Below are 72,089 nucleotides of genomic sequence, written 5' to 3' on the forward strand. Positions count from 1 at the left end.
CGGTCCCATATGACTTCTTATGTTTCAAAACTCTAGAGTATGAGAAGTGATAGCTTCCCATCACAACCAGAAGTAAATGATATCCAAAGTAATTAACTCAAATCTTATTTAAATGTATAAAATGGAAAAAGAGGATTGCAAGTCAATTGGCAGCATGCTTTGTTCAGCATCCTGAATTAAAAATAATCATCTGTAATAACACTGAGGAAACAAAGTCACAGTGTTGCTTTCTTATCCATTGAAAGGTGGAAGGAAGACAGACCACCAGAAGTTAGTTTAATTTGTAGCAAGAAGGACAAGAATGAAGGGCCCTTTTTCAAAAAAATCAAAACTAGTAAATCAAGGAAAACAGTTACAAATTCTGATCAGTAATGCCATTTTCTTTTGATCTGCCTTTTCTGTTTAGATGCATATGTCTGAGAAAGGCCTGTTTGTTTCTATGTGTTTATATAGTACGTAACCGAATGTATCTTCTAAGATGCTTTTAACAAAAGTAGTAAACTGGTTTTCAAAAATCTGTATTGAAGCCAAATTTTGGGTTACTAATTTGTCCTGATTATATTCTAGAGTAAACTTTGATTTTGGAAATTTCTTTGGAATAATCTTTTAATAGACTGAGAAAGGTAAGCTTTCTACCTTGCATTTGAGCGGCTGCAATGAAAAATGGCCACAAACTCTTGTGCAGGTCGCCGATCATTCCTTCTTCTATCGTCAGATGAACATTACTGTTCAGTATTTTAATTGTCAGCACAATGCTACTTTAATTTAGTCTCACATGCGCTCCATGAAAAGAAGCATCCATCCTTTTAAGTCTAAGTACTCCTTGATATGACTTAGAAGTACAGTAAAATAATAACTTCTCCTCAGTTATTGTCCTGAATCAAACCCCAGTGGCCAAAGGCATATTTCTGATCTTTTTTGTCTGCCTTTGCAATTCTTCCTGTTTCTATCAGCTCAGGAAACACATTTCACCCCTCAGTCCCTCAAGATCAGTGACCTAGGGCCATTTTGCCAGTGTCTGGAGAGAACTGAAGCTGCTAGAAACAACTGAGTGGGAGGGATTCTGATGCTGGACCAGAGTTTTGCCATATTTTGCTAGAGTTAGAAGCTCGGTTTGCTCAGACAAGCCACAGGCAACAGTTAGGGTTTTATGCAGATTCATTTCCCCTTATTTTTTTTGTAGTGTATTGACATTGCCAGCTCTCTTTGCCTTTTCTGATACTAAGTAAACTGAAATCCTTATGCTAATTCTTTGAATGGTATAGAATACAGGTAATTTTGACTCTGCTTCTTTTCTAGGCTTCCACAAACAGATGCCCTTTATGCTTTATTAGTTTCTTTCTGGAAACCGTGCTGACGAAATGAGTTAGGAGTGTGTTGCACATTAGCATTGTCATCACGTACAAGTTTATTAGTGTGTGGTATCCGCCATATGCATTGATCCAGGACCACCCTGCAGTACCACAGTTGTTTCACATGTAGGCAGAACCCGGGTTCACTAGCAATAGTTTAAAGTCACAGTAACTCTCTGTGTATGTGAGCCTCTGTTTTGCAAGTGATCCTGCGGCACTTGGAGTGGTCACCTTTTTTTTTTTTTTAATTAATTCATAATCTGTGGAAGGGAACATGGCAAAGACTGTGACAATGTGGAAGGTTTGAAAGCACCAGAATACACTAGACAGTGTAATAGGGAAATAACCCTGGCAATTCAGAGGACATAAATAAGGCAGGAAGGTAATTTTTGTGCCTGTCTGCAAAACTTCTGAATTCCTGTTCAAAACCAAAATGAAATTGAAGACTTTCTGAAGCATTTTGGTGGTTTGTGTTCATAGTGCAAAAAACCTAAATCACCAAAAATTATGCTCCTGCAAGGCTAAAGCCCATGATCAGGAGGCTAATGAGCTGTGGGAGAAAAGGAGTTTATATTCCCGGTCATCTTACCTGATGAAAAGGTTGCATCTCACTATCCTACATCACATATTCATGCCCTGCTTATTCCCTTAGTCTATTATTTGAAGAATAAGTCAGAAGTCTCTCCTGAACTCAAGAAACAAATCTAAAGAGTAAAATTTGCTGCTAATCAAGTTTGTGAGCACAAGGCATTTGAATTTTGACAAAACTGTATTTCTGCAATGAAAAACATTCTATTGAAAATTCTCTCTATCTCATAAAGTCATTACTTCAGAGATACATGGAAAAAAAAAATGAACCTGTCATTGGAGAATGCTGTATTGAAGGGATTAAGCAAATTAAACTAAGTATGTACATACTGTCACATTTGCTTTTTGAGAACCTGAGTCTGAGTTTCAAAGCAGTAGAATATTCACATTTATAAGGTATATAAGATGGAAACTACGTTATATCTGAACAGTTTACATCAAGAGACTCAGGAAAGTACATGTGTGTTAGCTGGTATTTGAACTGTCTTGTCCTGATTACTTGCACTTTGGAACACTTTACCTTCGTACTTGTAGTAATATGTCATCCTCCAGTATAGATCATTACAATATCAATCTTGAGTGTGAACTGGAGATTTTTTGTTTTAACTTCTGTTGACTACGCATAGTAGGGTCCTTATTGAAGCAGATTCATTCACTTGAAAATAAAGTTATATTATATTTTAAAGGTGGATTAAAATTGTTATATTAAAAATAAAACACTGGTTAATGACAGCTCAAGGTAAGCGAATGTAATCTCAGAGTTTTTGCCTTTTGTTGCAAAGCCTTGCTATGATTGAACCCCAGGACATGACACAACCATGTCTAAGAATTTATTGCTCTTAAATAAGAATTGTGTCAAGGACACCCACAAGTTCATATTAGCACGGACTGTTCGGTAGCTGATTGATTGTTGTTACACAATAGGTTGATTCTTTGCATGTTCTTGGGTTTTGAAGCTGTATAACGTTTATTGTAATGATTGATTCCCACTATTATATTCAGCGGAGGAAAATGTGGAAACTATTCTTTCAAAAGACATTCCATTTGTTGTATTATGCAGAGAAACATTGCACAAGTGTTGATCACATAAACATTAAATGAAGCAAGCTTCTGCCATGCTTCTCATCTATGAAGGAATCCTGAGAACACATGGTCCCACCCCCTTTGAGAGAGAGTCTAACCCCAGAACTAGAAAGATTTTATTTATCCTCTTCAACACAGTTCATTTTCTTGAGACACCTTTCATATACTTTTCACAGTAAGATTTATGTGTGTGTATGTGCAGTTAGGCAAAATCTATGGAGGTTTAGTTAAATGTTGAAAGGTTGGAAAACCCTCATGTATTTAATTATTGTGTTCTAGGCACTAATAGCAATGGAAAACTAAAAAACATTTTGGTCATATGTAGCACTGTAAATAATTTAAAGATGCTCACTTAAAGTTGTAGGCATATCAGCTAACACAGTATATGAGTGAAACCATTCTTATGAAGGGACCAGTTGGATCACACCTTGATAATAAATTTCCTAGTTTTTGTCATCTCACTGAAATCTTAAGAATTAAAAAAGAAGAATACACTCCATGGCTTTGATACCAAAATGATCTCAATTATTTGGAAAATGTATGTCTTCTAAAATCTTGTTTTTTATTTAATAAACAAAATAAAATGTTTTGTTTTGTTTTGTTTTGTTTTTTACAAAAAAAGAAATGCATTATCAGGAGTACTGAACAGTCTTCTAGGAAGTCAACATATTTTCCTGAATCACACATAGAACCTTTATGGAATTCTTTATAATGATACTACATTTATGAAAGATTTTCCTAACAGACTTGCATATGTGAGCAAAAAAACCCTGGGAGTAAGCATAAAGAGTGACTTGAAAAATTATATTTGGTGTTCAACTATTATTTAAAGTGGAATTAATTTCCTAGGATGATGATTCCTGAGGTAATGCATGACAATCCAATGACAACTTTGTGTTTATGCCATCTTCCTTGTCACACTATAATTCAAAAGTACTAAATATTTATATAAACTAGTTTAAATTCAGTCATGAAGACTAGGAAAACAAAGACAGGTTTTGCCTTTGTTAGGAAATTTAATGTCAGAAGGTATAACTAACAGAAAAATAGTTATCTCGTTCAAGCATTCCTGTAGTATCAAAGAGCACTTGAGCCATCAGAAATTATAGATATTAAAACTAAATAATTGTTTAGGTTTTTGCAATGCAAATGCACTTCTGGGCACATTTTAAGTGGCATATAGTATTTCCTCCAAACTGTATTAGATAAAGTCATGGACTATTACACTGTTGTCATTCAGCTTATGTTGATGAAAAAGCAATTACTTATGGCAGATTAATGCAAAGAGTGGCCATAATCACAGTAGGTTAGGTTAAGAGTTTATTAGAAAAACACAAGCCATTTAAATTAACCCAAATGACCAGCATGTCAGTCCAAAGGAAACATGTGCTCTAATTTGTTAAACTGTAACCTTTGCTATATTAGAAAAATACTTTGACACAAACACTTTACAAATGTCAGCAGAAAATCCATACTCCATTTCTTCACATTGGTTTTGTGACACAGTGTTTGCTGATATTCGTCAAGGGATAAGTTACGATTGATTTCCTTCCACCCTTACTCTTTTCTCTTGTATTATGGGGAATTAAAGGGCAAAAATGACCTGTTTTTTTTTTCCCAGACCATTCATATGGATATGCTACAGTAGGTAAACTTAACTGCTGCCTGGAACTTAAAGGTCAACAGTATCTCTCAAAAAAGCTTTGAGTGGTAACAGTTAGAGAAAGCCAGAGCATCCTAAGATTGAGGAGTAGAAGTAATGCAGAAAGTGGAAGAGCTGGTGTGGAAGGATATTCCGAGGCATTTGCTTCTGTGTCTTTTCTCTAGATATTGCTCCTGTGTATTTACACACCAAAATGGAATTGCTGAAAACAGCTTGATTTAAAGAATCAGTAATATTTCTTGCTTTAGGATAAAATCTCTTCATTTTCCTAACAGTTTCCACCTGTCCCTTTCAAACACTTTCGTCAATGTAAGATTTAAAGATTGTTTATGCACTGGACGTTTGTCCCCCTGCCCTTTTGCTAATGCATTTGGATTGGATGGGAAGGTGTGACAAACACACTTTGAAAATAACATTAAAGCCAGATCCTACAAATGACTCAAGCATATGAGTTGCTTCATTTCCACACCTATAGTTTCAAATATCTGACCATGAGCTGTTAATACACCTAACAAATAAACACACATATGTATAAATACATATATGTGCACATATGTATATGCACATTTCAGGTGGCTTATTGTGCTGTTTGAGAAATAGTTTTCTTGGAGAAAGCTTTTAAGAAGCTGTAAATGGTTTTGTTGATGCTATATCAAGAAACTGCAATTAGGAAGATGACTGCCTTTCATAGTATAAAAGTTACAAACCAATAAAGCCATGTATTTCATGTGAATGTGGGTCTTACATGTTTAATTCTTCGTCGTCGTTTATTCACCAAGAAACAATGTAGTCAAAATGAATACTCAGAGAAGATATATCAACCCTGACCCTCACAGACTTAGCAAAACTTCAGTGATTAAAATGGAATTGTGCCTTATTACTCCAGAAGAATTTCTGGAATGGTTCCATAGATATTCTGTCTCAAGGATATTTGTCTTTCCTCTATTGACAAAGATGGGCATTAAAACATTCTGAACAAGAGATGTGGTAGAGGGAGAAATAATGTTGTATGTATGTCTAAAATTACTAATGAGAATGTGAAGGAAGAATATTTAGAGGGCAGTTATGCTGAGATATGTTATGTCCTGCAGCATTTGCGGGGTGGGAGAGGGGGGGAATGATTACTTGTTTCTAAAAATTGCCAGAAATTGGTAGCACAGATTCTGCACTAGTCTTTCCTGACATATGAACATTGTGTTACTAGGTATGTTCCTTACTGATTGCAGAGAAAGCCATCATAGACTTGCATTTTTGTATGTCATTTAACGAAAGATTTGACTGTGTTGAACATGAACCACAATTAGGAAAGAAAATTAAAATACTTCTTTCTGCTGATGTACACGTATTCAAAGGGATGTAGCCTCTTAAGTTGTCTGTGATGGGACAAACAGAAGGGGTTCCCACTCCTTGTATTGAATAATTTTTCTATGTGGGAATAATTGCAAGAAAACATAATGCAAGTAATACAGTTTGCAAAGAGTTTAGAGATCATCACAGACGGTACACTGGTCCAGGTGACTACGGCACAATTGAATTTGCGTGGTTTCAGTTCAAAGAAATGTGACCCATTAGCTTTCAAAACCATAAACATAATAACAAAAAAAAAGTCTTAATAAGAGACATCATTCTGCACTTTAGCTTTTTGAATGTCATTATTCTCAATGCAAAATGACAAGGACCTTCACAAAATGAAGAAATCCTCACTGAAAAGAAAGAAAAATTTGTTTTGTTCCTTGCAACAGAAAGTGACATAAGAAGTTCCAGTGCTCTTTTCAAGAGGGCAATGGACATTTGTAAAAAGTTTACTTTGGTTGAAAGACCAAGTAGCTTAAGTATTTATTTCCCAAGATGTATCTTACCATATTGCTTAATAGATGTCAGTCGTGTGATACTTGAACCTTTTTGATTAAGCTCCTGTTGAACTTTAGATTGCAATAATCAACAGTCTGTACAATTTAAATTTTAAATTATTTAAGAAGTCTTCAGAAGTACAGACATTATAATATGAGATGATTATTGTCGTTGTTATGAAAGAGGCTGCTAAATCCAGGGGGAATGTTCATCAGCATACTGTAATCAGCAGCTACGGAGAATGCTTAATTACAGTTATTTAGGTGGCATGTTGATGCAGTAGTAGTGGTGTTGAAAGCAGAAAAGTTGCATGAATTAGCACTTGTAGCCATGTGAGAGGATATTAAAAGGCATCAATATCAATGTAGAATGTCTGATTATGTGGCTGTTTATACTAATTTGTGTTACTATTAAAATACAGTGCTCAGCATAAAAGACCATTGGGCTTACATTTTCTCTTATCTTTGATACTTATTCATAAGGGAAATTATTACATTGTATTTGATTGTCCAGAATTAAATGTTCATGGTAGATTTAAATAGTTTTAATGGATAAACTATACAAAAGAAAATTAAGTACGTGTGGATAATTCTTGTAATTCTAATATTAATTTTTAACATAATTTTCCTGATTAGATTAGATGTCAAAACTGGTCTGTAAGAAGTTACGAATGCACATTTTTGTATATTCCTGAATGTTACATAGCTACATTCATATAGCTTAGTAACAATCATTGTTTTTGGTTACTACTTAATAGCTTCTGGACTTGTGATCTTTTAAGAATTAGGCTCATCAGCCTGTAGGAAGTTTTGCATTGACTTAAGAAGGTCTTATGATTTACATATTACATCCATAAATGAACAAAGTTGTTTATATTGCACTTTTCATGTAATGAAAATACGTTTTCTAGTCTGATAAATACCAATCTCTTACTATCAAATTTGAGCTCCATATGAAACCAGTGTTAAATATACTACAGTCTAAGAATTTTTTGGTTTTCTACATATTTTTCACAATTCCATTTCACTATTTAAATCTTTATATCTTTATAAACCATATCTTTAATTTTATAATAAATTGTAAATATAGTTAAAAAGGAATCGACAACTAAATCTGAAATTTCCTAACAGCCATAATTATTAGGACTATTGATTCATCAGCAAGATTTTATGTGTGCATTATGTGGCATTTTGCAAGAATTCAAAGAACTGACTCTAGACTAAAGTAAGTTGAAACACTGTGAATGTCGTGACCCTCTAGTGCTTTCCTTTACATTAAACAAAGCATAGATAATTTGTGAGATACTTGCTGGAATCTTAGTCTTTTTCTGAGAGTTTTCTTTAAAGCAAAATTTTTCCATTTCATCCAAAGCAAATGATGTTTTTATATATTTATATATTTAACTCAGTCTCTAGGAGGATTTTTTCCTCCCCCATCATGTGATTATCTATACAAAGGTCTTAATCTGTTATCTGCATGCAGACTACCTGAGCACTGGAATTGAGAATGCAAAGTAGGTGACATTTTCTCAAAAGGTACTAAGTGCATGCAATATATTGTAGGAGAAACAGGGAAAGCTGCAGCCTCTCCCTGCCATTTTGAGTATCTGCCTACTCAGGGATTATAATTAGAAAAAGTACCTGAGTAGATTAATAATTTTGACTGTTCAGAACCATTAACCCTGGTCCTTAAGTAGGCTTTTTTTGCCGTAGAAATACAAATACATAGTAGTTTATTGCTTTTACATTGCAGTTCAAGTTCAAAGTTGGCTTGTCTAAAATTGAAATAAAAATGTTTCTTCATATAGCATTTATTCATCCATAAAAGTTTGGGAAAGAGGGAGAGGGCAGGGGGTTTCTTTCTTTGCTCTATGTGTTCATTCCTTACATGATCTCTGTTGAAGAAAGAAATAGTAGGGTTCATGTGTGTAGTGATAGATCTGAAGTGATTTGTTTCTCAGTCTGCTCAAATTGAGAGTGAAAGCTGTTCCATACATCACAGAATCACAGAATCAGAGAAAGGCTGAGGTTGGAAGGGACCTCTGGAGGTCATCTAGTCGAACCCCTTGCTCAAGCAGGGCCATCTAGACACAGTTTCCCAGGACTTTGTCCAGATGGCTTTTGAATTCCAAGGATGGAGACTCCACAACCCCTCTGAGCAACCTGTGCCAGTGCTCAGTCACTTTCATAGTAAAAAAAGTGTTTCCTGATGTTCAGAGAAAACCTTCTGTGTTTCACTTTGTGCCCTTTGCCTCTTGTCCTGTCACTGGGTACCACTGAAAATAGCCTGGCTCAGTCCTCTTTACACCCTCCCTTCAGGTATTTATATACATTGATGAGATTCCCCCCAGAACCTCCTCTTCTCCAGGCTCTCTCAGATTTTCATCATAGGAGAGATGCTCCGGTCCCTTAATCATCTTTGTGTCCCTTCATTGAATTCTCTCCAGTATGTCTGTGTCTCTCTTGTACTGGGGAGCCCAGAACTGGACACATTACTCCAAGTGTGGCCTCAGCAGTGTGAGTGGAGTGCAAGGATCAACCCCCCCCTTGACCCTCTGGCAACATTTCCAATGCAGCCCAGGACACCGTTAGCCTTCTTTTCTGCAAGGGCACATTGCTGGGTCATGTTCAACTTGGTGTCTACCAGGACCCCCAGGTCCTTTTCCGCCAAGCTGCTTTCCAGCTGGTCAGCCCTCAACATGTATTGGTGCATGGGTTTTTCCTCCCAGGTACAGGACTTTGTACTTCTCCTTGTTGAATTTCAGGAGGGTCCTTCCTGTTCACCCATTTCTCCAGCCTTTTGAGGTCCCTCTGGATAGAAGCACAGTCCTCTGGTGTACCAGCCACTCCTCCCAGTTTTGTGTCATTACCAAATTTGCTGAGGGTACACTCTGTGCTATCATCCCAATCATTAATGAATATGTTAAAGAGGATTGGACCCACTATTGACCCCTGGGGTACACCACTATTTACTGCCCTCCAACTAGACTTCATGCCATTGATCACCACCCACTTTGTTGATTTTGTGATCCCTTCTTGTCACATGACCCCATGTCCTTTGCTCAGGGACCCTGTCTCTCACTCCCTCACAGGACTCCTGGTTACTCTCTCCCTCCCCCATCATTCTTAGTTTAAATCCCTCCTTATGATGTCAACCAACCTGTTGGTGAAAATAGCTTTTCCCTTCTTTGTGCAGAGGATCCCATCTCTCCCAAACAGACACTGATCTGTAAACAGGGTCCCATGGTCATAGAACCCAAAACCTGGTTGCTAACACCAGTTCTGCAGCCAATTATTGACTTGTCCTATCTCCTTGCACCCTTTCCCCTCCATGACAGGATTGAGGAAAACACCACCTGAGCTCTCACGCCCTTGACTACTGGTCCCAGAGCTCTGTAGTCACTTTTGATACTGTCCAAGTTTTCTGTGTCGATATCATTTGTACCCACATGGAATAAGAGCAGTGGGTAACAGTCAGAGGGACAGATGAGCTTCAGCAGTCCCTCTACAACATCCTGGATCCTGGCCCCCAGCAGGCAACAAACCTCTCTAGATGTTTGGTCAGGTTGACAGATGAGTGCCTCTGTCCCTCACAGCTGGGAGTCATAATGACTCTTTGTTTCTTCCTGGTAGACTTGCATGGTCTAGGGTTATGTGGACCAGGTTCTTTCCTTGTAGGCATATCTGACTCTTCTTTAACTTGAGAGCAGTGAATCTTTTTGATGAAGATCAGATCAAGTAGACAGATCAAATATAGTTCAGAATTTTGCTTGTGCATAAATAAGTAAATAAAAAAAAAAAAAAACTAAATAAAAATATTCTTAAGGTGTCTTAAAAAACTACCTTTGTGTCCTGTCATTCCACTTTCCCCATGCATTATGACTTTTTTTTTTAGTGAGCTATAGTAATACAGGGAACATAATGAACGTTTAAGACCAAACAGCCTAATCCTTGGGCTCCCTTTAATGGTGTCTGTGACTGTGAGATCAGTGCTACTGAAGGGTCAGACCAGAAGAGCAATGTGCTACTGAGACTCTGCCTAAATCTAGGCATAGGGGAATGAAAGGACCAGGAAAGTTCTGGAACTTTCTCCTTGTATAGTACATTTGTTTTTAAGACAGACAATATGATTTTGCTGCCTGGTAGGCTAAGGGTTGAGCTCACTGCCAAGAAGTGTGAAGCCTTGTTCTTTTTTGCACTTGGGATGAAGCTTTCAAATCACAACTCCCATTTCCCACCTGATTATGGAACATCCTTCTGGGAGAAGCTATCAATAGGAAGGGAGTCTGACAATGTAACTGACTGATCGGCGGGAGAAAAAACTGTGTTCCAGTTTTGATTCACTTTTTTCTTTTTTTTTTTTTTTTTTTTTTCCAGTTTTGTGTCCCGTCACTATATCAACTTACAAATACTGCAAGGAGGAGGGAACAGAGCCTCTCAGCATTGCCATGGATACTAGGGAAGGCAAGTTCTGTTCATGAATTTTAGAAGTTGTGCATCACATAGGCAGAGACATATGGTAGAAAAGCACCCAAGTTGCAACTGAGTTTTAGACCAGGTAGAGGAACTTGCCTTTCTAGACCAGTGTGCATCCAGGAGACTTCCAGACAGACCAGGAAAAACTCAGTGAGTTCCACCAAAGTCAGACAACACTGCAGACCTTTCAGATTACATTCTCAAATGGAAATATCTAAATCTTAGTTCTGGGTTCAAGGAGATTTCTGAAGATTTTTTTTTTTATGCTATGGTTAAAGATTGCAGGAGGCTGCATTGTTAATCTATATTTTAATTGACTGACAACTATTCCTTTTACTGTAGCTAGTGGTGATACTCAACCTACATTGGTAAACGTAGGTCCTTTCAGGAGTACTTGCTTTTATAATAATGTTCTAACTTTTTTTTTTTTTTTTCCCTATCCTTATGCTTTTATTCCATAGCAGGGATAAAGAAGATTGTTTCTCTTTATGATTATATTAAATGACTATGAAATAATAATTTTATAAATATAGGGCCAATGGAGACTGTTAGAGCACTTAGGCTGAATGATACTTTTACTCCAAGACATACAGAAAAAATATGAAAACTTAAAGAAATAAGAGCCCACTACTTCCTTTGGCAGTCTTTTGCAATGGTTAACTGGAAATTCTACATGGTACTTTGTCTTCGCCAAGGCTGAATGTTTGCCTGGAGACTTTTGAGCATCCTTTCTAACAGCTTCCAAATGACTTTGCTGTTTAGTATGTTTCTTCAGATTTTCTTTCAGTAAATAATAGATAATCATAATGTTAAATTGAGTCTCTGAGATGTTTCATCACCAATTTTACCCTCTTTCTCTTCTGGTATTATTTAGTTGGGTCTGAAAATGTAAAAAGCAAAAACTGAAATTATCGATGCAGAATAAATAAGAGATAGTGATCTCTTGGGCGCATTTGTTAAGGGGAAGCATCAGTTGTATAAAACACAGTTAAAACATAATGGACTCCAGATGCTACACAATCATAATGTGTTTACTTTCAAAGCAGAAGACAATCATATTGAGGAAGAGCCCTATTGAAATGTCTTTATTTCTCCTTTGTAAAATGACTTTAGTAGATATAATCTTCTTGTTGAAGGATGTTAGTCATGGTTGCTCATTCTACCATTATTGACTCAATGTATTCAGAGTGGTTTGGATATCAAATCCATTGTGTATCATCTGTGCTAATCAAATATCTGGTTATATGTAAACTACAAGTTGATACTTGATTATGATTTCTGATAAGCCAATGTCCATAATGGGCTAAATTCACATTTTTCAATACTGAGGCTGGATATTTAGCTGTATTAAGGCACAAGTATTCCCTTGAATTCTTCAAAAGCAGGCCATCTTTTTAGATTTTTATTTGTGTTTAGGTTCAGATATATTGTTTCTTCTCCAGAGCCATAAATAATGACTGTTACCAAACCATATAAATTATTGCCATAGATCCCATTAGATATTGTAGAGGGTAATCAAATGTTCTGAGACAGCACAGTGTTCATAATTTGCTAGAGATTCCCTTGCATATACACACTCTGCAGACATACAACTATTTTGTAAGTATTTTTTTTTTTAATTCATTCTCTGTGACCATGATCCAGTAGAGAAGAAAGAAGAAGCATATGCACACAAAAGCTGTGGAACTTCAGTAACACTACCTACATGAAACTGACAAGCTTCATCACATTGAAGAAAGTGTTAAATATAAATTATTTTTTTATAATAGTTTATTCTATTTTCATTCTGCTTTACAGATATGGTCAGGATGATTCAGTGATTACAATGACGTTTGTTGTATTACCATTTCTTTTGGCTCTTTTTCATTACATTTTCCAGCCTAAGGGAGATTTTTTACATGTCTGTCAAACATGAGACAGAATTTGATGCTCATTTTGCTACTCTGAAGGGAGAGTTTTTAAGGGAGAACTAACAAATAAAATACGACAAATCCTACCCTGAACTGCTTCTGAGCTTTGGCTGAACCTACAGTCAGTAGCATATTTCCACTCTCAAGCTCTTTGACCAGCTCTCTAAGGATATCATTAAAAGTACTGTATACTATGTATAGAAAAGTGAAGAAGCATAAGATGTAGTCTGCAGTAGGCTGTATGCCTTATTCATATAATAAACCAAGTCCAATTACATGTGATGTGACATGTGCTTGGGAGACAGTGTCTGCAGTTACACAAAGAATAAAACTAATTTAGAAAGCCAGTGTTTTAAGAGTAGATGGAAAGTAGGTGGAAACATTTTGTAACAGTTTTCTGTGCAGTGCAGGCTATTAAAAGTTTTTGGAAAACTCTTTGACTTTTTTCATTGAGATATATTCTGTAGAAGGTAATGACTAAGTCAGCTCTAGTTAATGGACCAGACTGAATGCTGACGGCAAGGCAACAAGTGTTGATATCACAGAGGAATTTGTCAGCATGCAAATGTCAAAAGCATGTTAGAGAGTAGTAGTTTTGGTCCTTTCAGATAATACAGCTTTACAGCAGAATTACAAGAATCCAAAGTTACAAAAAGACATTCTGTTACTGTACATTAGCTCTAGCTGTTAAAGACATTTTGGGGAAACATGCTGACCCTGTTGAAATCAATGGTTCAACTCCCCCCTTTAAATTCCTAGTTCACCAGGCAATCAATTTTTGTAATAAAGAGAAAACCCTTCTTTTTGAATTAAGGAAAAAAATGTTTGTGCTTACCTTTGTATAGCTAGATCACAATCAGCTGTTGAATAATACAGTTTATGCATTTTGAAAAAGTTTAAATCAGGTCAGTCGTTTTGTAAAAATACGGACAAATATTACTTGGAATGGGGAGAGTCAAGTAGTGGCATAACTATTCATGTAATTTTCTAAAACATGTAAATGGTATTTTCTTCAGAAGAAAAACCAACAGTGCTAAGGTCAATGATCTTGTTAGATAAAAATTTAATTTGTAATAGTATGTGACGAATATGTTTATTTTCATACCAAGCTTGTCAAATAGAGTGAGATTAATCCAGTATTACTTTAGGCTTCTAGAAGGTAAATATCTTCACCTAAATTAGTTGTTTAGGCTGTCTCTGAAATCAACACAGAAAGATCCCAGGTGACAGTTCAAGTCATCCTATGATAAATATCTGTGCTGATTTTGTCTGAGGTAGAGTTAATTTTCTTCGTAGTAGCTAGTATGGCAGCTATGTTTTGGATTTGTGCTGGAAACAGTGTTGGTAAAACAGGGATGTTTTAGTAACTGCTGAGCAGTGCTTACACAGAGTCAAGGCCTTCTCTGCTTCTCACACCGACCCCTAGCGAGTGGGCTGGGGGTGCACAAGAAGTTGGGAGGGGACACATCCAGGACAGCTGACCCCAACAGACCGAAGGGATATTCCACACCATATGATGTCATGCTGAGCATATAAAGCTAGGGGAAGAAGAAGGAAGGGGGGGGGACATCTGGAATTATAGCATTTTGTCTTCCTAAGTAACCGGTACGCATGATGGAGCCCTACTTTCCTGGAGACAGCTGAACACCTGCTTGCCAATGGGAAGTAGTGAATGAATTCCTTGCTTTGCTTTGCTTGCATGTGCGGCTTTTTTGTGCCTATTGGGCTGTCTTTATCTCAACCCATGAGTTTTCTCACTTTTTCACTTCTGATTCTCTCCCCCATCCCACCAGGGGGGAGTGAGCAAGCAGCTGTGTAGTGCTTAGTTGCTAGCTGGGGTTAAACCACAAGAATATCTAAAAGAAAGGTGGTATTCTCTGGAGGAATCTGTCTACCTAGGTTAGACCAAACTCCTGAAGACATACTGACTACAGTTATTGCAGTTTCATTAAAATCACCTAAAAAAAACCCATCTCTGGCTATGTAATTAATTTCTCATCTTCATAGAGTCTTTAAAAATATAGACATTTTCCATACTGTTACATGGAACTGTCAAGTGTGCATATACATTTTAATTTTGAGCATGAAATGTGCTCATATGTTGGAACATATGATTTTATAGATCAGTGTTATCAGAGTGAGCTTTTTGTGACAAGCTATTAATCTCTCAAAGACGTTCTCTAAATGCAGAGAGATACTTTCAGCAAGCAATTGTTACTCTTGGTTCAAAATCTCACTGAGAGAGAAAACAGGACATTGTCAGACATTTAACAGATTTTGCCACAAGCAAAGTTATAGTAAATGTCCTGGATTTATGCATAAGGTTGGACTACTGAAATTAAAAGCATTTATACAATATTTACAAAAATCAAAGCAGTTTGAGAATTATTCATTCAAATTCTTTGATGTTTATTTCTCTCATGCTCAATAGGACATTGGAGAAGAGAAGGCTCCAGGGAGACCTTATTTCAGCCTTCCAATACTTAAAGGGAGTTTATAAGAAAGATGGGGACAGACTTTATAATAAGGCTTGTAGTGATAGAACAAGGGGTAATGGTTTTAAACTAAAAGAGGGTAGATTCGGACTAGGTATAAGGATAAAAGTTTTTATGATGAGGGTGGTGAAACACTAGAACGGGTTCCCCAGGGAGGCTGTAGATGCCCCATCCCTGGAAACATTCAAGGTTAGGTTGGATGGGGCTTTGAGCAACCTGATCTAGTTGAAGATGTCCCTACTTATTGCAGGGGGGTTGGACTAGATGGACTTTAAAGGTCCTTTCCACCCCAAACCATTCTATGATTCTACAATTCATTCCATATTTATGAACTTTAGCCCTTTTAATTTTTAATTCAATCTCTAAATCTGGGAAATTCTAGGAAGAGAAGACTCATGTTCGTAGGGTAACTAGATATTACTATTAGTAAAAGCTCAGCCCATCTCCCTTGATTGAGCTGGATCCATATTTTAGCTGGCTAACAGTTAAGCATCTTCTAAGTCAGTTGTTTCTGTTATCAAGAAGTTCTGTTATCACCTCCAGAAGGTGATTCATCTTGCCTATGCTGGACTTTTAGCTCACTTCTAAATCTCTATCCATTGCCTGGAATGAACCCCGTTATCCATTGAACAGGGCTTAGATGACTAGAACGGGCAACAAAAAATGGTTTAAAAATATACTATTAGTAACTGGAGTGTTATCAATATTTCTTAAAATTTCAAAGAGAGAAGCTTTGGAATGGAACAGTCATTAATTTATCCGTTTTCTCCACTGAGATTTGGGGTATTTTTAGTCAGAATAGAAGAATCACACAACAGTTGTCTTTGAAGTATGCTTGCTCAAAATATAATATTTGGTCTATCCTGTAAAATCCTGGGAGCACTTCTGTCTAGGAAAAGTAAATAAATTTTTAAAATACCAGTTAATTTTTTTCATTTCTCAATGAGAGTTTTTATTGTGGAATATACAATGATTCAGATAACTTCCACTTATCTGAATATGTTCACTTAGCTCTAATTACAATTCTAAGTTACACGAAATACTGTATAAAATACTACTTTGAACTAGAATCTTTTCAAAGGGGTAATCTCCAGATATGTTTTTCTATGTTTACAAGCCCTATTTTAGAGGGTTAATTACATGCAAGTGTATCCTTTTATTTCTACAAAGACTGAAACATCCTAACAAAATCAGAGTCCAGAGCTGCAACCTCTATTTCTCAATGAGGAGTATAGATACCTAAATAAGATATATCGATATATATAAATAGATATATGTATTTCCATAAAGAGATCTGTTACTGTAAGTGGTTTTAGTTAATCTAGGCTTGCCTCTGACTGAACCTATGCATCTGTCTTTCTTATTTAATACATAGCAAGCAGGACAGATTTTAGTCTTCCTCCACTGGAATAGTAACTCATAAAGGTTTAAAATTTTCACACAGATTTTGTGCAGTGGATCCAGGAAGATGTACTTTAGCACGTCTAGGTTTGTTAATTAAGCTTAAGCCTTTAGATGGAAGAGTTGAAGTCTCAGTCATTCAAAATGACTGAAAGAAATGTGAACTTGCACTGAGGCACAGAAAGAAGACCTTGTCTTTTTAAACCAAACATATTGTCTTACAGTTCAGTTATGTAGCAAACTAACTTCTTAAAATCTAGTGATAGATTTGAGGTGCTTATAGCCAAAAACCTACAGTGGGATGCAGGCTGAAATTGAGATATCTGGTTTTTGGGTTGTCTGTATTGTAGGAGTATGCTTCAGTTACTTAAACACAAGCCCTTCCCACCTTTAAGGCATTCTCATGTATCTCAGAAAGCCTCTAGGTGCCTCTTCAGGACGATACAGATCTCCATCAGTCCTGTGCCGTATCTGTCAGCTCCGTGATGATGTCTCAGATATTCAAGGGTGTCTGAGATGGCACTGGACATTTATTTTTAGGCATATTTATAATTTAAGAATTATATTCTAGTTGTCTGTAGGTTCACTAGGTGTTTAAACTAGATGCTGACTAGTCCATACAATTCATGAAACTCAGAGGGCAATTCCACTGACCAGCCACTAGCTGTTTACTTCAGAGTGAATAGACTGTAATCCAAGAAAAGGCAAATAGCACACTTATAAATACACATATTTGTACGTGTTGAACTTGAACTGTATCTTAACCTTATAGATTCAACTTTACTATCTGCAAAAGAAACATTGATTTTGAACACTGTAAGCTGCAGCGGCAGAGAGCATGAGATTTCATCATGCATAAGGCTAACCAGGAAAGCATAATGATTCTCTACTGTTCTAATGAAACTTGTGCTTAGAGCAGTTTAAGTGCTAAGAGTCTTTTTACTTAGAACATTCAAAACTTCCATCATACCTTCTGTTGTTCATAAAAATAAGGAAAACAAGAAATTGTAAATAATCTGATAAGTTTATAAGATGCCCCCAATTTACAAGATTGTTTCCATTGAACCGCAAAAATAATCTATTGTCACATTTACAATGCCAATGTATACCTATTATGGGGCTTGGAAAATCAATGTATTTGCTGATATAAGGGTTTAAAAACTTACAGTCTAATCAATAGTTTAGAACTATGTGTGTCATATAAGTATATAGCATACAGTATACTGAATAATGGTTCTGTTTGGAATTATCCACTCACCAAATAAAACAAAATACACCTAATTGCTAGTTTCAAGAACAAGTGAAATTCTGAAATTTTGCCTAAGATTTTTGGAGAAAGAAAATAAAGGCTTTCATTCCTTTGTCCAAAATTGTTCCTTAGTCTCATGAATTACTACTAGAGACTTATTTTCAGAATATTCAGATATAATTGTATTCCAAAGTACAGGGAGTCTTGAACTAGACTTGGAATTAAACCAAGCAATCAGAATAATTTTAAATAATACTTCTAGTCCAGATGAATCAGAGCCTTTAACATAAACTGAAGCATCTCATTGGAGCAAATGCTTGACTATGGGACTATTCATTTTGTTGTGTTCTGTGGAAAAGAGGAGATTAAGTGTACCCTGCCACAATGTATTTAACTTTGATCATAAACTTACCTGGACAGGTTTAGGATGGACTTGTTTAAATTGCTAACTATATTGTATTTTGCCCAGTGACAGAGAACTACAGTACATATCCTTTGCAACCCCTGAAAACACTCATATTTCATTCCTGTAAATGGTAGTTGCTTCATACACGGAAGAATTAAAAAATAAATTCAGTTGAACTACAGAGTAAAGTTTGATCCTGTAGAGCTAGAGTAAAAATGTGTAAACTAACATTAGCACTATAAAGGACATAATTAACTGAACTGCATGATTAAAACTCAATTGAAATACTGCTTGATTTTAAAGTTTAAGAAAGGGATATGCTTATTTACATAATGTTTTACAGCAAGATGACCATGTATTACCACTAACGTCCACTTGCTACTTTTACAACAGTAATTTCAATAATATATGATCTTTAAAATTGCAAGAAAAGAAATTATAAGGGTTAAATGATAAACTATAATTCCACACAGAGTTCATTAACGTGTAATTGAATGACAAGTTAACACTTAAAGAATGGCTAACATTTTTGGTAGCTTAAAAACAAAGTACTATATTCATTTACGGTTTAAGATAAGGTTTGCAAGCCTTATGCTATTTTAAGGGGAAGGTTTCTCTTTAATTAGCTGATAAATTCTATAATATAGCACTAACTTGAGAAAGATAAAGTCTGCATTTTCATTTAAATAACCAATTACATCCAATTCAGAAGATTTATTTAACCATGGATGTGTTTTAATTCTGCTTAAAATCATATTTAAAAACAAGATTATTTTTTCTTTGCCATGGGAGAAAAGTTGTGACAGTGAATTAAGAGCACTGCTTATTTTTATGTTTATAAACAGGGGCATTTATTCTGATTTCATACTGTTTTTTCATTAAGGGTGATTTCATTAATTTTTAACCTTCAGTTGCACCAGCATGAATGAGAGCAATACAGGAGCAGAAACATAGCATTTATTTAAATCAGTGTGGCATACTTAATTCCATTAATTTTCAAAATTTAAAAGGGATAAATATCTAAACAGTTTTAAGCACATAAAATAGTTAATAAATAAATACGTATGTACAGGTATTTAAAACAACATAAGACATAAATTATGGCTTCCTTTCTGTTACTGTGCATCTTGGAAGATGAGAATGGAAATCCTATATGTAGGATTGCACTATTATATCATATATCATATCATATCATATATATATATCATATCGATAAAATACGATGCACAAAATTTTGCCTTGACAGTAAAAAGACTACTCAAACCTGATATGTTCCACATATCCTGAAAATCCTGGACAAATGATGGTCCAGGCCAATTAAATACAGAACAGATGTCCACTGAGGCAATGCATCTGGGACATGCAAAGTCCACTGTGTGGGTACAGATCCTCTGTACAGCACATGTCCTGTAGGTATGATACACATACACCATTTGCACACATGCTTCACACAGGAAAATCCTATGAAAAGTCATGTCACGCTGCTCCCAGCATGATTTAGGGAGTGCTAGAACTCAGCAGCTACTGAAAACTCTTTTTATTAATTAAAATCACAATAAAGATGACTCGCCCTAAATCAGATGTTGTGAAGAGAGCTGAAATCACCTTGATTTATCCAGCAGTTCTTCTTCCCCAACATCTTCCTTGCTGTCTGTGACTGGCCAAAGGGCTCAGCAGCTGTGACGGATGTGATACCAGTGTGCAGGTCTTCAGTGCCATTTGCAATGACACATGGCTGCCCTATATGTCACTTTCCTGACTTTGCCTCTTAACTTTTCTTTCTTATCCTCAATTTTCAATGAACTACTTCATGACACTTTATAGTGATCAGTTTTGAGCTTTGTTTTAGTGTTTCTGCTTATACTGGGGGCACAAGAGAAAAGAAATGCACTCAGTGCACCACTACTTTGTGCTACTGTATTTAACATAGGAGCAGACTACTGCGACTTAAGTTTCAAACCTCTTCAAAACTAAGAAATGCTGCTGAAAACAGGAATTGAAATATTCAGGATCTCAGTATTATATTTTAGACAGTGAAAAGTATCTGGTGCTTGAAAAGAATACGAAAACTTCAGAACTAGAAAATATGGGATAATTGATTTTCATTTTAGATCTCTTCTTCATTTCTTAGTCAGTGGCTTAAATCTGAAACAGAAGGTATACTATTTCATATGTCTACTACTTTCTGATCTTAGAGGAAGTGAGTGTTTCTTCTTAAGATATTTTAAATTTGTATTTTTGTGAGCTCTTCGTTATGATAGTTGGTAGAAATTCACTGGGGACTTGTGGAAACTCAAAATGAAATGAGTCTTTAAATCATGGTGAAAGTATTTTAAGGAACTGTGAATGATAATTTAATGAAAATTATATTTTCACAGATCCAATTTTTGTTTATAGTCTGGACTTCAAATTTAATTATACCCATTTATAAACAAGGAAACCAGAAGTTTTATAATAAATATTAATCTTCTATCAATTACCCATTTAGTAGAAACATTAAATTATTTTTTCTTTTTTTCAGGAAGAATAAGGTTAAATTGGTTTTTTTAATTAGTTATTCATCAGCATTATCGACTAGGTCAATAGAAACATGCAGAGCTTTACACAGCATATTCAAATATGAATGCCAAACCTTATGCAGAGCTTTTAGTGACTAATGCAGAGATGTAATCCAAAATTTATTTTTAGCATTACAATAATAATAAAAAAAGTTGATTTCACAACTTTTGCACTTTCATAATACTAGGCCATGGAGATGACAGATTTCTAGACATCTTAGAATTAGATATGAGCATGACCTGGAGCTACCAGCCTGCGGAAAAATTGCATTAAAAAGAAATGTATTTTTGTTCATTCTATTTTTGCATGTAAGGTTATTGTGTTTAAATAAACACAATGAAAGATTTCACACAAAACCCACTGATTCAAAAACATCAGAACAGCTATTCACTTGAAAATGTTAAAATATTTTGCATTCCCAAAATGTAATTGCATTATGCTTTCTTGTTAAACTACCCAATTGGCACAATATCAAGCTTTACTTCCCGATGAGAGACCCTAACATTAAAGCTCCTTTTCTCTGTGTAGACAGATTTCTGCATGATGACTCATTTGCAGTGAACCAAATAGCATCTTCAGAAATCAGCAAAGGAGAGCTAGTTCTCTAGGGTTCCACCCCATGCCTTGCACTGACTTTATTGTTAGTGGCAGAGGAAATGCTGCTTAATATTGAACTGACACAGAAGGAAATTTCTGGATCAGTTGCACTGTGATTAGATTTTAACAAATCAGAAGAAGAAGCTTAGGGTTTGTGGTGGGTTGTTTTAAATTCTTTAGAAAAGGAACACAAAAATATTTATTAGCAAAATAAAAGTTCTTGTGAAAACTAACTGTCTTTACAAAAAACACTTGGACCATAAATTCTGTACTCTGACACAGATTCAGGTTTTTAATGCCTCCTTAACAGGCTTCTGAAACAGCAGTTTGCCTATTTTCTGTCCATTACTTAGGTACTGAGAAGGAATCAAGCACATTGACTTTAATGGGATTTTACTCATTTTATTGGCTATGCTCCAGCCAGTCAAACCTGTAGCCCAGGAATATGCTCCAGCTGCTCTGTTTTGCCTTTAAGATAGTAGGTAGTTAATACAGTTTCTTCCTATGCCTGATTTTTTTTTTTTTTTCTGAAATATCGGAGGCAGTTTGAAGGAAGTTAGAAAGAGAAATCAGAGGAAATGCTCTAGCATAATCTTACTACCTTAATGTGGAGGTTTATATAGCATTTGACAGGATTTATTGCATATAAAATTTTGCAGCTGAGCAGGTATGCATTTCCTACACTGAACTGAGATTCTGCTGTCAGCTGCTGTGAATTTGTACCAAGAGTGCAATAAAAGTAACATAGATTTCTGTTTACATGTGTTGCTATACAATATTTAAAACATAAAGAATTTGAAAGGTTGTTAATAGATGGAAGTGTTTATGCTAGAGGAGATGGAAAAATGGAATAAGGAGTAGGAGGCATATGGTAACTCAGATGAGAAACATTTCGTGCTGGGAGAGACATTCCTCTTCCATGGTGTGTTGAATAATCTGATGTGGGTGTTTTTCTTTGTTTATATGATGTCCTAAGAACGACACAGTTCCTGTGAGGAAATGAGTATTTTAATGAATTTTAGACAGTTTTGCCTGAGAGAAATATGTATCTAGCTACAAAATATGCAAAGATAGCCCCAAATGATGATGGCTTCATTTTTAATGTTCTGTGTTTGTTGTATTAATATTTTAAATAACTTAGTCAAGATGAGGAGCTTCCACTTACATGTGTATAGCTATATATTTTTAACTGACCTGTAGTTTCTCTAGGACAGGACTTCAGATGATGAAAAAGCCTTTAAAAACAGATTGTGAAATGAGTTTTATGCCTATCATCTCTTGAAGTTTTGTGTATGAGTTTGGAAAAACTGGTGAATTAAGAATAGTACAATTTAAATCTTGCTCAAATGAAGGGACTCGTTTTGTGACATGTGGCATACAACACCCCCAACCTCAGAGCCTGTCTCTAAGAGCAGAATTTGCAAAGCTAATTTCAGTTTGGAGCAAGGTGAGATTGACAGCTGCCAGTACACTACGCTCTAGGATACCCAAACCAATCAATAGGAAATGTGGAAAAGTAAAGCATTTCTGAAATGCTGTCTCTTGCAGGGACTGCACTCCCCAAAGCTGGAAGCCAGAGTTCTGTTTTTTTCACATTTGCCTGATAAAAGTACTTGCCCAGTAAGTGGTGTTCTGCTTCCTGGGATGCTGATGGAGTTTCTATTTGCTACTTGTTGGATAAAGGAAAAAAAAACAAACCAGGAATAATTGTGAGATCGGCCACTCAAGACAGCATCTTTCCCATCAGACCAGCTGAACTGCTAACATCTGCTCTCTTTTGGCCCATGTGGCTTTTGCACTTCTTGCTCACAGTGGCACAGTTATCCACAAAAAGGATAAAAGGCCATTGCCTCCCATAGCTCTGTGATTAGCACAGTCTCTTATGATGCACTAGCTCCAATCCTACCCTTCCTCATCCTTTGTGGGGGGGGTGTCTCAAAATGGGTCTCCTGGAGCAGATGTTCTAACAAACAAGCCATTAGAAGTAACAGTTTAAGTAAACTATGTGTGTTCTATGAATCTAAATCTGAATTCTCTCAGTGCCAGGAGGCACACAAGGCGCGAACATCGTTCTCCCACTTCGATCGGTCTGCGGCTGCATGCTCTGGAGTCCCAAGGGCCACAGCGCAGTCTTCTGTTGGTTTTTTCCTCAAGACATGACCGATCCAGTTCCATCTCCTCCTCCTCACTTCATTACTGATTTTCTCCACCTCCGAGTCGATGCTCGTCGTTTCTGCAACTTTTTATTTTTTTTTTTTCCCGGGAGGAGGTAGTTGGCCTCCTGCCCAACCCCCATGACTTGGAGGGCCAGTGGTTTTTCTGTCAGGGTGGCCTTCCCTTAGGCTGCGTTGGTTCACGGCACCTTCTTCAATTTTATCCAGTGCACCCTCCAGAGAGGGATCCCCTATCCACCACCCAGGGGACGCGCCTTCTAGCCGTGCAGCCCCAGCCAAAGGGTGTGTTCTATGAACCCTGAGCAAATTGGCTCAGTAGAGATTTTCAGTACAGATTAGTGGAGGAATGCCTATTTTATGGACATTAGAAGAGGACAGATCTTGAGGAGACAGATATACAGTAATCAGCTCAGCAAGGCCATACACAATATAGTCCTTGTTCAGACATTTTGAGAAATTACTGTTCAAAACACTGGTGCATCTCAGACATCTGTGGATGTTTGTTAGTTTTCTTTCCCTCCTATGTCTCCTTTCTTTTTTTTTTCCCCATTGGTCCTCCAAAATTCAGCGTCTTCTCTTGTTTGAGTGAGCCTCAGAAAGCTCCTCATTATGGTGTTTATAATAAGTCCAGATCCTCCAGTTAACCAGAAAATGAACTTGTAATGTCATTTACCATTGATTCAGACATGTACAAGAATGTAAACATTTTTTGCTCAAAAGTGATCGCAAGGATTTGTTTCAGATAACTTCAGATGTACTGCATTGAAACTGGTGATCATGAGATAACAGTTTTTCTATCTCTTTCCCATATTATGCCACATTCCAAAAGGTCCCCATGAAACATGTCAACAGGAATCTTTTACTTGCTTAGAGCATTCAGGGAGACATAATAGAAGCTGAAAAATACATTCATTTCTATAATAATTCCTTTTCTTAGACTTAAAACAACGTTAAAATAAAACTCAGTAGATAAGTGACAAGTCTAGAGATAGTATCACCCCCAGCAACAGACCAGTGATTGACTGATGTGTTATATATTAGCTAAAAATAATGATGGTCCTCACATTTCTCCTCCTACAGCTTCGTTGTTAATCTTAGCTGCATTCCAACCTAGCCCCCTCTCACAGAAATATTCAAGAATGATTTAAAAATTAGGAAACAATCTTCTGTTCTGTTCTTATTAGTAACAGAATGTCACCTTTTCCCAGTTAACTGCAGAAATACATATTTCTTTCATACGGAAAATTTTTTGCAAGAAAAGAGGACACATCCAAAATAAGGCAGAAGCAAGAATGTATTATATTTAGTTGGTAAGAATACCTATGTAATTCTTGAATTATGTAAGCAACAGCATGCTGAAGATTTTTATTATTATTATTATTATTATTATTATTATTATTTATGTATTTATTTATTTATTTTCTCTTTGCCTGACAGTATCTGAATGAAAACTTCAGTTCCAAATTTTATTTAAAACTACAATGTCCAGAGAGGTAACTTTGTTTACCTGAAACTGTACAGTGTTCATATTTCTTTTTTCTGTCTCTGCTTAAAGTTTGAATCCCTAGTGAGCAGCTTTCTGTCTCTGTAGTGAATATGCTGCAACCGTATGGAATAACACCAGGACACCACTGACATTTTGTTGATAAGATTTGCATTAAAATATACTCACAGACAGCCTGTCTTGCAAATATACATCACTGTAGAACCTTTATCAATTTCAGACACTCTCAGTCTTTATCATGCATAAAACTTACAGAAACATTTGCCAAGAACAGTTATCCAAAAAGATGAAGAGAAAGAAGGTAAAGTGTTTTATAACTTCAGTTCCCTGTTGTCAAGATGGAGAAAAGAATCAAAAAGACAGTAATAAATTCTTGTTTTATTCATCTACGTTTATTTCTCTGCAAATGTCTTATGCAAATGCAGACCATTAACATGCTCTTTCTAGACAGCCCGGCTCATATATCTAGGTGTTTTCTCCTCATCTTTCTATTCCATCTCTTCTGAGACACTAACTGCAAAAATGTCTTTTCAGATTTTGTTGTTGTTGTTGTTGTTTCTAGTCCCTTCAGAGTCAATCATCTTGTTTTCTGGATTATGCAAAACACACCAAAAGCTACAGTATACCATTTTTCTTTATCAGTTCTGGGATGTGACTCAGTTTTACAGAGGAGATACATAACCATGGACAAACAAATGCATACAAAGGCAATCACACAATAGTTTGATATTGTCCAGTTGATTACATTGAGGAACCCCAATCTCATATGATTCAATAGTAAAACTATTTGCCTCCACTGAAATGAGATCTGTATTAATAGGAAGTTTTATTCAGGTCCCTAATTAAATGAAAAGTTAGTTATTGGCAGTTGCCAAATCCTACTGTAGCATGCTTCAGCTGGTGGTATGAAGTCTAGGTGCAGACTGTGGATCATTGCAATCTGTCCTCTGCTTTCTCTTTAGTCCAAGCAGCAAATAAAGGACTGACAACTTAACTCCCAAACCCTACAGGAATTAGAAATCTGGGTCTTGTTGCCATGATTCAGTTTTCCCATGAGCCAGCAGAACCTCATATCATGTTATTCTTTTCCTTTGTAGTTTTCTGCTCCATAGTTTTCCATTTGCATAAGAAAAAAAACCTGCATGATAGTTTTTTGGTAAGTGATGAGATGGAGTGGCTACTCCTAGAAGTGCTGCCTGTACACTGGCACTTATTTGTGAGGTCAATATTTTTAAGTCCAATATTTATGAGTCCAATATATGATATTTTGTGGTGCTTCTGTAGATTCAGCTGAACCACCTAGCTCTGGACTTCCCAGTGCCCACATCTGTTGTAGATTTGCATTTTACCTTCTCTCCCCTTGAGCCAGCTCAAGTCCTGAAGTAATACAGCAGTGTTGATGCATTTCTGAGCTGAGATGAAGGTCCAAGAGGAATCATTAACTAGCTCCAGTGTAGCGCCAAATAGAGGAACTCTATTTTCGTCTTTTGCATCTGCAGGTTACTTTGATGTATTGCATTGAGGTTTTGGATCAGGTCAGTGTTGGTTTGGAGATCTCTTCCAAGTATGCTGAGACACAGTGCAGATGTTGTACAGTGGTGTTATTCCTGCACAGCTGCTGTGCTCAGCACTAGGGCTGTCTCTGTCCTAGTAAATGGAGTGTTCCTGGGACCACTGGCTGATACTGAGGACAGCTACAACAAACCTGTTTGCATCGGTATGAGAGGACTCTTGCCTTACAAAACGGCTGCTGCAGGCAAGTTTCCTGTTGGGAAAACAGTCCTGTGCTGACTTCTGAACTGTACTCACAAGTTGTTGGGGACTGCTGTTTGTCACTGCCCAAAAGCATGCTAGTGGCAATTCTAATAAGCTACTAATGTAGCGGGTAGAGCTCCTCTCCCTACTATATTTGTACTCTTGGAGCACAGAGTGCACTCCAGTCTGGCCTCCTTTTACCCTCAGCCTGCTGCTGCTCCTCAGCTCCTTGCTGGGGGAGAAAAGGGATTGTTTTTTTATTTATTTCATTCTCTCTTCTTCGATGTCAAGACACAGCATCATACAAAGGTTTAACCAACCTTTTGAGTCTCTCTCTTTTTTTTTTTTCACTGCCCCCTCCCAGCCCCCGGCAAGATCTTCCTTTCCTGCATGTGTGTACTGCAGTTTGATGCTAATAACCACAATATCATTGCCTATTTTCAATGTAAAGAAGTTGATGGCCCCGAAGTCCGCCTTTTGTGTCTCTCAAATGTACTCCAGGGGCTTTTAAGTCCTAAACTGCTTGTTTTTTGTGGGTTTAATTCTTTTATTTGAACATAAAATTTTTCCACTTATTAAAAATATAAATGCTATGTCTACAATTTCCAAAAGCTTTGCTAATCATGGAAGAGTCTAAGAAAGCTCCAAAGCAATTATATCTTGTAATTATAAGAAAAAAAGTTCTCAACTAGTTCTTAGTGAATCACAACATTTACCAGTTTGGAGCCTGCAGCTATATGGATGAGATTAGCTGCTAATTAGAGGGAGGAAAAAAAAAAGAATGAATAGAAAATGAATTTTATGTTTTAAAATAGCTTGGACTTGTATCTGATTTACAATGAGAGAGTCTCTTTCATGTGGGTTGCTTTTTTTTTTCTTCTTCTTCTCCAGGAGCCAGGAAAGGAGCTGAAATGTGTCGTTATACATACAATAAAGAGTTCGCAAATCACAGATATTTTTTGAAAAGGAAAAGTGGGGAAGGTTGGCTAAGACCTGTCTGCTGCTTGCAGGGACTCCGGCATAATAATTCATCTTCATACATGTTGTGTCCTTGCCATTCTCATAAAAGCAAGGCATCACAGAGACTAGGGCATATCAGAAGAAGGAAGAGTACATGTAACAAGGTTGAGTGGGGCTTCAGTCCAGCACAAAGTTCCTTGAAATTCTTTCCTCAGCTATACAAACTGCTCTTGGGCACCTCCAAAGACCACATTTATGAGACAGACTAACATTTAGTTTCTGGGGTGGGAGTATATCCCTTGGATGTTATACAGCTCCAGATCTTGATCCCAACCAAAATTCTCTTACAACGTGCAGTGTCAATACAGAAAGCCTGTGTAGCTTGTACAGGCTGCAAAGGGTATATTCACAGAGTTGTACAGTAACTTGAAATCTCAGTTCAGATGCTGAAAGTGATTGAGGCACGATAGCACAGTGCCAGCTGAAGGTAAAATGGTGTACTTCTCAAACAGGCTAATTAGCTTCAGTGCAGAACCATGCAGCTGATTGCTTCCATTCTGGTACCAGTGAAATCTTCACTGAACTGGGGTGCTGGGGTAGGTGGGAGGTGTCTCTGTACTGATTTCTATTGAACTGTATAGGTGCACTTAAAAGTGTGATTAAGAACTTCCATGCTGCTTTGCATATGCAAAACATTTGGGACACAAAATTAAAAGCTTTTTAGAAGGATCTGTCTCTTGCTGTTAATTTGTTTCTTTGTAACATTTTGCAATATTAATGTATTTAACAGATTTTGTGTGTTTAGATGTTGATAGCTTGAGGTTTGATTCATCAGCCCCTCTTCCTTACAGCAAAAGTAACGCCTAATTAACATTCAGCTGCCTTGCTGTAAAGATGATTGAGATGGTGGATGATATTTTAGCTGATTGTCATGCAGTGGAAATGACAGAAATAGCAACTATCTGGGGCTAACTGGGATTTGAAAGTGAAGTTTCTTCCAAGGCTGGCAAATCTTATCTCTATCGTGCCTGAAGAGAAGTGCAGTAACATATTTCACAGAAGATAAGATTATGCTGCAGGAGAGGAGTTATAAACAGGTGCTCTTGGCAATTGCTAGATTTTAAATCTAAGCCTGTGTAGCTCCCAAAGACTGAGCTAACCATTTCTTCATACATAAAAGTCATTGCTTAAATGAATTAATGCAAGTACAGGTCATTTTCTCACCAAAGCTGGTAAAATAACACAAATATGGGTGGGTGTTACTTTTTTAATGGGTTTCGTGACTGAGTAATATGATTAAAGTAATACACTTCCATTATCCACAAATTCTTTGTGTGTTATTTCCAGTGAGGTCCTTCGGCTGGGGCTGCACGGCTAGAAGGCGCATCCCCTGGGTGGTGGATAGGGGATCCCTCTCTGGAGGGTGCACTGGATAAAATTGAAGAAGGTGCCGTGAACCAACGCAGCCTAAGGGAAGGCCACCCTGACAGAAAAACCACTGGCCCTCCAAGTCATGGGGGTTGGGCAGGAGGCCAACTACCTCCTCCCGGAAAAAAAAAAAAAAAAAAAAAAATTGCAGAAACGACGAGCATCAACTCGGAGATGGAGAAAATCAGTAATGAAGTGAGGAGGAGGAGATGGAACTGGATCGGTCATGTCTTGAGGAAAAAACCAACAGAAAGACTGCGCTGTGGCCCTTGGGACTGCAGAGCATGCAGCCGCAGACCGATCGAAGTGGGAGAACGATGTTCGCGCCTTGTGTGCCTCCTGGCACTGAGAGAATTCAGATTCAGATCAGATCCAGTGAGGTAGCCCATACATGTGAGCAATGAGGAATATTTCTTAATGAAAAACATTTAGATTGGAACCTATTTGCATGGCAAGCTATGAGATTTTCATGTATTTCAGAAACATCTTTTTTTAAAACTCTACATCTTGGCAACATATGTGTCTCTATTCCAAGCTATGCAGGCTGTTTGGAATTGCACTTGTTGTACTGAGCCTGCCCTGTCTGGTCCAGTGCTTTTAGATTACCTATGCTTCTTGTTATCCTTGATCATCTCAGTACAATTTGCACTGGAACAGAACTGCACAAATTATTTTTTACTATTAAAGATTTCTCCAGAAATGTTATTCTGAGTCCTCCAAGCTGTTTGTGTTAGCAAGTATATTATATATCCTTTGGTCCAAAGAAGGGGGAAGATATGGAAGAGCCAAGGTATTTCTGCTGTTTATTTTGACATAAGATTGTTTCTTCTAAAGTGTGTGTGTGTAAAGTTGTAGACAGTTCAAATGTAAAGAAATCTTGATCAGAGTAGACATTTCAGTTGCTCACTAGTTTGGCTACACTCTTAGTTGAGACATTTTCAGATAGCCTGTGTCTTCCGTATACTAAATTGATGTTGATAGTAAATATGCTGAAATTAGTCTACTTTAAAAAGCACCAGAAACACAGTTGAACTTATTTGATTTTTTTCTCACATAGATGGAGCTTTACAAATGTCTGAAGAAGGACAAATATTTTTTTCCCTCTAATATAAATGCCAGGATGTCTGAATATGTAGAAAGTTTTGCATCATTACTTATGTCATCACCCTTACTATTAAATCCTGTGTGAAATCTGGTTATTCTTAGGCAAGGGGAGATCATTGGTTTCAGGAAATGATGGAAAGTTTTGTGAGAGAGTGAAGATAAAATTTAGGCATCTCATTTCCTTATATCCAGCAGTACTCTTGGAATAAGATTCGTTCATCACAGCTGCTTTCTCCAGTACTGATACTAAATTGTAATGAATCAGTCAAGAAAAATGGTTAATTATCAAAATAAGAATATTCTCATATTGGAATTTTCTAGTAAAATATAATCTATAGATCATACAGCTTTCAAAATATGTTAGTTATTATTTTGATTACTGAAAAGTTCAGCCAGCTCCTGCTTTCTAGTAGGTAGTTGTGTATGGTTTTTTTAAAGTATTTTGTTCTTATTTTGTTCTTGCTCAATACAAAAGTAGGTGGCTACTTCTCTGTACACTTTTCAGGACATCAGGACAGGTACTCTCAATATCATTCTGTATTGCTTAGATTTTTTTGGTAAATTTCAAGTTCATTACATTGTATGGTGATCATCTTAGTGTTCCTTGTATCACTGTAGTTTAGAACCCTGTTGCATCATTTTGGATATGATCAGGGAGACAGGGGCATGGAGCATTATTCTGAACCATTCCCTATGTTATTAAGTTCATACAAGTATTCTCCTTTGTTGGATTCTGGAATATGTTCGTGTATTTTATGTATGCATATGCATTATGACAAACTGTATTTGGAATTTGTATTTGTATTTGCCAAGAAATGTCACTAGTGTGAGCTTGTTAGCCATGGTATGTTAACTTTCTGTCCAAAATGAAACTGACAAATCAAGAGCTTCTTTAAATCAGAGTATGCCGGCTAGATGGATTTGTGCCTGTTACCTCTCTCAGTAGGAAGTCTGGAGGGATGGGGGTGAAAGTAATGCCAGGGCATGTGGTATTTAAAAGCAGCATAGTTATTCTATCACCACATCAACTGACAGTGAAATCTATGAATTATTTTCAGCCTTTATGAATAGCCACTTGAAATATCTCTTGAGGTTTCTACCATAAGGCTGCCTATTACTCTTATTTAGTTCCTAAGACATCAATTAAGCTTGATAAAGCAGAAAAAATGAATGTCACATTTGGTATACTTCTGGCTGACTGCATTGATTTTTGGCTTCTGAATAGATTCAATTACATGGTGTAATTCAAGCTTGTCATGATTGTAATTTTGTTGGATCTCCTCCTCCAATAACTTCTCCATTTTCTAATTTCCCATGGGAGGTCAAAGATCACTCTAAGAGCTACATTTTAAAAATAGCTGGGCATTAGATTTGTTAAAAACACTTAGTAAAAATAATGAGTTTAGTAAATGCTCTTACACACAGTTGTCAGAAATCTGAAAATATCAGAAACACCAGGTCTCTTAGACACCTTCGGTGCTGGAGAACATTATGGCTTTAAACACCAATCTCTCATCATTTTATGAAAATCCAGGCTTGGAATTAATCATGTTCAAGGTTTTATTCTCCTTTCAGATTCTTGATGTGTGGATCTGGCTTCATGTGTATTCTGTTGACAATCACGAATTTTCCTTCATGACCATTTTCCACATGTCTATTACATTCCAAATCACTCAAGGTATTGCATATGGAAGATGAAGCAAGAAATGAAGCATAATTATTTACCTTAAAGTACTCTTGCTCAATTCACTTTATTACTCTAGTCATGCTATCTTTGATATGGAAACGTTGACATGATTCCAAGGTTTAATAAATAATTTCTTGTGTCTGGGAGCAGCCGATACAGTTCCTATATCTTCACCAGCTTTACAAGCCAAGTGCTTTAAAACAGCCTTTTTTTCTGGGCATCTACTAAAATAGGCAAATGCTGTTTCTTGTCAAATTAGCAACATCATGAATAAATAGGCAATGAAATAAGGATATATTTTCTTCTGAGAAGAAAAAAAATGTTAAAAGTTTCATTTATTGTTAAAAATATGATTTTTTTTTTCATTTATATTAATGCTGGTGATCATGGTCCTGAGAGAAAAACTATAGGCAAGGAGTCAGTGATATATTTTTTTCCAGTGAGAGTAATTGACATAATAAAATTGTATGTTTGACAAACAGTTCCTTATTCATAATTCTGTTTGTTTGTTTTTTCTCTGTTTAACAAGTCTTTTGGGAGACATAAAGTTCAGGGAGCCATTGCACTGAACATTCTAGATCCGTTTTTTTTTTTTTTCTCTCTTTATTTTTTAAAAAACAGCAATTTTGGTGAAAACAAAGGAGAAGAAGTGAGTATGACCAAAGAAACAGAAAAAAGAAAAAAGACATCCAAAATCAATCTCATTCAGTTGGACTACCTTCTTTATTTCTTAACAGCCTTATGTCAGGTTAACACTCATTAAATAAATATGCAAACAAGATCATATTTTGCTACACTACAGACTTCCAGTTTGTTTTACTAAGTCACAACAAACTGTGCAGTAAACTGCATTGAAACTAAAGAGGGCATTGAAAGAAATACAGCTTATTTCGGGGGGGGGGGGGGCAAAATAACACAACAAAAAACACAGTAGGAAAGTATGGTTGTCTGAACCTGTAAAATGTGGGTTTAATGCCAATTCAGTGCCAAAATTCACATTAACCTATCACTTAAGCCCACATCCTCAGCTGCCTTTTGGCTATAATGAAGTGGAATATCCTGCTCCAAGGCTGATCCATTGCCTTCTCATCTTCACATAAGGAAAGATTTCCAAGTTACCCGTGACTGAAGATTTATGTTGGGCAGGAGTGAAAAGGGTAATACAAAGCTTTTAAGGAGCCAGCTGGCTAGAGAGCGATAAGTTTCTCCTTTGCCAGAGAATTCCCTCCTCTGTTAAAAAACGGAGCTGTGAGCTGTGAGCTTTCTCTGGGAGTTGAACAGCTTAACCTCATCATCTGCTGAAAGACCTGGATGCCAAACGTTGTCTGAGAGAAAGGAACAGGTACAGAGAAGGTGACAGCAGGAGGAAAAGCTTCCACCAGAGGGAGGCTGTGCTGCTGAATCTGCATTCCAGAAAAGATGTGTTTTAAGGGGTTATGAAAACTGTGAGTGGCATGAAAAAGGTGAATGTGGGTCAGTTCTTTACTGCCTTTTCCATAGAAGGGCAGTTCAAAATAGTCAAAAGAAGGTGATTATTTATGCAGTGGAATTTGGTGCTGCAGGGCATGGGAGACATGAGGTATTTGCTGTCAGCCACTGTCAAAGGCAGAAAACCATATTGGATTGTTAGGTTGAGTTTCAGTATAACTCATTACAGGGGTTCTTATGATCCTATAAGCAAGTTTGCTGCCTCCAAAATACAATGAAACTGTGGACACCTCAGGTACGGTCTGCTGAATGCATCCATATTGCTTTTGTATAGGTTGCATAAGGGGAAATCCATAGTAAAGTCCATGAAGCTGACTAGGTGATACTCATACATTGCTTAACTACCATATTGACTTGGTCGAGTGGCAGCACTCAGTTCTTGCAAGCTGTATGTGCATTAAGAGAACCCTGGACAATGGCATACCCACATGTGAAAAGGCCTTTTGCAACACTGTGCCCGCTTGGGTAAGTTTCCCACCTCAGATTCTATAATGCCTTGCAGTAATGTTACATGACTGACATCAGTTAATGGGCCTATTTCCTAGGAAGATCTTCACAGCCCATTCTGCAAGACTAACTGAGTCAGGACAACTTCTTCTGGGGTCATTTGTAGTATGCTCCTTGGGGCTGTCCCTTCAGCCACAGCTCACTCACAACAGATTGTCAAGTGTAGCAGATTATGTAACAGCAAATCACCCATGTTCTTGGGTTGTGTTGTCTGCCCTTGTTTCATTAAAATAAATCTTGATTAATAGGGCTATTTTCATGAAAAGTATTTAGATAGTATGGAATCCATTTACTTAAGAGGCTTTGATGCTGTAGGCTGAGACTAATGAAAACCATATTAGTCTTAGCAGAGCAACACAGGCGACATGTTAATACAGGTATTTTGTTTTATATTGTGGTTTTGTGGGGAAAACCTTATGGGATTAACTGGCAGAAAAAAAGGTTAATCTTTTAATTTTAAGGTGTAACAATTAATTGTTTTAAATGAAAATAAATTAACCTTATTGAAGCTAACTAGTTCCTTACCCAGGGAACCTAATTTAATCCAAGAATGTCATGGAGAAGGGGAAGTGGGAATGTTTATTCACTATTTCTCATACTAGAACTAAGGCATCCAATTAGATCAGCCTGCAGTGGGTTTTAAAGAAACAAAGGAATGCTTTTTCATACAAGACACAATTGCATAATGGAACTCATTGCTACAGTATATTTTGGATACCAAAAATACAAACTGGATTGAAAAAGAGAAGTTCAAGAGAAATGGCTTTTTCTGTCTGAGGCTATTAAACATTGTGACCCAGCTGCAACCACGAATTACAGAAAGTAAAACTGTGTTGCAGGGGAGGGTCACTTTATCCTTTTCCTGTTTCTTCTTACTGTCCCTTAAGCATTGCCACTGATTTCCATCATAGACACATTATCAGGCTAAATTAACTCGGGGGCTGATTCAACAACAACATTTTCACCTTTTTATCCAAGTATTAATCCTTTATTGTTATAACGCTGGCATACCACATGGTCCTACTGTATTTCCCCCGTTGACTGACACACAGCTCTAGTAAGGAATTCAAGGAGTCCTTTCATGATTGATGGTGCTGCTGCCATTGGGTGATTGACTCTGCTCCTCCTTTCCCCCTCCCTGCTCCTGTATGATCCTGTAGGCTTCCCTCAACCAGCTCCCTGGAGCTTGCATGGCCACATTGTCAGTCAGGTCACCTCACCTATTTGACTCAAAAAAAAATTCTTCCCCCCAGAATAATTTTCAGAAAAACTAATGAACTAATCTGATTTGCAGTACAGTGACACAAACTTCAGAGCTGATGGGTAATGGGGGCAGAATGTTAATCTTTCTGCAAATTATCAATCCTTAAATCTTTTTTTATTTTTTCCTTTACAATATATTTTACTGCAACAAATTATTATTCTTGTCCCTGTTCTTTTAAATCTCATCTAAGAAATACCTCTTAAATTGGAAGTATCTATTACTTGGATGTACTCTGATTAGGATCGTATCTTGAGAAGCAGATTTTACAGTTCTGTCAACAGTTTTTTTAACACCAGACAGAGTTTTTAATTTCTTGTGACTAAATTTTTATACACAATTTCTAAATCTGGGCTTTGACTGAAGTACACTTCAAAGTAGTATCTTCAAGAGAATGTCTGCAATCAGCACATCTCACATGTTAGTATTCAGTTTGTGAATCTGATATGACAGTATTGTCAATAAATGGTAAACTGTCTGCTACATCTAGTCACGTTATTTGATCTGATTCTTTGAATAAAATTGAAATTCCCTTTTTATTAAAGGTATTTTCATTTACTTTTCTTTTAATACTCAAAATACATGAGCTACTTATCAACCATTTTGATCATTGGTTCTTAGCCACAATTTAACAGTTCTTCTTTGGAATCACCAGTGTACAGCTTAAGTTGCGAATTTACTGTCAAAATAGTTCAAGATTAGGGCTGTAGTACCAAACTCGTTTAGGTTGCTCAAATTATTTATCAGTGTTTGCATCCCATATCCACCAGACATCCTGATGAGTAGCATTCTCAAATTGCTGATTTGGGCATCTAGATTGCTTCATATTTCCCTAGAAATGTCTGCATTTTAAGGATTCATTATCCCTATTTCTCACATGCAGATAGCTTCAGACATGTATGTACCCAGTGTTAAACTTCTCCCAGATATATTATTTGTATTGGTTATTTAACTTCAAGACAGAAGATGTGACTCTTCAGCTTTTCCTCAAATGAAAATATGAACTATATAAAGTATTTTTTGTATATTATTAAATATCTGATATATTTTCCTGTGAAATACCATGTCTTTGTGTTCTTAAATTGTGAATTCTGAGCTGGATTTTATAATTTTGATGAAGCTTTAATGTAGAAACAGATTGATCAACAAATCTTAGAGGAAATTGCTTCTGTAAGGGATGGAAAGAGTCTGTGTGTCTTCTTGTCAGTCAGTCTGCTAATACTAACTCACTCCTACAATAACTGGTCTGTATTAGAATACTACTTGTGATGTTAAATTTCAGCCATGTCTCTAAATTGCGAGGTAGAGGTACTGCTCTAATTGCAAAGGCAGTTGTGTAGGCTCTTCTATGGCCAGTCAAGAGAAAAGGGTACTTTCTGAGAATGACTCATTTGACTTGCTTTAAAAGGATACCTTAAGATGAGATGAATTCCTTTGCTATGCTCCACTGAGCATAAAGGAGTCCAGATGACTACCAGTTCAGATGCAGGCATCAAAATTATGTAAGACGAATCCCATCTCAAACTTATATCTGGATGTTAATTATTTCAGATTGTAAAAATGTAAGATTTTTTACTTAATTATTTCTGTTCTGTATGTTTGGTAAAATTTCTCTCTCTTTAGGTCGGGTGGTGTGTTCTTTTTTCTCTCTTCCACGGTGACTAGAAAGCATAGGCAATGTGAATCTTCTATTTGTTCAGTGATTCCCACAACAATGGATTAATCTACCTAGCTCTTTAACGTGATTATAGCCTCCATCATATCTGTCTATACTCATCTGAGGGTTCTCTGACGCTTGAGAGATATTGTTAAATTCAACATTCAGTAGTTTTTTTCCTCTAATGGCTTGAAAATATTCACAGTGTGTTATGGGTACTATTTCTAAAGTAATATTACAAACTGCATTTTTTTCTAAAATCTTCATATAATTCACATACTCTTTAGTGTAGATAAGAACAGTGAAAGGTGGAAGTTCAGTGCATTTACTTCTGCCTGAAAGTTTCTCTAATATCATCTTTTCTGTCATTGCATTGGATCATGTACTTTTGTCCACTTTGAAAAGGATAACTGTTTCTGTTGCTTTCAAGTTGATAGTTTGTTTCTTTTCTGACAAAATTCAGTACATTTCTGCTATGCAGTATTCCATTGTACTGTCACCATTCTCTTGTACAGTGTGTGTACAGAGTTGGTATTTCCAAACTGTAAAGTAACATAAGTCACTTTTTTCACCTTGGGTCCCTATCTTGACTTACTGGTAACAGCCTGTACAACCACTTGTGCATGCTTAGTGACATGTCAGTCAGGTTGCTTTCTAGGCTCCAGTCACTACACTGGCATGTGAAGTAACTGCTTGAGCACGTGACATAGATTGTAGGTTAGACAGGAGACCTCTCATCCTGCAAGAGCATCTGAAGTCCAAGTGGGATATCTTAGATGATCTCAAAGGACACTATACACCTATTTGTAGTATATTGTATTGTGTCTCAGATCTCTACTGACTGTAATGAGAGTTTAGTCTGGTAGGCAATTAATATTGAATTAAATTCTAAGTTAGATCTTTGAGATAGTTACATGAAACTATTCTCAAACTTTTAAGACTTTTATTTTTTTTTTTTAATACTTTGAATTCTTGCTTGAGCCCTTGTTTCTTTCTGTGTCATCCTCCCTTTCCCCACAAATCATATACTTTCAGATCTGCTTGTGTCTCATCCTGTTAACTCAGTAATTGTTAAATTCTTCGTATGATTGCCAGAATGAACATTCACAGGTGGGAGTGAGCAGGTGAAAGCACCAGGAAAGAAGGAAGGGAGGGACAGAAGTCAGAAGTGTCTTCTTTGCGTATCCTCTTTTCCCTTGGAGTGTGTTCTGTCCTGCCTTTGAGGAGTGCTTACTAGAAGGACTGGAGTTTTAATGCTCTGATTTCCTGGCAGCTGTGTGGCTACCCAGGACACATGGGAAACTAAAATGATTTGTGCATCTAGCCATAGTGATTTGCCTGAGGTTATTCGAGAACACTATGGATGGGAGCTGAAGCATGCATGACCTAGTCTAGTGCTCTAACCACTTGTTTGTTCTTCCTCTGCACATATGTGCTGAAATTATGTTTATTAAAAATGCTCATTATTGTCATATAACTGCTCAACACTTGGATCCAAGTGATATGCCTGTGGGGTAACTTAAAGTTTAACCTCCTTCCTTTATAAATTCAGATATAAATTCATGTTGTTTAATCAACACTTTCCAAGACTACATGAATACCAAATGTACAGACTGTGCACCTTCTTCTTGATTGCAGTGATATTTTTAAAATTGGTATCAATAATTATGTTAATTAAATCATTCAATGCCAGCCTCTTATCGGAAAGCCTGAGCATAGCTGAATAATTGCCTGGCAGACATTCATAAAACAGCTCAGGGTGACCAAACTGGTTTGACATTATTTGTAATGTCTATGTATCATTCACTGCCCAGTGTGTGTAGTACATGGTTACAGTCTCCAATAATGTTAAGTCTGTATACCTTTCCATGGGGATTCTAGAAGTAATAATAATGCCTGTGAAATGTGTGGTACAAAGAGAAGCGTGTTCAGTTTTGTTCCACAGTTGGTCAGAAAATTTACCATTTATAAGACAACAACAACAAAAACATATTAATCTGTTTATTCCATTATGCAGTGCCATTTTCATAATGGCATACAGCTGACAGGAGACACAGTAGAGTATTTTCTCCATCTGTTCATCTATCAACCCTTCCTTGGCATAAAACATGAAGAATTTTGTCCTTACATAGCACCACAAAGACAAATATAAATGTGATTCATATTTATATTTATCTTAAAATATGGTACGAATTTGACCTTGGATACATGGAAACAATATTATGCATATAAACTGCTAGTTACCTTAAGTATGTAGACAGTGATTAACACTTCTGTTGCTGTTACTCTTACTCTGTTCTCACCTCCTTTAGAAATATGGGCTTTAACACTGTTTCTGCTTTTGAGTGCAGAGAAAATGATAAGAAAGGAAAACCAGCAACCTGTTCTCCATGTCAGTAGGGGTTTGTGTGGTTGAGCCTGCTGTGGGTTTTTTTGAAGGATGAATAATTCTGGTTGAGAAGCAGAGTAGAGGGAGTTGTTATTTTCTACTTGCCAGCAGGTGAAAAATATGATGGATGATCACATCCAAGAACATAACAGGAACTCTGGAGATAGGGGTTCAAGTCACTTACTTTCTCTCTCTATCAGTTCTCCATTTGTATAAAAGGAGAAGCAATATTTTCCTTTCTCATAGAAATTGTTGCAAGGGTAAATGTGATGCTATATGAGTCACACAAAGGCAGCGATAAGCACTGTGTTAGGGTAAAGATCAGTAAATGCAGCTGGTCTGACACAGTCTTATAAAAAATTCTTTTCCTGTCCTTCTTTTCTTTTCTTCACAGTCTTTGAGGTTGTGTAAGGGGCACTGAATAGAAAACATGAATCAAGTGCACCCATGACAGGAAGAGCTACTGGTGTTTAACATCCTGAAACTACTCTTCTAGGAGGAGTGCAGGAAGTCCTATCCAACTTAATGGCCTTCTTAAAGCAAGACAGGTACTGTAGATGGGGAACGAGGAGGAACAACTTTGTTAATACTTTCTAAACAGTGGGGTCTTTGTAGGAAAGGTCTCCAGGTTTTACCATTTTTCCATGATTCCACAACTGACTCTAAATCCTGTTCAGTTACAACTGAAAGTTTTTCCAGAATAAACAGGTCTGCTTTAAAGCAGATTAGTTGGCTAGTCCTGGACAAGCCTCAGTAGCTTATGGTATTGTAACATTCAGAAATAAGAAAATAAGTAAGTAAGACAGTAACAAAACTTTTGTCAATATATCATATTGCCTTCACTTCAAAGAAGGAGTGGTCTCTATGCAAGGAAAAGGACAAAAGGTATTTGCAGTCTGAAATTTCTTTTATCTTTCATTTTAGAGAAAGTATCTTGTACAATGGAGGCATGTATTCTGAAGGTAACCATTCTGACAAGGATTTCTGCTGTAGACATGTAGCTGAACATAAGCTCCTAAGGAGCAACTGTGGACATTAGGGACTAGAATAGTAATAAGGACTATTTCTTTTTTTTTTTTTTTTATCTTCTCAAAGTGTGGGGGAGAGTTGAGTTACAACAGGATTGTTATAGAAAAGTTGGTAGCAATATTTTTAATTAATTTTCCCCAAGTCGAGTCTGCTTTGCCTGTGATAATAACTGGTGAGAAGTCTCCCTGTTTTTATCTCAGTCCATGAGCTTTCTGTTCTTATTCTGTCCCCTGAAGAGGGAAACTGAGTGAGCAGCTGGGTGGGCGTTTGGCTCTTAGTAAAGGTTAGCACACCACAGGACTGTGTAACCTTTTGGAGGGCGTTCTTTGGCCCAGCACTTGCTATCCATTCACTAAATGGATAGTATAATGAAACAAAGTCCCTGTTATGAAGGAGGTCAGACTAGACTGTATAATCATCCCCTTGGCTGTAGGCTTTGAAACCGTGAAACCTATTAAAGCTTTGTGCACAGCCTGAAAGGAAGACAAAGTTTAATCTATGACCTCAACTATCTCAAAGTTCCATAAGATTAGAGCTGTTTATGGTTTAGTAAGAAACTTGTTAAACTTCACAATTTTGTGCAGATTCACTGAAACAGCAGCCCTTGCTGTGGGAGAAAAAGGCTAAGTGGTTTAAAGAGTCAGTCTTAATGAGGAGATGTGTATGTAGAAAACCTCCTTGGGAATGGACTTCCTGCTCTGTATTTGTACACTGATTAGGAAAATGGGAATCTGACCCATGGCTAAGGTTTTGAATGCTTTTGTAGTGCAAGCAACTAGTTCTGTAAGCATTGATCTAATCAAGTCTGGTTTATTATGGATTTATATCTCCTGGTTTATTGTGTGCTTCAGTGGAAGCTATACCTGTGATCAGAACACCAATAAGGCCTTTGTCACAGAACCTCTGGTGACTAATTTTAGTCTTTCTCTGTAGAAATAGTTTTTTGACAACTACTGAGAGTCATAAGGTCTTTCCAACATCAGCTGCCTATTTTTCACAGAGACCTTATATACTTTAAATTGTCTTTATATTTCACCTTTTCTGTCACATCTGGCTGAAATCAGACAAGGTGTTCAGAAGTTATTAGAGAAACACTTTTTCTTTCTCATATACATACACAGACCCAGTGACTGAGCTGAATAAGCTTTAGCTTCTTTGGAAACTAGGCTAATAGATGGCAACAGTGAAAGATTGCCTTGTTCAATGTTTTTGGAGTCTGTGGCGAATGTAAAGTGTACTCTCATAGTTTTCAAAAGGATATAAATAAAAAAGCATATATGCATGCACAGCACCACAATGGAAACTACTTCACCACAGATCCTCATACCTCTTGAGCTGGACCAGGGGAATCTGTCAGCGTGTTGGTGCAGTATGTGAAGAAAAGCAAATATCATTGAGTGTTGCCAAAGGCTTGCTCCGTCTGGTTGTTGATCAGCACAGTGCAGATGTGCTCTTGAATGTCCTCAGGACTCTAAGTGTAAGTGTATGAACAAGGAGGAGAAAGTGTGTGTGTGTGTGTGTGTGTGTGTGTGTGTGTGTGTGTGGCAGGGGGGGAACTGGAAATCTCACAGGTCACAGAAACAGGAGAGAAAGTCTGAAAAAACAAATCTTACATTTACCTGTGTTGGGACTCTATACATATGAAAATATCCTGGCATTTCTGGACCATGAGAAAGTTGCAGACCCTGGAAGATATATTACAATCTTAAAATATAAGATACCTGATTTCTGATATAGGAGGAAAGAAAGGGCTTTGAGAGATACAGTGATGTTTTCAGAGCGAGACCTTGCTTTTTCCCAAAACTACAATACTCTGTCCTTTGTTTCTAAACCTGGGGCTTTTAAATGCAGTATGCAGGATACTAAATATACTTGTAAACAGAATAATCCCCGGGCATCTGAAGAGAAACAGAAAGTGAGAGACCAGCTATTGGAAAAGGAGTTCCCTATTAAGTAGCATAAACCTTATTTTCATGACTTCATTACAGAATTTTAAGGTAGTCTTGGTAAAAATATAATCTTCATTGCAATATTTATATCACTTGGAATTTTCCAAACTACATTCATCCTTGTGAACTCCTGGACCATAGGAAAGATTCAGATGGGTACCGTTGTGGTGGTATCCATCAGAGATGACACTGGTATGGACAAGTCTGAGGAATAAAGGTCTGTAAGAGAAGTATCATTCTCAGGTGTTCCTATTATTACAACTATGAGAACAACTGAAAGTAATACTGGGTCTGAACTGACTTCTTTTCTTTCTCTTCCATATTTTGTTGTATATTTTCTTTCCCCCCGTCTTCTTTCTTTTTAAATTGAATGAAACTCGAAGATGAGAAGATCAGTCTGTCCTAGTTCTGAACCTAATCAAGGTTGAATTTAAAGATCTTGATAAATCTGTTGCACAATCTGGGGCTTTTGACTGAAGATATTCTATCATCTATATTTAAGAATCGGCCTGTTTATATAATGCAAAAACAAAACACATGATTAATAGTAGGAGAAACCTGTTATTATCTGTCATTTATTATGTAACTTGGCCAGACTCGGAACTGTGAGAAGTCGACATCACTGTAGTTTGCTTACTTGGAGCTGCAGTGTGGGGAAAACACAATAAAATTTGCCAGAATCTAATATGGTGGAATAACTATGTGCTTATCTGGCTCCCAAAGAAAAAAAAAAGTAAGAAAGAAAAAAAAAAAAAAGGAAAACAAAAAAAATTAAAACCACATTTACCATGAAGCAGACTTGATTTATCTCGTAACCATATGTCAATATGATACAAATTTGACCCTTTCATTTTTTATTTTTTGATATCATAGAATTATAGAATCGTCAAGGTTGGAAAAGACCCTTAAGATCATCGAGTCCAGCTGTCAACCTATCACTGCCAAGTCCATCTATACCATGTCTTCAAGCACCGTATCTATCTGTTCTTTAAATACCTCCAGGGATGGAGACTCAACCACTTCCCTGGGCAGCCTGTTCCTATCCTTGACCACCCTCTCGGTGAAGAAGTTTTTCCTAATATCCAAACTAAACCTCCCCTGGCGCAGCTTGAGGCCATTTCCTCTCGTTCTATCACTCTTTACTAGTGAGAAGAGACTGACCCCCACCTCGCTACAACCTCCTTTCAGGTAGTTGTAGAGAGCAATAAGGTCTCCCCTCAGCCTCCTCTTCTCCAGGCTAAACAACCCCAGCTCCCTCAGCCGCTCCTCAGAAGACTTGTGCTCTAGACCCTTCACGAACTTTGTTGCCCTTCTTTGGACACGCTCCAGCACCTCGATGTCCTTCTTGGAGTGAGGGGCCCAAAACTGAACACAGTACTTGAGGCGCGGCCTCACCAATGACGAGTACAGGGGCACTATCACCTCCCTGGTCCTGCTGGCCACGCTATTCTTGATACAAGCCAGGATACCATTGGCCCTCTTGGCCACCTGGGCACACTGCTGGCTCATGTTCAGGCAGCTGTCAACCAACACCCCCAGGTCCTTTTCCGCCAGGCAGCTCTCCAGCCACTCCTCCCCAAGCCTGTAGCGTTGCATGGGGTTGTTGTGACCCAAGTGCAGGACCCGGCACTTCGCCTTGTTGAATCTCATACAGTTGGCCCCAGCCCATCGGTCCGGACTGTCCAGGTCCCTCTGCAGGGCCTTCCTACCCTCCAGCAGATCAACACTTCCACCCAATGTGGTGTCATCTGCAAACTTACTGAGGGTGCATTTGATCCCCTCATCCAGATCATCAATGAAGATATTGAACAGGACCGGCCCCAGTACTGAGCCCTGAGGAACACCACTCGTGACCGGCCGCCAACTGGATTTGACTCCATTATGTTAAAGAATGATCTTTTTGAGAAAAGAAATTCTCTGCCATTATTCTGATTGTTACAGAAATGTAGACACAAGCAAAGTAATACTATGAATTCACCAAATGTCACCAGAAAAGTGAGTAGAAAGCACTTCAAATTAGAGTGAGAAAGCTGGGTTAAGCATCAGAAATCATTCACACTTAAAAGTAGGCAAAAAATTAACACAGAAGTTGTACCCATATGTTTTTCAACTTTGCTTCAAAACTAAAATGTTTTAAAGGAGCACTTTGGAATGTATTTTTTTCTGACACAAACAGATTTTTTTCCTTTCAGATTCTCAATTGAGGCAGAGTTCTGTGTGATCATTTGTTCTACATCAAACTAGAAGTAACATGCTACCAAATATAATGAGGCAGCAGGTGGAAGCTAAAGGAAAATCACATCGAGAACAGATAGTTATATTATAGAACATCTGCTATTCAGGAACGGAGGAATACAGTCGGAATAACCCTGCAGTAAAGGAAATTGAATCCATGTAATGTTTAAAACTAGTAATACAAGGCTCCTGTTTCCCAATGTGTCAATGACTTTATGTTTGTATTCCCCAAGAAAATATTCTGGAGAGGCTGTAGCCTATAGGAAGAAACAATGAAACCTTTTTTAACCTCAATTAAAAGATAAAATAAAAATTTGTTCTACCTGGTATTATATATCACCCTGTCTTGAAAAGTGAACTTCAAAGGTTTGAAGATCTTTGAAATGTCATTTATTTCTAACAGGAATATAGTGAACACAGGATTGATTGTAGTGACTTGCCAGACTTAATATTTATTTATGATGGAGATCTTCTGGAGTCAACAAATGCCTTCAATGCCTCGGTTTAAGCCCACAAATCTCAGTACTGCAGAAAAATGGATTTCAGTATATCACAACAGTGATCCTACAACAGCAAGATCATGTAAATTTAGTGATGTTAATAATCATGGTTGAGTTTTTTTTCCTTTCCGTATGAAAGCAGGAAAGACTTGACTGTATAAAACTGCTTTTAATTAGTACATTGTTAAATAAACAGTGTAGCCTGATGTACTACTGCAGAAAGTTAACAAGCTACTGTGTAATAAGTGAATAACCCATTGCATAGATTTTTTTAGTTCTAAATATAGAAAGCTTTAATAGTAGGAAAAAGTTTCATGCTATAGTACTGAAAAATCTATAGTCAAAGTTCTACCTCTATTCTACCTATATATTCTACTTATATTGAGAAAAGAAGTGCCACTTTCCTTCCTGTTTCATGAATAATCTGCTTTCACTAATTTGCAAGACAATTAGCTTCTGGTCATTTATTCTTTTGTGCAGTTTGGATGTTCAATAGCAGATGGTCTTGTATTTCTTTCCCTCAATATACTTAGGACCCTGTTTCAGAGGCAAATCTGAATCTTTTCTGGATCCTCCAAAGGAAGCTAGTTCCAAAAGAATTCAATGTTGTCAAACTGTGGAAAGGTTACTGTAGAGCCTGACTGACAGCTTCAGCTAGCAAAGCCATTTACTCTTTATGCCAAATGATGTTTTTGTGATTCTTCATGAAAATAAAAAATAAATATTTTTTTCTGGAAAGGACCTTGCAGTTCAACAAGTCCAGTTCCTGCTATTATAGACTTATGTCACAGGGAAAAACTGCTCAGTTCACATAGTTTGAACCAAATCAGGATTGAAGTGGTTTATGGATTTATCAATGACACATAATTAACTGGCAATCAGTGACCTGTGTGTTCAGGATTAGTATCAGCCATACAACAGATAAACCACAGCAGCAGAGACTTACAGAATGCTAATTTACAACAGGTTTCTAAACACTGCTTTCTATATATCTAATTCCCAAAAAGGCTATTCCCCATCCACTGCCCCCTCCACAGGCCATGTGGTTTACACACACGTGCACATGGATGTACACAGCCCCGTCTCCCCCCTGCCAACTAGCAGTGCAAGTGCCCTACTCGATCCCCATTCCTGGGGAAGATGAGGGTACTCCAGCCCTACATGCCTCCATGCCAACTCCACGGCTGCTCACCCTAGTGAGTAAGCTCCCCACGAGGTCACACCACTGTTCCCTGTAAGTGGCCCACAAGCCCCTGTGGTGGGGAGCTGCTCCTGGCACCCCATGGGGAGGGTGCACTGCAAGGCCCAGGAAGGGGCAGGGTGTCACTGTGTGGATGCTGCTCCGCTACCGGCTCTGTCTACCCTCCACTACAAATCTTCTTTTAAACTTCTTTTCAAGCTTACACACAACTATAGTAATTATCTGATCAAGATCTCTCTTTAAAAATGGGGAAGGTTATTGTCTCTACAGTAAATCCTCTTGAAATTTTTTTGCAGAATTTCATCTTATCGCATGGAATTTCATCTACTTTAATTTCCAGCTTCAATTTATTCACTGCCCATTTGTGACATGTTGTTCTTATATCAACACTTTCTTTACCTTCATTTACAAATGATGACTTTTTGGCAGAAATTCTTTCTATGTACCAAGAATACAATGGAAAAAAAATGAAAAATTTTAGAGGTTTAAAAAGAATAATTTTATTTGAATAAGATGTTTTAACTAACTCCCAAACTTAGGCTGAAAATACTGGTTTATAGGAAAAAAGCAAACACAAATATCTTAGTTTCCTTTTATAATGACAAATGTCAAATCCCAGAATTTGCAGTGAAATCAAAAGGTTGTTTCTGTCCTTTCTTGGACTGAACTTTCAAACAGACAGTAAAAGTAGGCTTCATCTCCAGACTGACACCTACATTTACATGTCTAAATGTAGATGTACACGTGCTAATTGTCAATGCTCCTGGTACTGTCAGCACAGACACATCAGTCAGTGGAGTCATGTTCGGTAGACCACAATTCAACTCATTATGAAGAAGACAATTAAAGGTCAATTCATCTGCCCCACAGAGTTGTCTAGTGCCCTTTGAAATGTCTTACAGCATCTGAGAAATTCACATGAATTTCTGGAAGATATGACATAAGACCTATGGGTAACCTGTGCTTACTTACCTTGGTAGCTGGAGGCCTGGTGGAGTATAGTGAGTGAGTTTCTCTTTTAATCAACTGAATATATGACTAGATTAGACCTTTGTACATGTAGGCATGTACACCTAGGTGTTTCCGTCTGGAGCTGATGCCCACTTGTAACTACAGTTTTTGTCGAGATACATGACTCAACCAACCTACAGATATACTGCCTCACTAAATAGAAATAGAACTGTGTGAAATAATGAAATAGGAAAAAATACATAGTTTCCAGAAAAGAAGTGGAATAAAAAAATAAAAAAAAAAAAGGTGAAATCAGGTCAGATTCAGAAAAAATCGTTTCAGCTTGGAAGATTAAATTAATAGAAAATCAAAACATGCAAAAATGACTAATTTGATTTCTTTCACTCTGAATTTTTTTTTAGTTTTGTCAAAGTTCAATGGAAATAAAAGGTATTTTAAGTTCAATGAAACATTTCAGGTATATCCAGAACAAATTGGATTTGTTTTTTTTCTTTAGCCTTTCCACTGAAACAGATACTTCATTGCTTTTACAGTTCAGTTGCTCAGCAATGTATTCATTGATTTCTGTGGACACAAACTCAGATCCCTTAATGATAATGATGATCTTGCTGTTCAGTCATTGCCAGAAAATAGAGCCCATGGGTTTGTTCCTAGTGCCACCCTGTTCTTTGTGGTATGTTTGTCATTTTACAAAAATTCAGAAAGTTCTAATTCTGGTTACTCACTAGTTCTCAGAAGAAGCAGGAAAAAATCAGGAGAGGAAATTGAAAGTTTGAGAAAGCCTTAAACAAAACAGTATTTACTATCTGGGAGTAAATTATTTTAATAGTCTCATAGAACATAGACCAGGGCACCTCCTTCTCTTGTTTCTTGTGCAGCTTTGCCACTAAAAATATCTCTCTGCTTTTGGATGTTATTGTTCTAGGTGGGTACAGAAAACCAGGAAAAAAAATCCTATAAAGCAAACAAGTTTTTAAGAGATCCTGGATATGTTCCTTATTCTTTGTATTTTTCTGTTTGTAAGACAGATACCCCAGTGGTTTTTTATCTATCCTGTTCAACTGGCTGAGTTGCTTGTGCAGAAAATTCTCAGTCTTAAGTTGGAGACTGGTTTGGAAGGACAGAGAAATGTGTAGCTTTTGTTTTGGGGATTCAGTGTTCAGAAGAAAATGCTATTGGCATTTGGCCACAATTAATTCAAAGAACACTAGTGAAGGATCACCAGCAGAGACGTTTTATGTCACCAGTCTTTTATGAGACTCACAGGAACATGGGAGTCTAGGCATGTTTCCTCTTTATGTATTAGATTTTGGAGGGGATCAGGAAACCCAGCCCTCTATTACTCTTTTGCCTTTTGGGTATTACAAGGCACTGAAGTTTTGGGACTATGGTTTCTTGGAGTCTGACTATAAGACTCAGTACAGACTGTTTAAAAAAGGAAGCAATTGTGTTTGTCTTTGACCACTTTTCATTCCTGTCAGGAATTTGAAACATCTGATGACGTCCTGTATTGAGATTTGGTGCCCTAGTGAAGGACAACAGTTCTCAGAAAGTCCTTATTTCCCATGGGTCATTGAGTTTATGAAAATATTTATCTCCATAAATGTCTCAGCTCTAATGTACTCGCTGCTTTGTTCTCCACCATGGCCTGTGGTCATTGGCCAACTCTTGAATAATACAAACCAGGATATAAGCCTCCTAGGGAGAATATACGTAGGTAGGTAGCCAGCTGACAGGTAAATGGTGAAGGAAGGATAAAGTGAGCCCTTATTGAAGAAAGCTGGGAGTGAAAGAGATGGATATTAATCCTCATATCAGTTTTTGGTACAGTCAGAGGATATGACCAACAGCCAGTTAGAGGTACTGGGTAACATCTTCTGGTTGTTGACCTAGAGATACAGTCCTTGCCTCAGAAATTTCAGTAATATGCTAATAAGTAATGACAGGGCTCAAACAAGCTTTTCTTTGTAGAGCTGCCTGGTGAATTCAAGCTGTATTTGTAATGTAGAAAAGTCATGATTTGGTGATGTTTATTTTGATCTGGGTGGGAGTATTTGGGCTTGTGGGCATGGTGCCCTGAATGCCGGTACAGAATTAACCTGCTTTGGCTGGATAAAGACCTGTAGTGTAGAACTACATAGTGTAGAACTATGTGTAGAACTACATAGTCCTCTCCAGCCTGGTTTCCAGCAACAGACTGGCCTTTAAGAGAACATTAATAGAGCAATGGACCTGAGCATTTTCGTAGTAAGGGCTTCAGGTTGGTCCAATATTTAAACTCTCACTTTTTAATATTTTGTTTTTATTATTATGAGGATCCTCTAATACATCTTTTCTGTACACTGGGTTTATGTGGGCAGTCCTTGTCCTCCATAGGTGTACGTTACTCATTTTCTACCACAAGTCTTTTACTTTCTTCCTTGACTTCTTAGCATGATACAGTCTATAAAGTACTCAGAAATAATTCTTTTTAAAAGTGAAGGCATACCACACTATGATCTGTCTGCATTAATAAAGCTTTTGTACATGAGGAAGTAACTGCTGAATTTGAATGAGATAATTATGGGCAAATGCATCAACAGAGAGGTGGACGTTTTAAAGCTTCAGACACTAATTGCCTGTTTTGTTTTGTTCTTAGTGGGTATCTTTTATTTTTGCCTTTGAAAACTTGTGTACTTGCAGCCAGCTTTCTCAAATGTGTTAAAATAAGAAGGGATACATTGATTTGAGAAATAAGAAGCAGCCACAAATGTAAACAAGATATGCCTTTTCGTTTCACATCAGAATACTTTTTCCTTTTAACCCTTACTAATCTCCTGCAGTTTTCTTGCTAAGGCACATTTATCACAAGGACAAGACACCTCATCAGATGCAACTATGATCTGAGTAGGGTTATGCAGCTGTATGGCTGCGTCCAACATGTGCTGCATAAACAAATACTTTGCTAGATGGTATTATTATGGGAAAACTTTCTTCTTAATCCCCTTGCAAGTCCTTACCTGTGCTAACTGACAGATTCAAGAAGCAAAACAATTATGGAATAGATTTCTACACTTCCCTATGCAGTGTGACTTCCCTTGAGTTGGAAGAGTGATGTTCTTCTCTAATGATCAGTCCACATTCCAATTTACCCAATCAATTTCTATTTCACTTTGAAGGAGGGCATCAAATAACCTTTCCTTTAGCTATGTCCTTTAATGATTTCCAGATCTGTAGTAATGACATAAAGATTCTATATCCTATTACCAGCATAGGCTCATCCACCTGCCCTATCAGTTTTGCCCTTTGGGTCTTCCAAACTCTTTATCGCTTCCAAATGCATCTGACACTGCCAAGAATTTACTAAAACTACATACTTATTACTCTTTTAAGAAGCATATTCATTTCTATGTTACTTTTAAAAGACTCTTTTCAATTTCTTGTATATTTATGGTGGAAAACTACTCATTGATTCATCAGCTTGATTCATCATGTCTTTCATAAATCAGCAAGAAGAATATAATAAATGCTAAGGCATCAAATCCAAGCTAGAGAAAAAGAGTCAATAAATTAATGTATTTTTATTTGTTACATTTGCTTTTTGAGCTTTAACCTTTAAGACATGATCTTGACATAATTTCTGTCTTTTCTAATTAAGAAATGTAAAAATCTTCAGGTGGGATCTCGAGTGGGACTCAGCTCAAAATCACAACATCCAGAGCCCAAGTCAGTTGCCTCAATATAGGTATCTAGAAGCATTTGGGACAGCCTAAGTAAGCAGAGACATCTTCAAACAGCTGGCAGACATGATGCAGATGTGATAAAAGTCATATTCACTTCTGGTTCTGGGAGGTCTCAAAATTTTTGTTACCTGATGAAATCCACCTTATTGTATTGGGACCTGAATTTCTGGTACAGTCAATGGAGAGAGATAAAGATCTTTGAAGGTCTTCAGACTGAAGTTTTATCTAATTGAGTGAAGAGGTGCTGGAAGACTTTGGGGTCACATAGATGATTCTGGACAATTTGGCAAGTGGACAATATGGAAGCACTGAATCCTTTTCATTAGAAATGGTTTCATTAGACATTCACAGTATAGACGCAGGTTACTTCCTAGGCTAAGCAGTCTGAAATCTGTAACTATTTTAGTAATAAAATAAATAGTACATAATAGCAGGAATTCAGACTTTATTGAAACCTCATATATTGAGAGACTTATGGTTAAATCGTGAAAATATATGAGAATGCAACAGAGAGTTAAATTCCTAGCCTTCTCATTGAGGTTCTATGAAGGCAGGCTTTAGCAAGCAAAAAACCATCACATTAAGGGAAAACGTTAAGGACACAGCTGACTTCATTAGAGAGCAACATATATCAGAAGTGGTAGTGATCCAATAGCAGCAGGATTGGGGTGCATGTGGATTAATACAACAGGTCTTGAGAAAATAAATCAATAAAAGAAGGAGAAAAGCCACATTACAGGCAAGTAAGAAAACACAAATTCTATTAAGTGAAATATGTCAAGGCTTGAAATGAACCCTGTTCACTCCAGGACAGCAACTCACCTGGAAATGGCTACCAGTTTCAATATTGAGATGGTTCAAAGCCATTAAACTGGCAACAGAGCAGAGACTTGATCTGTCTCTCACATTATAAACAAACACCACTGACCATTGGTTGTTTTCAACATGAAAAACTTAATTAACCTTGCCTTACTACTTTGGAAATCATTGTGTTATTATCATAGTTTTTGTTATGCATAGTTTTCCTACCAATCTTTTTTGCCAAAATTTATAGACTACTTTTAAGTCTGATGTTATCAAAGTTTATCTTTGCACTTCAGAACCACTGCTTTCTGTAACTGTAAACCATGTTTTGTATTAAAATGTGAATCAGAAGTAGCTTTTCAAAGATCCTGTTAATGAGTATTAACAGCACTTTGTTGTTAGAATAACAACAAAATAAAAAATGGAGCTTCTCCTTTTGTGACCTTTATGTAAACAATTCAGAAAAATAACTTAATTTTTTTTGAACTCCAAGATCTGTTCTATCGATATTTTCTTATTTGAAGTACTGAGGGTTTGGTTGCCCCCCCCCCCATTTCTTTCAAATAACCTGGTTTTCTTCTGTCTAGTTCCTAAGCTGATTCAGCCACCATAATTATCTCTGACTAGACTTTCATTACACTTTATCAACCAAGAACCATTGTTTAGTGAGCTGATAGGTTTGGCAGTGATATCAAAGAGTCTGTCATGCTGTACATGGAGAAGATACATTAGAATGTGATAATATCAAATAATGGAAATCAAAGAGAACAACACGAACAGAGAAACAAAGGTAACATCCTTCAAAATTCTACTAAATTTCTCCCTGTGTCAGTATCCTACTGGACTACTCTGACCAGTAAATGAATCTGTCTCCATTGAGTCAATGAAAAGGCTCAATGGAAAATCTCATGGGCTTCTTTTTGGAGGAGTTATTCTGCAGGGGAGAAAAAATAAGAGAGCGATTTGTTATAATGGAAAATATCTAGTAAATATCAATAAAATTTTCAAAGTTTTGCCCCAGTATGTTTGGTTTTTTTTGTTTTTTTTTTTTTTTTTAATATTCAAGTAAAAATATATGTAAGAGCAGGCCATTATCTGTTGCAGATTTTTTAGGATGTAGACCATTACAGAAACAATGTGAACAATATTGTCTGAAAAGACTACATTTAAATAGAATGAGATTCTAGGTTTTGGGCAAATAAAATAAATCAGGAGAAGCTATATTATCCATCAGTTTAAATGTATTTAAAGTATACTAATGTGGGATGTTTCACAAAATCACATGATCTCAGAAATTCAGAATATAGAAGGACCAGAAGGACCACGATCATCATCATCACAGCAAATGTTAGTCAAAATGTAGGCAGTGTGGGTGAACAATAGCTTGAGCTTTAATTCAAGTTCAAGACCTGAATTAATACCCTGATGTGAACATAGATCAAGACATTTTTTGTTAATGGAGATCCCAGGAAAAAATGAAACACTGAGAAAGAATAATGCTTTTCTCCTTCCAAAATCATTAGACATTCTAGGAGGTACACTCCATGTGCAGCCTCTTTAACAGGGAAGTGATGGAAATGGTGGGGAGATAGAAAATCTTTTCTGCATTGCTGCATTACTGAAGAGGAATTAGAAGAAGTTGAAAATACTGTTGGTCTTCGTTTCAAAGCCTCTCTGATCTGAACTTTACCCACCAGTTCTCAAGCCACAACTTGAAATACTTTTGGGAATACTCAGGAAGAGGAAACCCCAGGGAAAAAAATGTTTTGCTCATTTAACTTTTTTTTACCATACTTTTTCAGTTTGCAGTTTGGATTTTGTCACCATCCCTTAGGAAAGTATTTCTGTTCTCTGGAGAAATGCATGAGAGATACAAACTCCACGGGGATATTTAGGTTTAAGCTATAAATGCTGACTGACTGGTGTACTTGAAACAGCTGCCTTGAGTCTACTCCTGACCTCACTTTTATTCTTCACAGTATTATTTTAGCAAAGATTTTAACAAATGCTTCACAGACAAGAAAGAATCTTTTCTTCCAATTACCTTCAACAATTTTTCTTGGTTGCCTTTCCCTGATTGTAACATCAACAACTTCTTATGAACAGGTACCCACAATTTCTAGTTTAATTTCGGCTGGGTGCAAAGTCTCAATGACCTAGATGCTAATGTAGCAAATCAAACTTTAAACTGAACAATATAGGATGACAAACACTGTGTCATACTGACAACCTTTTGACTGTAAATTAAAACAAGAAAATTATTTTTGTTCTGGTTTTGACTGGGATAGAGTTAATTTTCTTCATAGTAGCTAGTATGGGACTATGTTTTGGATTTGTACTGAAAACAGCATTGATAATACAGAGATGTTTTCATTATTGCTGAGCAGTGCTTACACAGAGTCAAGGCCTTCTCTGCTTCTTGTACCACCCCGCCAGCACGTAGGCTGGGGGTGCACAAAAAGTTGGGAGGGGACACAGCTGGGACAGCTGACCCCAACTGACCAAAGGGATATTCCATGCCATATGACATCATGCTCAGCAATAAAAGCTGGTGAGGAAGAAAGAAGGGGGCGGACGTTCAGAGTAATGGTGTTTGTCGTCCTAAGCAACCATTAGGCATGATGGAGTCCTGCTTTCCTGGAGGTGGCTGAACACCTGCCTGCCAATGGGAAGTAATGAATTAATTTCTCTTTTTGCTTTGCTTGTGTGTGTGGCTTTTGCTTTCCCTATTAAATTGTCTTTATCTCAACCCATGAGTTTTCTCACTTTTACCCTTCCGATTCTCACCTCCATCCACTGGGGGGGGGGCAGGCAGTGCGAGTGAGTGAGAGGCTGTGTGGTGCTTAGTTGTCGGCTGGGGTTAAACCATGACAATTTTACATATTGTTTCCTTTATTCTAATCCATTTTTTACTGCTCATGTAAAATGATCAAAGTTTTTCCAAGAAAACTGAAATAAAATTTTCTGTCATTGAATGAACAGAACTGAGCATCATGAATTAGCCTCTTTGATATTGTAAGAAATTTAAGTTTTAAAAAATAGGTTATTTCATCAACTCAATACTCAGTTACAATATTTTCTATTAATTTTTTGTGAAAAAATTTCAGCTGAGAAATTTTATATACTCTAAAGACAAAAATATATGTTGATAACAGGTGCTAATGTTAATGAATTTGTCAAATTCTTGGACACTTCTGTTCTTTCCCATGGCTCAGGATGCTGTTTTTGTGACTGATGTGACATTTGGTGCTCTTGGGAAAGAAAGAAAGTATGGAAAACTAATGTCATAAACTTTAAGGTATATTCCGTGTCTTAAGGGAATTGTCATTGGTTGTCAGAAATGATAATTTAGTGTTGACATGTTGTTCGTAATTTACCCTGTAAGAAAAATTGACACCCAAAGCTATAATTTATTTTCTACTTATACTGTTGGGTTTGGATTTTTTTTTTTTTTTACAGAAACTATTACTGTTAATAGCCAGATTTCAGAATATTCAAGAGAAGGCATTATCTCTCCTGATATCTTCCAAATTACTTTTAGTATGATTTAGTCAATGACAAGACTTCAGCTTCTTTGAAATCAAATTTTTTTGAGCACTCTTAAGAAAACGAAATGTGGAAATAAAGGTAAGATCTAGAGCTAGATCAGGTTGCCTGGGGTCAGGACACAGGCACAGTAAAACTAGTATTACTAAAGGTATGTGCAGTTTAAATTTGGAGATAGTAAGGTCTGCAGAAGGCTAAGAGAAGCAATAATATTTCAGATGAACTGTGTCTTTTATCTTTTCATTGCAGGCTTTGAAAGATGTTCAATTTTTGAAACCTTTCTTTGAAAATTTCCTGATAATCTGAACGAACAATTGAGGAGATCTAAGGCTCCTTCACTTTCCAGCTTGCATAAGATAATAAAAAATAGCACAATGGGAATAGCACACAGCAAAGCACCATCTGTATATGTTACCAGAGGAATAAAATGGCAATATCAGAGGATGCTGGGAATTTAAAGGGATCATTATTTATCCAGTCATTTGTTATTTTGGAAGCTGTTCTTTGGGGTTTGTTTTGTTTTGTTTTGTTTTGTTTTGTTTTGTTTTTCTTTCAGGCATTAGTCACTGAGTTGATTTAAGTTCACTTTTGGGCTTCTTAAAATTGTGATTTGCAAATGAGTTTCAATTGCCTGAGTGTGACTATTTGTATGTATGTGAGAGAGAAAATAAATGCATAGTTCTGTGCAATGACAGGCAGAGTTACAAGGGGCATCATAATCATAGTAGCTGGAACAATTGGTTGTCATGGATTTCTTGCTCTGAAAGAGTGGCTTTGGATAGCTTTTCTGCATTTTGCTATGTTGACATCCCAGACAGAACTTGAAAACGACATCCCAAAGATTTCGGTTACTCTTTGGTGGAGATATATGAGAGACTTCATGAAGTCTAGGGGCCTTGTTAATGCTACTGATTTTATGTGAAAGGCACAGGGTTTGTTTCTTGCTTTCTCATTTCTTTACCAATAACTGGAGTAACATTTACTGTAATTAAGCTTTTGCAGTATGTGATTTGAATATTCATAGTTATGGTGATTCTTCCTCTTAATAAAAATATCCTTTCTTCTAAAAAAGAAATCTTAAAACATCACACTGTTAAGTTCCCAAATCTTATGCCCTAACAGCTGTACTCTGCACAGAAACAGTTATTCATTTACTGTGAGGATACCATCACTATTCAAGGTGGAAAATTACCATAATTACAAAGCTTTTTTTTTTTAAAAAAGGTGTTTCTTATTCAGTCGTCTCTTTTTAGAATGATTGTATCTATTAATGAAATAGTAAATACAGAAAAAAAATGTTTGTCAGATAACATTTTGGTCTGATGTATGACTAGCCCTGACATACTGCAAATGAGGAATCAAAACATTCCCCAGTGATTACTGCCACCTACAAGACACAGAGGAAGAACCAGGAGTGGGCAGAGACATCCCTAATAAGATGGTAGCACGTACCTATGTACCTACCAATGTCTAAAGGAAAAAGGGCAAGACTGTGGTAAATGATATCTGCAGTCCCAGAGCAGGAGGTGGGTTCAAGAGGGGGAGTGGGACTGACTCAACGTACTTTTTCAGCAGTTTCTTGAAAGTTTAGTAGTTCATGCACTGACTCAAACGCAGAACAGTACCTTAAGGCAATGTCTAACCAATTGCTACTAGATCTAGCTTAGTTTGCCACTATCAAAGATATTTGAGGTTTCTAAAATGTTATTGTTTTTACTGCTCGTGGAACCTGCTGCATATTGAGGAAGAGAAAACGTACATTTATCAAAATAATTTAAAGGTGGGTTTGTGTGGCTAATATTACACAGGCAGTGTGATCAAGCCTGAAGTTAGGCTTCATTAAGGAAAAGGAGCTGAGTAATTGTAATCATGCTTGTTAATCATGCACAGTAATTGTGATAACCAGAGACAGTAATCTCTCAGACAGTCACTCCTAGTAAGGGTGACAGTTTATGTTTAGGACATGCAGACTCATGGGCTGTATCCATAGTAGTGAATTAATTGTACCCAGGAAGTGAGGCACTGAATAGCCCACCATTGGAGCTACTTGGAGCTACTTGGACTAGACTGAAGCCCATCCATGGACCATTCTTGCAATTTAACAATACAGACAGCTGTTTCCCAGAATCCAGGATTATGCTCCACCATGGTTCAGTTTACTAGTATTTTTGTAGCCACAGGTGTTCTTTCAGGTAATGTAACTATTTCTTTCCCACAGCAGCTTAGTGGATGGTGTATTACAAGCACGCTGTTCCCCAGAATGTATGTTGCTCAAAGTCCTCCATTTACATTGAATTTATTGAGTTTGAAGACATTCAGTAATGTAAAGCTCTTTGGACAGAGTTCCCAATTCTCCATTAATTTATTTCTGTCTGTTCTCTCTCTCTCTCCCCCCTCCCCTGCCCTTTGGAAACTGACAGTATCTCCAAAGTCACACGGGGTTATTTTGAATGCTTTTCAGTCAGTGTGTAGTCTCCAAGGTGATTCTGGTGTTACCCAAAGAAGTAACGAGTCAAACACAGGCTACACTCTGCTTAATTTTATTTAAAGTAGCCAACCGAAGCATACGGAAAAGATGTGCCCAATTCAGGGGAAAACACTCACTCAGAGCCACACAAAATCAGACATATATGGGTCTTGGGTGCTCAACTGGCCATGCCCAAGGGTCCTCTTAGAGTGGTGGTGTCTGGGTAGTGTTGCACAGCTACAACACAGTGTGTGCAGTGGGACTTATCCTGCAGGAAGCCTTGGGCTTTGCTCTACCATGGCTTCAGGGGCTCAAGCTGCATCCCTGCTGTAAGCCTCTGGGGCTGCCAAGCCACATCCTCCTTGGAAGCTGCCATCCTGGCACCCCAGCCTGGCCCAGAGGGACTTTATGGGCTGGGCCTGCGTTTTTCTTAACCGAGGCATTCAAACCCCTCTTCTGCTGCTCTTTGCTGACTCGTTGCAGCCTTGGTCAGTTTTCACTCATGCACCCTGTAAGCTACCAAAATTTACCTCAGCCTGAAAGCAATGCTAGGAGTCACTATCTCTGCTAATGTCTACAAACCGCATCTGACTTCCTTTATATTTCACAGAAGGAAATGGATGATTTTCTGACTTTCTTAAGTGTACATTAAAATGAGATTATTATTATCCTAACAGCGTGTTAAACTCCTCTGACTGTAAAAAGAGTTTGTAAAAATAGCTCAGCCACAGGTGTCTGTGTTCTGGATGTCTATATGAGATGAGGAGGATCCTCAAGAGCCTCTTCAGAAGTCATCTGCAGTTGGTGAGTTATGCATTAGAAAATAAAATATACCAAGAAATGAGCTGAGTGATTCATTGCTTGTTATTCTGAGACACTGTCCTCCTGAAATCTGTAATTAGAAAGTCCATATAATTGATTTTTGCTACTACCTTTTTCTACCTTTTCTCCATTAGTTGTCTCAAAATTAAAGCTGAAAGATTCACATTTGTGCAAAGATTATTGACATTAGGAAGTTGTGCCCTATGCAACTGGGTACTTAAACTTGGGTATTTGTAGTATTAATTTCTCTCATATCAGGCTTCAGTCTACAAAAGCAAAGGAAAAGAGAAGATAAAGGAGTCACATTATGATATGTTCTGCTTTATAGTTGTGAAGAAAAGAAAGGAAAGGGAAGGGTCAGTATATTTACTTTAAAACCTTTTTTTTAAAAAAAAAAAAAAAAAAAATTGGTTTCCTGTAGCTGCCATACAAGATAAAAGCCACAGACGACTCATATTCATATGGAGAGAAATAACTTCTCTCTGTGGATTAATTTATTTGAGTGATAATATGTATAATTTCCATTTTCATAAAGTTGTTTTTGATATATCTTGTTTATTTTAATGCTCAGCTCTTGTTCTGCATCACTAAAATAAATAAAATACAAAGCTGAAGACTCAATTTGGAGTTTGTTTCAGATTTTAAAACAAATGACTAAGTTTGTCCTTGCATTAGAATTAATTAAGCATGTCTCTATTTTTGTGAAGTATTTTCAGGGGAATGGTAATTTCTAGACATTTCTAATGAAAACAGTTCATAACAAGATCAATAGCATGACTTTCTAATTATTAAGTTCTCCCTATTATTCAAGTACTCACTATAATCAGTTTAACTCATTTACCGGCAGGGGGCTCACGATTAAAAATTTGGAGGGGTTGAAACGCAAAGGCAAACTGCTGTCTCCTTGTTACAAAAACATATTGCTAAGTTGCTTGAAATCTTAATACTGTAGGCTATCGAAAGTCATCCAGCGGTACTGCTGCTACACCAAAGGCTGTTAAAATGAATTGCTAGATGTCCCTGTAGGAGCCTCACTGATTAGAGATATTAGATGATTTTTAGCTTAAATATAAACCTAACAGATTTAACATGCAGCAGAAAAAACTGAGAGAGATACTACAGGCACCAGGCAGTTTACAGTCCATCACTGTAGGTACGCTATTCATATGGTGCTGATATTCCAGTAGCCACTGCCTAAACGTTTCACAGGGCATGGGCCATTTTCCAGTGAACTACAAAATAAGAAGGTGTTCAGCAACTGCAGGAAAAAAATTCTGGGATGATGGTTAAATTTGTATGTCATTGTTATGGGAAAGAGTTGTTTCTGAACTTTTTAGTATAGATAGATAGTTTTTTTTCATGGACCGTGAATGGCAAGCTTCCAGTCTCTTTGGATCTGCCTTAGTAAAATATAATTTACTGCTGCTATGCTGACAACCTAGTAATTAGCATCATACACAGAGTGAGCCTATTTGTCTTCCTGTGATAAATATAATGTACACAGAGGATACTCACATGAACATAAATATATGTTGACAGCCCTATAATAAAAATGAACTAGTTTTAACAAGTCCAGTAGCATGCAAAGTTTTTCTGACCAACTTACAAGCAGTGATATATAAACTAAACTGGTAAGCATTTGTGATTAAACTGAAAATATAAGAAAATATATGGAAGAAAGTTAAGTAACATAAAAATAATATTATTTTGAGTATTTATTAAAATAAGGGAAATATCAGTTCTTTCCAGTGTGTCCTAATTTTGCGACAGGTTCTCCTTCCCAGGATCATACCAAGATTTGATTATTTGCTTTGTGGACTGAACCAAAGATAAACTCAGGTTCAGCCATGCCTGAATTACTTTTTGTTTGTCTTTTGGCAATCAAGTGCGTGTGTGTGTGTAATGGAAAACACTTGTGGATATTAAAATACATTGATTTAAATATGTTTTTAAATTTCTGAAATGTTCCAACAGCTATTTACTAAAAGTAAAGGTAATGAAAGAGTGGATTTAGAAACTACAATGGATAGTGGAAGTATTTCTTACACTTTACAGTGTGGCAGCAGTCAGAAAACTCAAGCAAGATGTAGAATCCATCTTTAAGGATTTAATTTGATTCTTTTTCTGTTGCAGTGGAGAGAGAAGATTTCAGTTTTTCTGCCATAGCCAAAGTGCATTCCCAACACAATGCATTTTAAGACAAACCTTAGTCTCTTCTGTTGATACTGTTCTTCTCTACATTAAATATTTAAGTGTTCTTTAAAACATCAAGCAAAAGCTTAGGTCTGTAGTTCAGTTGTCTAGATCTGTACCTAGCTTCCAAACCTTACTACAATGACTATTAAATATTTAGTAAAGGTAGAGCAGACTCCCTAGGAGAGACTGACAGCATCCTTTCTTAAAGCATACTACAGGATAGTAGAGTATTCTCACTGGATATCTTGGATGAGAACCCTGAATAAAAGCAAAGGAATTCTGTCATGGACTTTGGATGAATGCCCTAGTCACCAGGTTCTTGGGTAAGGAAACAGTCAGAGCCTGTGCTATAGGGTTGCAACTCTTGTTGATTTTGTTTCAGGGATGGAATGACTTTTGTTACAAATCTTTCCAAAACAGAACATTCCAAAATAGGGAAACAACTCATTCTGTTTCCCCAAAATTCTCACTGCTTTGGGAAGAATTTTTCAGTATAAGGGCATTTTTTTTTAAAAAATAATCATAGATTAAAAAGACAGAAAATAAATTAAACAAGCCTCCTGTGTGACTCAGATTTAAGTATTTCATTCATTTGTCTTGGTAGGAAGAGCAATAATTTGTGCCTGGCCAAATTTTTCTCACCCCAAGGAGCAGTAGTGTTTTTTTTACATTTTTGCAATGCAAAATAAAAAAGATTTTCTATTTCTTCTGGTAATTATTTCAATAGTTTACTCTTAAGGTGACTTAGAAAGAATAAAAAGAATGCAATTTTGCAAAAATCCAGAAACTTTGAAATTTGTAAGGTAAGGGCTGTAAGGGCTCTCATGATTCAAGTTTTTTCTCACAGCCAGACTGGAAACTGAAATTCTTATATCACTGAGGATGACCTGTACATGCAGCAGTCCATGTCGCCTATGGTAGAAATGCCATTCAGGAACTGAAGAACGCTTCATGTCATGTAGAAAGTTCAGGGTTTCCACAAAGAAAGAAGTATTTGGAAAAAGAAGAAAGGAAAAAAATGTCAGAATATTCTATATTGCTCACTGTCAAGGAGAATGTTTTTATTTCTTTTAAATTTGAGTTTCTTTGATACATTTAGCAACTGAAAATAAGCTATGTCTCAGCACTTTTTTTTGCCAAGCTAAAGAAATAGATCTCTTGAAACTTCTCAGCTGCATTTAGTCTTCTTATTTTTCAGTTCTGTTTTTCTTGTTTTGTATGTTTGTGCTTCAATTTGCCAATGGCCATATTTAAGCGTATACACACAACCATCACTCTAAATTAAAAAATCAGTTTCCACATGCTAAAAGCACAAGTAAAATTTTTTCTGTTCTCACTCACTGTAAGTTTTTTTTTTTTCGATTGAAGAATAGTCATTTTCTAGCACAGCTATAATGGATCCTATCACTGAATGTTGTTTTTAGCAGTTCCTAGATCTTTTCAGAATCATTAGATTCAATTTTTCCCTTCCTCAGCTGTGCGGTTGAGGAGCCCCAAACTGGAGAAAATACTCTAGGTATGGCATCTGCTCACCTACCTTGTCCTGCTGGCAAGGCATCTCCTAATGCAGCCTAGGACACCATTAGCCTTTTTTGCCACAAGGGCAGATTTGTGGCTCATGTCCAACTTGGTGTCTACCAGGACCACCAGGTCCTTTTCTGAAAAGCTGTCTTCCAGCTGGCCAGCCTCTAGTATCTACTGATGCCTGGGGTTGTTCTTCCCCAGGTGCAGGACTTTGCATTTCTCCTTGTTGAAGTTCATGAGGTTCCTTCCTGTCAGCCCATTTCTCCAGCTTGTTAAGGGCCCTCTGGATGGCAGCACAACCCTCTGGAGTATCAGTCACTCCTCCCAGTTTTGTGTCATCTGTAAAGTTGCTGAGGGTACACTGCCCTGTCATCCAGATCATTAACGTATTTGTTGACCAGTATTGGACCCAGTATCACACAGTTAATGTCAACTTTACTAGTAGCATTTAATACTTATTTTACTATGACATCATGTACACATTATACTCTACCTGTTTTATCAAACATATTACATTTACATAGCTCTCTTTATCTGCCAAATCTGTTCTTTTAGTGTCTGAAATATACATTTTCTTGATAGGCCATTTTCCATAAAACCTTATCCTATTCTGTAATTGAATATTGTACAAACTCTTTCATTACTTTGTATTGAAGTTAAGAATTTTAGTCTTCAGGGAAGCAAAATATGATATTCCACATACTGCATATGACCTAAACATTAATAAACAAGCACAGATTTTGGATTTTAAATAGTGAATACTCAGAATAAACTATTTGTGAACAGTCTACAGCCTAGCAATTATTCATGTAAATTGAAGAATAGGAAAGATTAATTATGAATTATTCAGCCAACTCTCTTGGATGAATGTGTGTATAATCATTTATTAAAATCTGCATAGTATATTGAACAAGTAAAATGCTATATTTACTTGGTCTAAAAGATCATAGTATGCTAGGAGTGGAAAATGTTCAAATGACTGAAATGAGAAAATGTATGAATTTAAAATAATCAGAAAGTGCTTTGCCAAACAAAGGGAACAATGGAACAATAAGAACATGTGGATATACAAATTCAAATGTTATAAATAATATTTTATGATGTGGTTCAAGATTAATAAGTTAGTTACAATTTTTCAGAGTACTGAGATGATTAAATAGAAAAATAAAACATTTGAACTCCCCCAACTTTTATTAAGTTCAGTGAATTAATATCAGAAAATAAATCATGACATTTTTTAGTTGAAGAGTCAAATGAGCAAAATATGTAGCCTGGATAGTTAAACTGAAGCTTGAGAAACCAGACATTTATCATCATTTTCATAAATGCTGGAAGTATTAAAAGTATTAAAAATGCTGGAAGTATTAAAAACAGAGTGTTTCTGGAACTTATGAAGTATAGTGTATTGCACAAGAAGTAATCTAATAAATTCAAACTATTTGAAGAAAGAAAAACGAAGATTTCCTTGCTTTTTCTGCTGTATATTTCCAAAGCACCAAATGCATGCTGTTAGAAGGAGAAATGAAGTATATTTTTATCAGGTCCATTTTTTTATTCCTGAATGAAAACAAACAAACTACCAACAGCAACTCCCTCCCTCAATCCATAAACCAAATAATTGAAGCCACAAAGCTTATCAGCCATTTCTTCACGTAAGGAAACTCTTTTTTTTCCCTCCTCCCACCCCCTCAATTTCAGTTGATAGGTTCAGAAAGAGTTGCTCTGTGCCTTGGAAGGCAGCAGATGTGCGAGATGTGTGGTACTAAGGGAGTTAGATTATTCTGAGATATCATTAAACAAGCAGATTCAATTAATTTGAAAGAAGAGACACTTCAGAGAGAGGCTGGAACTCCATGTCAGGTGGGCTGAGCACAGAAGAGTGCAGGACTTCAGATTCTTCTCCAAAATTTATCTGTATTTAACAGAGCACCTTAATAATGAAAGTCTAAAAAAGACGTAAGTTTTCTCTGGAGAAGATTAGTGCAAAAAATGAACGTAAAACATTCTGGAACTGATGTTAAAAATCACTTAAATTTACTAAGTGGCTACCCAGTCTTGAAAAATGATAAAATTCCTGGGCATCCCTCTGTTTAGCTGAAACTTTTCCACATGTGCCTGGCTAGTCAACTCCAGCCAAATTCCCTCTGGATTACAGAAATTAAGGAGACAAGCGAAAACTTACAGACAAAACCAACCTTCTCAGCAGTGCAGGTGTGAAGGTTTCTTTAAAAAGAAAAACCTAACTTGTTAATCATGTTCAGCTACTATGTGAAAGCGTATAAAAAATATCCACACCTATACCTATATAATTTATATATTTTATATATTTATTATATATTATATGCATATGTCTGTACGTATGTATGTTGTGGCTAGGCAGAAGTGTCAAGAATACTTGTTCTCGCATCCTGGAGGTACTATGTACATGTGTCCTGTTCTAATATTTCTCACTAATTGTCTGCATTGGCTACTGTAGGAGGCAATATATGGGGCTAGATTGATTTTTGGACTAAACCAGTGTGACCACTCTTATGTTCTCACAGTCAGTCCCTGTTCCCAGCTCCATGGTAGACCATGCTTCTCTTTGAAGTTACTCACCTACCACTAGAGCTCCATACACCTCAGTTTCAGAGTGGTTTCCCAAGTGTCTATTTTGCAAGCAGCTATCTAGTTGGATCTGGATGCAAAGAGTTATCTCCTGAGGTGATTCAAACCTGAAGAAATTGCTCTGATCTCAAGTATATAAAAAGTGAAAACTCTCCTGATATTTGGAGAAAGAAACATAAATTTTTTTAAAAATAATGCAAAGGCATGAATAAAGAGATGTAAAAAAATCTGTAGTCAGGACTTATTTTTTCCATATATTTCCCAGAGTGGCTATACTCCAGAGTTTACACAGGTGTGAAGAAGATAAATAAAGTATAAGCAGGCAACTACTTTGAACTATTCCATATTAATCCTTCCCATTGCTTCAACAGAGTCCTCACTACTGATAAACTGGTAAATTTATTTTTGGTGTCTTTCTTCTGGGGGGGCAAAACTCTTAAAAATGTTTTCTCCTTTTTTGTAAAATTTCTTAGTGAAGTGCTGAGGTATAACTTCAGTGTTCAAGAATGCAGTATTTTGACTGAAATAAGTTATAAAACACAAATCTTATTAAGATCTGTGTTTTCTCTGCCTTAGGTTATAGCTTAATTGTCTTAATTACTATAATAATGTAATGTGTATATTCTCCCAACACACAGTTTGTCCTTAGGAAGATACGGCCATGCTGTTATCTCCATATCATGAAGGCTGAAGTGAGGCACACAAAAGCTAAATGATGTGATTAAAGGCACAGAAAACATTGTGTAAGAACAGGGAACTAAAGACAACTTTTTTTTTTCTAAATCCTAGTGCTCCTTCTATTAATTTTTACCTCAATCAAAATATTTGAAATATATGAATCTGCTGTGTTGTAAATATGTTTTTATAGTTGTAAGATTTTTTTTTCTCCAGTAGAGAATCAGACATAAATATTGCCAGAAGCTGTGAGAAAGACATCAGTGTACCATCAGAAGACAAGTCTGAACTCCAGGCAAAGTTATACATATTTTGGCCAGTATTTAAGTACACATTTAATCCAGACCCAGTCAACTCTTAGTAATGCTGCTTAACTTGAGTCCTACAGGCCAGAACAGTTCCAGCAGCCCTAGACATGTACATACTTACACACACAGGGGAAATTAAAACTCACAGAAAGAGAGTGAACTTGGAGGAACAGGTATTGATTCTTTGTAGAAATGTTTTATTAGTAGAGATGGTTCTAACCAAATTGTTTTATAAACCCATATTAAGATGACAGTAGTAGCTTAAAATGTTATAGTATATACCCAGTAGAGTAACTATTCCACAGAAAACAGCACTGGGGGAAAGGAGGGCCAGTCAAATAATGCTTGGCTATTTAGAACAAACACTACCACTGTCAGCTGAAAGGCTGAATAGAGATCTAAAGGCAGCCAGGAGCATTTTGGTGTTTCTCACCACATCTCCCCTGACAAAACTGCAGCTCTAGCATGTACGTGCCTCTGCATGCAGGTGTGGGACCAGACTCATGCAGCAGTGAGTGCAGTTGTTTTTTCATGGGCAGACTTCCTCCACTCCCTCCCATTCTTACTTCTCCCCATCCACCAGAGGATGTAAATCTTACTATGTAGCTGCAATAAGACCTTGAACTGAGCTGAGATCCAGTTTCTTATCTGGACTAAAGTTCTGCTCAGCCAGCTGAGACAAAGAAGAGAGAATAAAGGTTTTTTTTAAATCTAGTTAGTGCCAATATTTATTATTATGTTTCTTAGAAAATAAGAACTGTCAGTGAAGTGTTTGAAACCACTTAGGGTAATAACTTTCTCCAACTTCTAGAAATACCATGCAGTTGCTATAAATCAAAATGCTATGTGTTTTAATTTCCTTTCCTGTAATGAAAAGTTTGCTTTGAAGTTTAAAAGCACAAGTATACCCAAGAGTAGAGTAGCTAGTGTTCATATTTGACGCTTCTGTAAACCAATGCAATTTGCCTCTTATTAATAAAACAGAAATTAAAAAAAACCCTTGTGTTAAAAATCTTCCCTGTAAAAGGTTTGATACAAGTCCTTCCTTACAGACAACAACAAACCATAGGAAGTGAAAACTGAGAGCAGAAAACCCTCTGGTTTACAAGATGCTAGAGTTGTTGGACAGTGCATAGGTTATAAGAGCTTGACAAGGTAAAAAAAGGACACATTGTTTGAATTAAACCTATAGGACTACAAAAGAACCCAGGCCGACTTGCACAAAACTACAGTGAAACACTGCTAGGCAATTATGCTATTCTGTATGTCATATGGTAAATCAGTTTACTGATCCTACTAAACTGCAGGATCTGAGAGTGCCTCTTGGTTCTGGGCTCTGGCTGTGTCCCACCTCCATGTCCACATAAGGCATCTTCCCCATCCTTCTTTCTTGGTTTCCTACAGGGTGAAACCCTGACACACAGGCCAGAAGGCAGTACTGGTGACCTCTGGCTGGTTCACATACCTATTGGGCTGAGGTCTTAGTAATTCAGTGTACATACATCGTGCGGCAAACATACAGAAAAGAGATGGCCTTGGGCTAAATGAAGACAGTTTCACATATTGCATACCTTGGAATTAGAGAATTTTTGTTATGGAGAGGGGTTGAGACAGCTAGGACTGGTTAGCCTGGAGAAGGCTCGGGGGGATCTGATCAATGGCATAAATATCTGATGAGAGGGAGTAAAGAAGACAGAACCAGCCTTTTCTCAAAGGTATCCAATGAAAGGACAAGCTGTATTGGGCACAAACTGAAATAATGGAAATTACTCTTAAACATAAATAATTTTTTTTTTTTTTTTTCCTGTGAGAATGTTGGAACACTGGCACAGGTTGCCCAGAGAGGTGGTGGAGTCCCCATCCTTGGAGATATTCAAAACCTGACTGGACATATCCCTAAGAAATCTGCTCTAGTTGATCCTGCTTTGAGCAATAATGCTGGACTAGATGATCTCCTTTCCAACCTCAACCATTCTCTGATTTTGCAGTTCTGTGATATTGATACATATATGCGTCTATGTATTCATACACATACTAATATATCATGTATCATATATATACATGTCTAAATATATGTATATAGGTAAGTATAAACTTGAATGTAGATTAGTCATCTTTAATTTACATGACGTTGCTGCTATACATGGGAAAATTCACCCAGAAGAGACTTGCGTTTGTTAGCATAATTTCTACTTCTATCCTAGTATATAATTTTCAGTAAAAGCTCTCAATTAAAGGTGACTGGCTCAAGAGATGGTGAGTAGTGTTAGCAGCAAACTACTTCTGTGTGTGATTGTGTGTGTGGGTGAACCTCACAGATCTAATTCACAGAGTGACTGAAAGTAATTAAAGAGTTACAGACAGAAAAGTTATGGACTAAAATAAATAAGGGAATGTTGGGAGAAGTCTTAAGAAATGTTGTACTTGGTCTGGCTGGGATGGAGTTAATCTTCTTCAAAGCAGCCCTTATGGTGCTATGTTTTATATTTGTGACCAAAACAGTGTTGATAACACACCAATGTTTTAGCTATTGCTGAACAACACTTGCCCAGTAACAAGGCTTTCTCTGTTTCTCACTCTGTCCCTGCCAACAAGTAGGCTGGGGACAGGCAAGAGGTTAGGAGGGATCACAGGCAGGGCAGCTGACCCCAGCTCACCAAGGAGTATTCCATACCATGTAGCACCATGCTCAGCAACAAAACTGGGGAGAGGAGTCTTTCCAAAGTAGCTGGTGCTCAGAGGCTGGCTGAGCATTGGTCTGCTGGTTAGACATGATGAGTGATTGCCTGTGCATCACTTTTTATTTTTTTCTTTTCCTTATTTTTCTTTCATTTATGTAACTGTCTTTGTTTTGACCCAGGAGTTTCTCTTGCTCCCCTTGGGAGGCTGGAGTGAGTGAGCATCTGGAATCAACCCTTCACAGATGTGTAGGAACAACATATACTCATCACCAGCAATTTTTCTCCACATAGGTACCCTTATTGATCCTTAGTACTTGCTGAGGTGAATGTGGACATCATTCTCAGGTTGTGATTCCAAATTTGAACTTAGTCTGGATGTATTATTTCTGACTGAACTTCAAAGAAAAAGTACCATGCCAAAAATACAATAAAAGCAAAATTCAAAAAGGAATTTATTTCAAAAATAAATCATAAGAACTTTAGCTATCTCCAGTGTGATTTTGTACAATTTAAGTAAGAGTCCAGAAGATCACATGATGTCAAAGTTTAACCAAACTATTAATAGTTGCTGTTTATTTTTATTCTTCTCCCAGTTAATTGCTTTGTAGTATGACAAGAATTTGTTAATGAAATATATAGATTTCCTCATGTTCTTGTTGAACTCAAATGCCACTGGAGCCAGAACTAATTGGCAGTTTCAGCAGGGATGGAAAAGGTTGAAAAGAAATGGAAAATGACCAAATTTTTCTCTCATTTCTAGAAACAGCCTCCTGAGTTTTTGAGGCCAGTAGCAGGACACTATGAACACAATTACTTATGTGGCTCATACTGCCACTGGTCTGTGGATAAAAAGAGATTCTTTTTTTCTTTCAAGTCTATCATTATTGGATAAATACAACTTAAGAGATGAAAAAAAAGGAAAAGCAGCTGTAGAGTTTTGATGAGCTATTAAAACATTGCATTTTGGCTCTTGGAGTTTCTACTATTCTAGTACAAATTTTATTATTAGATCTGCTTCAGTTTGCCCCTAACACATTCCAGTTCAGAAAGAAATTGAGTGTAGGTATAGTCTTCTAGATGTATCCTGTATTAAATTGTTTTGAAATACTTCAGTTTCTTTCCTGGAATAAATATATTCTCCAAAGTCCCCATGAACAGATACATTTCTTAATAAACCTAACTCTAAGGTAAGATTAAACCTTTCCTAATTGCTAGCCACAAATAAAAGTGCATTGTTTGGATGAAGTATTTGGAATGAGATCAAGTCCTTCCAATATGAACATCTGAACTGTAAGAAGTCTACGCTAAACTAGTTGTCTAGATGTCATCCATGGCTACTGAATGGATTAAATGGATAAGTCATTGTCTGGAAGTCCTTCTCCCTTTCATGAACCAGAGAGGACTTTGTGATAAAATAGTAGTTAAGAATAATATTTCTACTCTGTGGGGGAATTTGATGTATTTATATATGATAATTCTAAGTAATTTAAAGAAAGCTAGTGTTGGTATTTCAGACCCCCACAGGCTGCTGCTGACCATATATATCTATGTTGCATTCTAGTTCAGATATATGTTAGACTTTGCTATAAATATCTGGAGAAGAACAAGATTAACCAAGGGAGGTGAATCTGTGATAGAGTAGGGTAAAAAAAAATCCATATAATTCTTGAGTGGGAGGCAGAAATTAACCATTTTTCACCAATAATATTTTCCATTTACATTAGGTCTTCATTTACCATATTTTTATTTCATTATCATTTGATTTTCCATAACCTTTTTCTCAATATCTGTTAGTCACGATTTAAGACTGTATTGTGGAAAAAATGGACGGAAAGCATTTCAACTAGGTTCGTAAAAACAATTTTTCTTCTTGCCTAGATATGAAAACACAATATCAGAGTTTCCTATTTTGAGTTCGATTAGTGTTATCTGAAAGAGAAGCTGCTGAGTACTGTTAACTGCTAGAGGTCTCAAAGAGTCTCACCGCATTTTGCAACAGTGTTTAAGTCCAGAAGGCTACGTAAATAACTAAAACTGCCAGTCAGTGTGAGGGAAGCTTCAGGTAGGTATTCCTATCCCAGGATCATAACAGCACTTGTCAACCAAATTCAAAGTCTCCTAGTTTGCTAAACCTAAGCTTGTATCAAAAAGCCACTGCCTTTTAACTTTTATCCTAGAAAATCAGTTTCACTTCTTACTGATAGAGGCACATTCAAGTTTTGTGCGATTCCACTTTGGAATCTCATGCTAACCCAGCTTCTTTAACTAATCCCATGGCCTTCAGAAATATGTGCTTACAGCAGCACTTGTGCTACCTGATAAATCAACATTAGTATGTTCCGCAGCTGCGTGCTGAGTATACCCCCCCTCCAACAATGACAAACAGCTCTCTATCATGATTACATTTTTACTGCTTTAAATACACACAAAAAAATGGCTATATAACTGGTATTTGGAGCACATATGGTAGTTTGTCAGTTACCATCACTAAAAATGATATTTTTCAAAGCTGATGATATTCTAAGAAAAATTAAATTAAAACAGTTTGCCCCAAATGGGAAAAAAAAAAAAAATCAAAACACTTTAAGACAAATAGCTTCTTACTAAATGTCGTGGTTTAACCCCAGCCAGCAACTAAGCACCACGCAGCCGCTCACTCACTCCCCACCAGTGGGACGGGGGAGAGAATCGGAAAAGTAAAAGGGAGAAATCTCGTGGGTTGAGATAAGAACAGTTTAATAATTGAGGTAAAATAAATTAGAACAGTTAAACAGGCAAAGCAAAAACCGTGCACGCAAACAAAGCAAAACAAGGAATTCATTCACTGCTTCCCATCGGCAGGCAGGTGTTCAGCCATCCCCAGGAAAGCAGGGCTCCATCACGCGTAACGGTTACTCGGGAAGACAAACGCCATCATGCCCAATGTCCCCCCTTCCTTCTTCTTCCCCCAGCTTATATACTGAGCATGACGTCATATGGTATGGAATAGCCCTTGGGCCAGTCTGGGTCAGCCCTCCCCCCGGCTGTGCCCCCTCCCAGCCCCCTCCTGCACCCGGCAGAGCAGGGGAAGCTGAAAAGTCCTTGACCAGTGTGAGCGCCACTCAGCACCTATTCAGAGGCAGCTTAGCACTACTTAGCAAGAACCAAAGCATCAGTGTATCATCGACATTCTTCTCATCCTAAACCCAAAATACAGCCCCATACCGGCTACCAAGAAGAAAATTAACTCTATCCCAGCTGAAACCAGGACACTAAAACATCTAAATGCTAGCCTCAGTAATTTCTTTGCTTAAAAAACACCTTAAGTT

Source organism: Platalea leucorodia (genome assembly GCF_965183815.1).
Source record: "Platalea leucorodia genome assembly, chromosome: 3".
Taxonomy (NCBI): Eukaryota; Metazoa; Chordata; class Aves; order Pelecaniformes; family Threskiornithidae; genus Platalea; species Platalea leucorodia.